A 72,089-nucleotide genomic window follows, 5' to 3' on the forward strand; every position below is an offset into this window, starting at 1 on the left:
ACACACACTCGACCAGGTATTTTATAGGCCACGGAGTATTATAACGTAGAATACAAATATTCACTTTTAAAATTCCCTATACACAACTACTCCCAAGAATTATTTAATATATTTAACAATTGTTTGTTTATACATTGTTAACCCAACTGAATTATACGATATTCTGCAGTAACGTGTAATAAATTGTAATGAAAAATTAGTATTATTTTTATTTTTTTAATATACTTTTTATTGATTTTCCTGTCACCCACCTTTTAATCGTTGTAATTGAATTATTATAAATTTAAAATTTAAATCTCCGTCAGGAAAATTATGAGACCAATGAATACCTCTTCCAAAGCTCCCCATCAAGTCATGTACAGAACATGAGGGCCGAAAACGAGTTAAAATATAATTAGTGTAATTAGTGATATTATAAAATATAAATTTGAGAAATATTTCAATAACGTGCGAAATTTTTTCAATATTTATATTTTAACAGTTTGTTTTATTTTTATATAAGTTTACCTTTACGAAGATTTGTCATTAATGATTGAATTCTATCATAATAAAAATATTTAAATTTGTATAAATTGACAAATAAATATTGAACTTTTACACGCCACAATAGAAATTATTCTATAAAAACATAAAAAGAGTATAGGTAAGTATAATTTTTTGTTATTATAATAAAATTACAAAAATCAAATATGTTTGAAATATATTTACCGTCCATAACGATGTTATTGTTATATATATTCATAATAATAACTATAGTTATTAATAAAATAGTTCCAAAATTGCATGGTCGTCAATCCAAGCCTTTTTCTCATTTCCCATTAAAAAAACTTAATAGTTTCTCTAAAAGTATTAAATAGTCGAAAACCGCAAGAACCAAATAATATATCAACCGCATTTGGCATTCAAGGTGTTAATAATAAATATTAGTGTTTAAAACAAAAACAAATTTAATGTTATAAGTGTCTGTAAAATGTTTTAGACTTCATACATTAAAAGTATTTAATATAATATTGTACTACTGCAGTTGCAATCACACGCATTTTCCACCTCACTCAAACAATAGCGACGAACGTCCCAGATCATAATATTGTATTATACGCTGACTGTTTTGATTTCCGGCCAAACTTCATAATATGAATATAGCGCGTTACAAAGTCGATCGTGACATCAACAAGATCTTCAGTGGCAATATACGATCACACATTTTACACTATTATTAAATTGGCGTGTTAACCCGCTCAATACGCCTAACCACTGTATACATTTTGTAAGTCGTGTGTGTTTTGACGGATTTATGCTCTGTTAGAGACGAACAATTTACCGAAATAGTAGTGCGGTGCAGTCGGCACTTAGGTCAAAAAAAGCACAATAATATTTTTTCTCAAAAACAAAAACTGTTCGTGAGGTTTCGAATCCGCTAAGAAAACTTTAAGTTTCTGTCGTGGTAAAATATATAGTTATAATATTGTCATCGTCATAATATAATAATAGTATGTGATTTAAAAGAGACATTTACACATATCCTACAGCATTACCTTTCAGCTGTATATATACTATTGCTTATTCATTGGTGCCCATAAACAGAGGTTTATGAATTATAAAAATTTCGTCAGATCGAAAAATTTATCGTATTACTGCCAACTTCTTACTCGCTATGTATTATGCAATTGCGCAAGTAGGATTTTCTCAAGAATCACTCCCTTATCGAACCTGCACATCAATGCACAGAGAATATTTCAGTGCGAAAAGAATACAAAAAAATCATATAGTTAAACTTTGTAGATATAGTATAGGACCTACACTGTAGTAATATAGGATGATCAATTTATAAAAGAAAAAACGGGGATAAACATGATTGACGAATCACCCTGTATAAAATAATTATAATACTGGTGATTAAAAATCTAGTTTAATTATTATTGAATACGTACCACCTGGGCGCCTATTTCATATATTTCGAACTTGTATTATAGAATTAATATAATATGGTTTGAATAGTATTAACTAATAAATAATAATTACATTTCGTAAACGGATTAGTTGAACCATTATTCTATACATTTCCAAGGTTGTAAAGGAAATGTGTTAGGTATTATAACCACGACCTCAATGAAAAAGATTTTTGCCACCATCGTGATACATAATATTGTATTATCGTCAATGCTGCACGTCGAAAATGGAAATCAATAGGTTCGACCGAAGAATTTCACTTAACAAGCGATGTTTCTTACTTCGTACCTAAACGTAATTTATATAATAAATTAACATGTTTCACATAATAATAATAACAATATTATTTCATCAAATAATACTTAACACTAAATAAAATCATAAAATAAGCGTGCATAATGCCACTCCACTAAGTGTAGCATAATCGTGATGTTTAACAATGTTGAAGTTCGGTTTTAATCCGAACGTGCACATGCCACGACCGTTTGAGTTTTGAAGAGCTCGCTGATCGACTACACTATATTTGATCAATTATTGTACAATATACTTACGTGACGATATAGTTATGCATTGTACACACTTAATATTATTATTTTCATTAAAAGTAAAATTATTTATGCTAAGTTTAATAGTTCATTTGTATATAGTTATATATATACACTATACATGTTTTAAGATATACATGTGAATTGTACACATTTGAACGTCTTCTCCGCGAGTATTAGCAAACCGAACCATCTTTCTGCCATTTACAGCCGGTAGACTGTTTGAAACTTAACGAAATTATCCAAAATCATCGTCCAACACACATAATATCATAATAGATTACTTTCTAAAAATTCCGTAACACCATATAGGTACGCACCGCATGGGCATGAGACGACAACTGATAAAACAATCTCGAAATATTAAATAGATATCGATCGGAGTGTCACAGCATATAGCATACCTACCATATGCATAATAAGTTTACCAAATTAAAGTACGTTATACTTATACAATCATGCAGATTAAAGTATTAGTGAGATACCGCGACGTAAGGCACAATGTCACAGCATAACCTAACCACACTAATTCACCCACAAACACACATAAACACACACTATACGTACTTAAAATAATTTATATGGATTTAAAATACGCAGACCGTATAGGTTATCCGTATATACTATTAATATTACGTAACATCTCAATAATTTTTAGTACTTGGTGAATATTGGATCATTTTACTAGACCGATTTTCAAAATGAAAAATAACGGTGCATACCTAAGTTTATAGTATATAAGAACTCGTGTATATTGGTATCAATAAAATACTTATCACTTGGTTTGAATTTGCATGTGAGTAGGTGTAATGATCCTATTAAAAAGAAACAAAACAACATTTTTAAATTATTTTAAGTAAATAATAGCTGTCATATAAAAATATAAGTATTATTGTTAGCTTACAGAAATTTACAATAATAATAGTATAATATATAGTGCCTATCTATTCACTTCAAATTGTAACTGATGATAAAGATTTTCTTCTCGAGACACGAAAATAGTGTCAATAATTTTCGTGTCACGCATTATAAAAAATAATCATCCCACACATATTATAATATATTAGGAAAATCGGCAGTGAACACGGGACCTATGTGAATGAAACAAATAAATGTATAATCTATTAGAGTGAAAAACGGCACGTGCGATTTAGGCCCGATTGAACACAGAGGAAATGTCGTTTTCGGGAGAAAAATATTCCGCGTCATTACAACACATACGTTATGTAACTTGACCAGATTATTTTTTATTAAAAACTTTCATATGATAAATGTTTGTGTGTGTATATTTTATGGTTAAATTGGTTAGATTAATAATAGGTGGTCAATATGAATGACATACTATCCCCAAGCTATATTATAGACGTATATAACATATAACACATCTTGATTAAATTTATTAGTTATTGTACTTTTTTGGAGAAATTACATTTTTTTAATAAGAAATATATATATAAAAAATAGTTTAATAATAATTATAAAATAATAAAAAATGTAGAGAAATTTAATTTTAAAATCTTAGTTATAAAGAATTTAAAAGGATATCAGGAAGACATTTTGTGTATTAAAAGTTAAAACATTCTAAAAATAATTTTACTAGACATTAACCAAAAAATACATATATATTAACCCGAATAAAAATGCAGTCACGAGCGCCACTCAAATGTGTGTTTAAATTTTCCACTGTGCTGTTTTTAAACACAACATTTAAATGATCAATATGCGCGTAAGTATTTAAGAACAAAATCTGACGACTCGTACATTAATTGACCGCAAGTCTTTCGATACGCACGGTTGGTGCGTTTAAAATTTAAATTTAAACATAATAAACCGGACCCTTCGCCTTCGGAAATCCTATAGTCGCGACGAGTCTATAATATGCGCACGTGTCGGATTTTTTTTTTTTCACTGAAAATATATTTACATAACATAGGTATTAGGTGCGTACCTATATCGTATACGTTCGTCTCAACATATGTATACGAAACGGGAATACCGTCATTCAGTAGCAATCCGATTACAGAGTGTAAAAATTATGCGCGTTTGTCACGCGCGTACAGTAACAACTAACAATATTAAAAAATAATAATAATATTAATTATAATAGATACACTACTCGCTACGTATGCAAAAGTATGGAACACGATGCATGTGTTTGGCGTCGCCGGTTCGCGACGTGCGAAATCCAACAATAATATTACGTTAGTTTTCGTAGCTTATTATATTTCATTAGGTATAAGTAGGTATGTAGGCAGGTATTAGGTATAGTTTTGCGGATAAACGCGCGTGACGGCGGCGGTGACCTTCATCGAGGAAAATACCACGTTCGGGACAGAAAGTATATATTTATAAACGTTTTCATTAATGCATGGAATATCATTTCGTAAAACGTAATAATTTTTGTAATAAAAATGTGTTGCTAAAAAAACGGGACATCGTCGGCAGATCAATTTAGATACAATGTCTAAAAAAAGATTTTCTACGAGTACAATAAAAGACATAATTTTACACAAACAGAAACGAGTGGTACAAATAAGAGAGCCTTGTAAAGTTAATCCCAGCCCAAAAAAAAAAAAAATTCTAGAAGTACTCTCAAAACATATTAATTTAAAAACATAGGTATTTAATAAATAAAAATGTTATACAAAAAAAAAATTGAGAGCTTAAGGCTTATTTGAACATTTTTCTTACTCGCCGCCACTGTCAATACATAAATATTAATGTAAATATACAAAATGCTGTACAACTATTACTATATAATATACTATACTTATGCATAGTATATGCCTATTTACAGAATATTATATGGCCGTTTAACAACCTTCATAAAGATACTACTATATTTAAATAGAAGTAAACAAATTAATTTTTCTTGGTTTAAAAATTTACTAGACGCAAACTTATGAATGCCTAAACTACTATTGTGCCATCGTGGTGTACAATAAGAAAGATTGAAAGAATATGCTCGTAGCATGAATTTTTAACGAAATTACTATAGTTATTTCAAAAAAACTGAGAGTTGAACAAGCACTAATGTACGACTACGGTGGTAATTAAAAAATAAAATTTAAATTGTTTAAATCGATTTAGGTTAATATATTTTCTCCAGTCTAACTTTAAACTTTTAAAGTAATTAAAGTTATGTCTCGTATAATATATACTATTGAATAACTAATAACTCACGACTGTGTTCTAAACGTTAAGATCACTTAACTAACTCGAGTCGATTATTTTCATGAAGCTTTTTTCTCTGCTTTACAGTGTGCAGTTACGAAAAAGTTATTTTCGGAAAGTTATCTTAAGAATACGAAATAACTATGTATATTTTTCGAGCGCGTACACCAAATAGTCAACGTACACAACTGAACTCAACTGATTAAAAAACATTTAACTATTTTACAATTTTACAATTTGCTCTGTATATAATAAAATAATAGAGATATAAATACATCGATGTCTATTGTGCGTCTATATTTATTTATTACACAACATCAGATTGTAATTATGAACAGATAATATAACTATGATTAATTCGTTAGATAAAGTCGATTTTGGCTTCAACATTATAATGCTGTGTATATCTTATCTCTGCTATCTACTATTATAGTTAAGTTTTCAGCACAGTCGGTTAACAGTGATGGTTATGGTGTTAAGTATTAAATGTCGTGCGTGGTTATTGTGTAAAATGTATATTCATATGTGCAATCGTACGAACCCGTGAATATTGTATGGGCGTATATATAGTGATGTGAAATTGTCATAAATTTAATTTCGGAAAATTCCTTGGAGTATTTCTAAACCCAAGAATTTATAGGGGAAATTACAATTTGCATTCATACGTATCAATAATTAAATAAACGTATTGTTTAAATGATAAATATGAGTATGAGTAAAAAAACTAAAAATATTAAAGGAGAATAAAAATTTTTGGTTCAAAAATGTATCATATAGATGCAAGTCTAATTTAATCTATATATTCAAAATAATTCGGCATTCGTCTATATTCTATATGTAAAGATTTGATTTTAATTTAATGTGAAATAAAATACCACTTTACCGGAAAGTACTATGGTATTCGTATAAATTAAATTTTTTTTTTAAAAGAATGTTCTAAAGAAGTAGTGAAATATTTCCTTGTTCCCCGGGAAAATTCCTATTGAACACATCATAATAACACGCGTATCTGAAAGTTTTCAATGCAAAATTGATATTTTTAATCGAGACAATACATTTTTCATTAACAACACTCGTTTTTGAGATAAGTGCTACAATCCTTATTGCCCTTTCAGAAACGAGTTATATTATAAATACTGCATCTTTAATAATAGTATAATATTATAATATTTTTATGATTTATGAAACATACTGAGTACCTAAGTATTATGAGTATTTTCTGCCTATTTAAGTATTTTACATAGCGAGTAACCTTGAGTTAAAATTTCTAGTCTTAATGATTAAAATTACATGTTTATCAAAATTAATACTAAAAAAATATATCATAAACGTAAATAACATGTTATATCACTATTATGTAGGTAATTCATGAAAATATTCACTAGTTTCTAAACTAACTAAAACTTTAGACGATAATTATAATAAAAAATATTAATATTTATTCCAACTTGTTATATAGATACCTACAACAATGATGCATGTTACTTCCGTTTCATATATGTAGAATATATTATAAAAATTAAAACCCAAGTTCACGCGGTGTTGTGTTTAAAAAACCATTAAAAAATGGGTTTTATAACTTTTCAACTCTTATTATTTATTAATATAATTAATTGCAAAAACATTCGACGTGTTTTACTTTTTAAAATGCATGCATTAACGTTACAAGTTTATAACTATACTACCTATTCTCGGTTGACAAAAAGAATTAATTTAGAATTTCTAAAAAATTAAAAATACTATATGTAGTGTGCGATATAGACACTTACAATATAAAAATACCAAGTAACGCCTTTAAAAATATTTTTACATTAATTTGTTAGTGTCGTTTTATATTTATAAGAATCACTATATGTTTGGAAAAACACCTACGACAAAATATAAATTATTGAACTTGTTTTTTATTACGATTGTAAAATAAAAATTTAATGGAGCGTCTCCGTAATTAAAATAGTTATAATATGTAAATTACGTAGATCATATTATGAGTAAAAGCTCAAGAGGACATTATCTCGCATTTATTGTCCTCGTTTTACCAATACAAAACATAGATTTACGGTCAGATCAATCCATTAAACTCTCTTATTCTTGATATTAAAATAGATGAATAATTGGTCTACTATAAAATGTAAATACCAAATAAGCCTACACGGGACTCTAGATAATACCATATTTTCACCTTTAAATTCAATCATACGTTGATTCGCTCTCGTATTAAAAATAATAAATTATGCATTAGCAAGACGGAATAAGACATTATAAGTACGTAAGGGTATAACGCGTCCTATTGATTACAAGTGATTTATAATTTGGTTATATTTATTAATATATTATATTGTAATACGTTATATTTATCTGAAAACTTTTGATAGGTAGGTACATATTACATATGCATATACAATACTCATAAATTGTATCATAAATACGCCAAATATTTAACAAACATATGATATTGTTGCTTTTTTAATGTTTAAAACTTACGCGGGTAAATCACTAGCAAAACATCAGTAAAAATTTACTACGATTCCATATCTCTGACGTACCAATTATACGTATAGGTACCTAATAATATCATTTATTATCGTTTACCGTATAAGTATGACTACGTCATTAAACTGCGATACACACACACAGCGTGTAACGAACATGTATATACCTAATAGTTTTCGCGGTCGATCGGCTGTAAAAACGCATTATCGACTGCACTAGACATCGTTCGAGAAGTACATGTATATAATATACATACGCATACACAGTACACACATTATATTACAACTAATACAACTACACATTATTTTACAGATACCTCGTACAGATTTTACAGCGCTAATGAAGTATAATTTGTTATGTAAATCATAAAATGTATGTATCACCGATGCTAATGAGAAAATGTAATACATTTATAGCGCGAACCGAAAAAAACGGAACCAACTTCTTTTTCACGCGATCAGTTGACCACGGCCACCCACACAAGTACTACGTTGTAAGCGTGAATATGTGTGTAGTATGTGAACGTAGAATTTCCACGCAATAATTATAGAATTAATAATATGATTATAATCGTCGACCAAGTGGATCTCTTTTTGTTTACGACTCTTCGGAGTGACGTCAGAGCATACATAAATTATATATATATATATACAGAATGATTTACCTGCAAGGACGCCCAACCCTTTTTTTCTTTAGATTCTTAGTAGAAATATTCAAATTTTGGTTTTTTTAAATTTTTAAACACGCTTAAAGATCATATTTTTGAATACTTGGGATTCTTTGTACCACTTAATAAGGATGATCCTATTTTTCTAAAATGGAGAATTCCTATTTTTATGTTGGTAGAGACATTTTTTTTTTTTTAATTTCGATATATCTAAATCAAAATTCAAAGAAGTGATTTCAGAGTTATTAAACTTAAAGTATAAAAGATAATAGTCTGTATCTATAGCCTGCATGCACTAACAATCAGTACATTGTTTATATTCACAAAATAGGTAAGATATAATAAGAAATTCTGCACTTGGACGCCCGAGGATTTAAAAATTGTAGTAATTAATATCAATCTAAAAAACTTATATATAGTAAAAATGGTCAAAGCATAATAAATTCTAGATCCAATATTATATATAATTTATGTTTTTGTGACACCATTTTTCAAAAAAATTATCGACTTAAAAGTTAATAGAAAAAGAGAGGTTTCCATTTAAAAAATAGAATATTGTACCACCACTGGATCATTCTTAAATGATACAAAAAATTTTATATTCGAAAATATAGTTTATGTGTACATACTTAAAAATTCTAAAAAATAAATTATGAACAACTCCATTATTAAAGGAAAAGGTATAGGCGTCCTAAATAACTTGTAAGTATAAATAGGTAGGCACATTATAACACGAAGGACTTAAAGCAAAAAAAATTAATATATTAATAATAATAATAATTTTTAACATGTGTAGATTTGACCGGAACGATGACGATCACGGACATATAGACATATAGGAAAGACTACGGACGAAAAAATAAATAATAATTATATGCCGACTGGAATGACGTAAACGCCACGCACAGGCAAATGTGCAAAAAACCACAATTGCAAACAACAACAACAAAAACCTGCACAATCCTGACCCGGACGCGAAAACTGGAAACGGAATTCACCTCCACTCCCCATCACCCAGAACAACAACTTCGTATCCCATAGGTCGGGGGTCATCAAACTTCATCAGTTTGTTATCTGACCACAGACGAAGAATTTATGTTTTAAATTATTATTTTTATGGTGAATTAAATTGTTTTTATTGTTAATCTTTCTTCTCGAAAACTTCCTGAACCTCCAAAAATATTAATTGGTAACCTCTGCGGGCAACACTTGCCTGATATATATATATATATATATATATATATATATATATCACATATACCTCATGCCCGTAAATTATAGGTTTTTACGAATCACAATGGTCAAGGACTTTGACGGATCGTACTGATCGTAGTAAATAAAAACATAGATAAATACAAATGTGCGCATTTGGCAATCGTTAACGTGAGAATCTACCTCAAATTGAATTGGGTACCAATTTAGATTGCCTATGAAAAATCCAATTTCCAACAGGTATCAATTTGACTGAATGATAGTGATATTAAATTGATTCACATTGTGCCAGTTCTATAGAATTATACACTTTCATTCACATTTAGACTTGTGTGGCCAAAGAATATAATATATCCTCCCCACATAACCATTGACCGTGTTTATACTCCTTACGATGTAACTTTTGTTGCTGAATGTAACAAACTAAACGTTATTGGAAATAAAATTATTTGTCAACTAACAACAGACATCGTACACCATTGTAATAGTCCGCATTATAAAGCATATTTTATTACTTTTGTAAAAAATAATTTGAAAATGTAAAGTTATGAGGACATTTTTGTACATTATGGGGGGGGGGGGGGGGTAAAAACTCAATTTTTCTCTTATCATCAATTAAATACACGGGCTACGCTACTGTGGTGACCCGATAAGCAACCGTTCACGATTATAGATATACCTACTATTAATACATTATTTACTATGCAATGGTTATCATTATTGTTATACCAAGAAACGATAAAAAGTTAATCCGTACATTTGCAAAATTATGCGAAGGATAACGTTGATAAGACACTTATAATATCAAACTACATATAGGTGCGTGAACGACTTTCTAAGTCTCCTCCAAGTCCACGCCGACAATTCAATTTTAAGTCTCTCGCATTACACGTCTTATACTTTCGCAAAATATCTATACCATTTCGACTGCAGGCGATAATCTTCTACTCGAACTAGGATATAGGTATACGCGCACGTTGACGCTTGTTTTTAATCATGCTCTCTGTTTGCACACTTCGCTTATTCAAATTTAAATACAATCCCAATTAGATGACCTTTACAAGTGGTAACGAAAATACACGTCTCAAATCTGATTCCGAACGACTTTCAATCAATAATACCGATTATTTCAAACTCGTAGCAGGTACCTGTACAACCCCGATATATCTCGGTAACCAAATATTATAATATATTCGACGACTGCACAGTATGGGAAAACGTCGTCGCGGAACAATCGCGCGCGCTCGGCGAGTAATAGGTAGTTATACCAAACCGCGGGCCGCGACTTCATTTCCGGAAGTTAATTAGGCGACGGAAATATTCAAGGACAAGTCGGTCGTCATGTATCGTAGGCATCAATGCAGCACACGCGGTCACACTGATATCACACTAAATATTATAGGTATATAAATATATATATTATATAATATATATGTATAATTTATATATATATATTTATGACCTAACTGCAGCTACGCTTATGTCACAATATATACGTTATGTGCATGTAATTAAATATTAGTATCGTATACCCGCAATGGCATGTGTGAGGCGATTCGCCTTGGCTCGGCGGCCGCGTGCGTATTGTGAAAAAAATACCGATTCGAAATCCACAAACGTACAGTGTTTTACGCACATTGTTCATTTTTATTTATCTATCGCACAATACATATCGACATTCCGCATGACTACACAGCACAACAGTATGTAATCGTAATCGTAATGATAATGGTAATAACAACGATAGTAATAATCGTAATCGTAATGGCATAACAATAATCATAATATAACAACGATAATAATATTATTTGTATAATTGTATACATATAAAACCTATATGGGCACGGTAGGCAGATAGGTAAATACATATTATAGGTAAGTATGTATTAAAAAAAATAATAAATAATCACGCGAATTTGGTAATCTTACACACGAAATTATATGTTTCTGTAGTTTATTATCCACGTATTATTATCATAACCACGATACACATACCTAATCTGTTTATCATTTACATATTATAGGCACATAATGAAATATTTGCGTGCCATGACGATAACGCCTGAATGGATAATAGTTTGCTCTTGTTTCTAACGCACAGATAATTACGAGGCAGCGGTTCCCAAACTTTTATTTAACATTCAAGCATCCTTAAAAATAGAAATTTTCTCACACCCTCTCTTCCGCTCACCTGTGAATAATAAAAAATTAAAAAGCCCTATAACGCATATACATAATATAATGTACGTTGTAATGTTTATATTAACATTTTTGCAACAGAAAAAAAATGACTCGTTTGATTGCGTACAAAACACGTACTTATACCTATCACAAAATTATGTAAAATGAACTCTAAAAAATGTTTTCATTAAAAAACTCGTTGATAGTTAAAGACCTAAACCCGACCACAAACATGATCCAAAAAAAAAAAAACAATGAATGAAAATGGACGATTAGAGTACCGTTGTTATTTACTATGAGGTAGGTATAACGGACAATTTTTGTGTATAAATAGAATAAAACAGCGTTCTGTTGAAACGGATATATCGTGAAAAAATGTCAGAAGTAGACAGAAATTATAATAATTAATGAATAATAAATATTGACAGAACGTTAACATTTCATTCTTAACATTGTGAACACACTCCGTAAAAAACACACGACTGACGAAAGAAGAAGCAACAACGGGAGAGAGAGAGAGAGAGAGAGAGAGAGAGAGAGAGAGAGTGAGAGACAAAAATTAAAAAAAAAAAGTAGGTATTCAAATAATGCAAGGTTGAATAATATTATATCACATACGCGCAAAAATAGGTAATAAATATGTAGGCAGAGTAGCTCGGTTAGTGAATATAATATAATATTATTTTTACTATGTGCATTATATGTATCATAACATACGGCGCGTGTCTTCTTTCAAAATAATATTGTGCGTACAACACCACACCATGAGGCGTTAAAATAATAATAATAATATGATTCGTTTGTATTTGCTGGCACATAAAAATACCGGGAACCTTTATTTTCATTATTATAATAATATATTATACAACACTAAACAGTATACAATTTTTTGTAACGTAAACATGATAATATTCTTATACACGAGAGCGTATATAATCTCTTAATTATTATTAGTAATTACACTGGTCCCGTAATACTAAGGCACGTGAGGCCGTGTTTCGTACAAAATAATAATAATAATAATAATAATAATAATAATAAAATAATAATAATAATAATAATAAAAATAATTATTATAATAATAATAATAATAATAATCACATGTGGTTTAAATCATTACACAAAATATATAAAACAAACGTTACATAGGTATCACATCAAAACATTTTGAAAAACACAACTGAATTTTATATCAAAATTGTTTCGTCTGAAAAAAATGTTTTTTTTTTATCTGTTCACGTGTCTTAAATAAATTTAAAACGAAAAAAATACTTGTACAAAACGCAAAAAAAATGCGTAAAAAACGATTTTACACACGATAATATGCGGACTGTAAATTTCCAACACCTAACACGATAGTATACAATAATTATTACTATAACGTACGATAATAGACAGACTTATAAATTAAAATATATATATCGTATATCGTATATACATATTATGTGATATATTTTTTATCGTAATGTATATAGCCCCAGTTGCTCGAAATAATAATAATAATGAAGAAAAAAAACAATAATCTCACTAGATTTCTTTTTTTTGTTTTTTTTAGGCAGAATAGGTTTTCTTTCTTACGTATACTCAGTGGCAACAACGACCAGGCGCGATTCGACTCGGCGGTGACAGAGGAGTAAGACAAATGAAACAAAAATAGGTCACGTTATTATACTAAATAATATATATATATATATATATATATATATATATATAATATACATACGTTATACATAATATATATATACGATATGATAATATTAAAAATAATTATACCTAATAATAAAAAAGGGAGAAAAAGAGACATAGAGAGATAGAGATAGAGAGAGAGAGAGCGAGAAATAGGGGAGGGGGTAAGAGGGATAGAGTAATTTGTCCACTAAAAAAAAAAAAAAAATGTCTGCTCGGAACACAGACGTGTCCACAGGTCAAATAATATTATTAATTTGGGCGTGTTGAGCAATATTGTTGTTGGCGGCAAAGACGATAGCAGCCATCGTTTAGCAGTGGCAGCGGCGATTTCGACGGCTGCTGTGACTTGCCGTCATCAGTGGCGGCGGTGGCGGCGGTCAGTGCGATCCGGCCGTAGCCCTGTGTACTAGGTCAGGCCTAGACAGACCATTGCTGTTTATGTAGTAGTCCGATTGTTTGCTGTAGCCGTTGGACGACTTGGACGAGCCGTTGACCGAGGGTTTGGACGGAGCGCCGGCCTAAAAAATGCAAGGCGAAAAAAAATGATAGGGTTAATCACGACGACCATTACAAAATAGATGTACGACTTATTACTATTGTGATTTACTACCGTATCAAAATTAAAACAAAAATCGAGTACGAACTGCATCGATTGTGGATATACATCGAAATACATAGATTATCGTGTGCGTGTATTGATTGAGAGAGACGCAAGCCTGCTGACGAACTAGTTTGAGAATTTAAGAATTCGCATCGGGTTTTTCCAATGTCACGTCGCGTCCATCGGCGACCGCCTTGGCTGGCTCCACACACCAGACAGACGTCGGCGGAATGCCACTTTTACTACTACTACTACTACTACTACTACATGTTTTGAGTTGTAACGATATTTATATTACCTATTATTATCATCACGCGCACACACATGTGAATATATAATATTAATTTATGAACCAACGACGACCGCACGAATCATTTGACACGCGCTCCGTATTCGTACAATCCGTTGCCAAAAGTGAGACAAATATCCGTGGAAAAGAGCAGATCTTTGCATACATAACAGTATGTTGGATCCGGCTCGTAATCCGTTTTATTATACAAAGAAGATTCGCATATTTAAATCGGTACGGCGATAATCAAAGAAACGACAATAATTAACGATTTGACGATAAAATATAAAAAACAACTACTATTAAACGACGTGTGTGTGTATAACGAGTTTATATTATACGTATTGGAATGGATTAGACGCATCAAAGTCGTATTCAGAAGGTCTTGAAACAAAAAAGAATGCCATGCGCTATCGCCGATCGTCAGACATGGCCCTGCCTTGTTTCGAATAAATGACGCAATAGCTTCTTAGCGATTTTTATTAACGATAATCGCAAAAAGTTGATTATTTTATTCGATATTATGACATATTATTTATATACTGTCTTCGTCGTATAACCGAGCCAAGTCAACGAGCGTAAAAAAGATCGTATGGTTTTAAACAAAAGACAATTTCGGCACACGCAACCCATATCTATAAGCAATTGTAATTTTCATATATCGCGAAATCGGCGACACACTTATAAATAATAATGAATAAACGTCAAAAAGTAGTAACAGTACAGGTTACACGGTTCGCATCCCTCTCCTAACGGACACGTGATTTTTCAATAAAAAAGTTTTAAATATTGTTTTTAAAAAAAATAGTTGCTATGGCGGCTTTTTTCGTATGTGTTTAAAATATTTAATTTAATAACTATAGATTGTACACTTACCGCTTGTTTTGACGGTTTTGTGTACTGTTGCTTGTAGAACTCTTTGAATAAGAAGAAGAACATGACAGCGTGCATGCCGATCCACCAGACAAATGCCTTCGGGTAGTTGCAGTCGATGAACAGAAGTTGGAATGCATGCAGCATAATAGCCAAAAATTGCAGCATTTGCAGGGTGGTCAAGTACTTCTTCCACCATAAGTATTTTTGTACATTGGGACCCAGGGCAGCCAACAAGTAGTATGCGTACATAATAATATGCACAAACGTGTTCAACAATCCGAAGAACGTGCTGTGACCACCTGTTGAAACAAAGTCGAAAAACCGAGTTAAATCATTTCAAGGGGTAGTTTTTTTTTGTTTTTATAGTTTCCTAAAAGCTAACGACAAAAAATCGACTACATCTATTTAGTACTTAAAAGATCCACGCTCTGAGAAAGTATTATCAGTTGTATTCGATATAATATAGTTGTTATGTTAAGTCTCTTGTGGAGAATGCCCTTGATCGGATTTCCGGATAAACTGTATAATAATAATACGGCTAAGCCAGTTTATAGGCAGTCGTGTTTATGTTATCCTACGGAGGTTTCAGTATAATATTATACAGAAATCTATAAAGATATTTTCGAAATTTCTAAGCACTATATAACGATAGTGGACGCAAACATTATTTTATATGCAACAGGAAGTTTCGCTACATAAGGTCTCGGTAAAGGTCACCGCTAATCCTTGTCAACCTTATTATCACACAATTATATTAATAATTATAGCAATCGGATAAAGCCTGTTCATCACCATCGTCATCGGAGGTCGAAACTCGTCAGCTAATTTATTCGGCGGTAAAAGTATTAAGATCATAAATTCATTAAAATCTGTCGTTATAGTCGTAAAATATTATTTAAATCTTGTTTGTTTTCGTTACCTGGTGTGAACTTAACTCCGAACCATACGCTCATTGGCATCACTCCATGATGAATCACATGCAGGGTCGAAATGTGCCTATCCTTTTTTCGGAGAACAAAGAATATCTGCATACATACACATAAAATTCAGGCTGTTATTAATCGATTCATATTATAATTACACTTGTGTGTAAACGGAGTAAAAAAACGTTAATTACCGTGTCCATGAATTCTGTGAATTTTGAGAAATAATACCACCAACATATGTTTACCATCTATAGTCATCCGAGAATATAAAACAAGTATTAGTAAAATACATAAAGTAGAGTGTAAATTTTTGTTTTCTAATTTAAAAAAAAAAACCACGCAAACTTGACACAAAAAAAAAATGTATAAAAAAACTATAAAAAAAAAAAAAAGCTACACTAAAAACAATTGAAAAAAGATTACGATGACAGTGAGAATCTGTCATATGACTTAAGTTAAAAAAAAAAAATGAAAATTTGAAAAACGATGCAATGTATGCCATGCTAACTCACCCGCAGGGTCATTGGATGATTCGAGTAATCTACCGGCTCACACCGGAAATTATACCTGCCAGTCAGCCAACCTGATATGCCAAGCTGTAAAAACCACCACCACCATCATAAAATACAATGTACAATTTTTACAACTATAAATTATTAAATATATTAATCAAAGATATTATATTATTAAGCTTTGAACTTAATAAAATCAGTTTAACGGTCAGGTAAAGCACAATTTCCATTTTATTCCCAAAAAAAATGGTTAGGTTTTATTTTTTTTAATTCTTTTTTACTGGTTCAAAATAAAAGATTCCTTCTACATAATTTTCAATGAATCTTTATGTTCCCAATTTTTAGTCAAATTATTTTTACTTTAGGCGAATCGATAGAATTTATCTTATCAAATATTATTAATGTTGATTGATAAGAAGTGTATTATTGATTGACTAAGCTGAACTGATTATACACCATTTTTAAACGACAAAAAAACTAATAGGATATCATTTTAAAATTTTTATAAAGCATATCGAGTTCACCAATTTTCCCTACTTATGGGTTGTGATACATTTCCTCTCAATATATTAACATTTAAACATTTAGGATTTTCAAACAAACATACAAACATTCAACATCAATCGTAGAACAATATTAATTTTTCCTGTATTCCCCAACATCAAGTTTATAGTCCTTTATAATACAACAAACATACATCAAAATAAATAACCAAATGTATTCTGCTCGTAGCATGCATTAACCAATAATAGTGTTTCTATATTATGCTTATACATATATAAATATACATAATATACCAAAACCCAGCAGCATTCAATAGATTGCATTATACAAGTGTATCAGGAAATATATTCACAACCTTCTAACACACGTAATTTATGTTATTTAAAAAATTAAATAAAAATGATTAACACTAAAACACCTCAGCATTCACACAATATAATATATTCTCGTCATATATTATTCGCATATTATACAACTTAAGAAATTAAGTCCCAAATAAATCTAAACAAAACTTAGTCGTAAACTAAATCTGGTCTAGGTATTGTTATATGATAAAATATAGGTTATTATAATATGTTATAGTTATGATATGTAAATGATTTTAATAGCCAGAAGATATATATAATAATATGTTAGTGTTAAATGTGTAAAGTATCCAATTATTCTTTATATTTCACATCCAAAATTAATTTTGAACGGAAACCATGCATTTTCCTAAGCTTATTGTACGCCTTTTATACTTACCCAAATAATCGTTTTTCATTTGTTTAATTTATACATAAGAGTTGTGTGTCTAATATTGTAACTATTAATTTCAATTTCATTGTATACATTTTTTTTAAATATTATTAATTATTACATTGTGTCGGCGTATCCCAACGCAGCCTGTAAAAATTTGTGTCAAGTACACGAGGCTGATTTTTTTATCAAATTCTGAAATTTTCGACATTTCAGTTTTGTCAACTTACTCTTACTGTGGATGGTTTATCCGAATAATCTACCGGTTGGCAACTGAGACTATATTCACCCCACCAGCCGCCCATCATACACTGCAATGCCCATCAAGTAAATGTATAGAAAAACAATTAATGAACATTTAATTTACAAAATCATGACAGTAAGTTATGAGAGTTTAGTGAAATAATTAAAAGTAAACAAGTGGTGGTTGCGTCTAAATATTACATAAATTCATGTACGTTAAATATGTGTTTATATATATATATATAATACATATATATGTGTGTGTGTGTAAGAGTGTGTTTATAGTTAATCAGTGAATAAACAAAAGACGCTAGACCACTCGTCGATCACATATAAAGCAAAATGTTATGGTGAGGATGAATTTTATATAATAATATACCTAGACCTAAAAGAAAAAATTATCATTGTTATTTATTGACACACACACTACGTAATATTAAGATAGAATATTCAAGTAAATTTCCCAGCCGTAAACTTTTCACCATATTAACGTAAATGACTTAAGTTTAAAAAAAATGTTGAAGTATAATGTTTTAGTACAAAACTTCAAATAAGAAAAACATACAATATACCATACTGAAGACAGACACTCTTTTTTTGTTCATACTTTTAAAATATATTTATTATATTTTTTCTTTTCATATTTCACACCATAAACTTATACAACTCTATAACACTCTAATAATAATATGCATATCAACACAATCGAGCCTATCAATTCGTTCGAAATTTTTAACTGCTTCGACTCACGTTTATATCACAAATCCTTTATTAATTATTTAATGATATCCAATTTTTTTCTAACATTCACTAACCCATGATTAATACCAGTTAATATTTGTCTAATTGCGAATTTTTGTCTCTATCGCTTTTATTCCTATTCAGTGATTATAACTTCAAACGTCTTTATTCTTCTCTACGCGTGCAACGGTTAAGCAAATTCCCCCAAATATATATGTATTATCAAAAACTCATTGCACGAAGAAAATCATAATTTTAAAGTATATATGAAACAACAAATGATCGTCTTAAAAATTTTAAGAACGATTTTGAAGTACAGTCATTGTTTTTATTATATTTTGTTGATATTTCTATATCACAATAATAACCACGCTTACCTCATAGAACAACCAAGAACTGAATATGACTTGGAAAAGATTATAAGCGATGAGTACGTTTCTCAATTCCATGGGCTTGCGGTTGGCCATTATTCGCGGTCCTGCAATTTTGACGGTGAATACGTATGTGGCGCATATCAGTGCCGTGGGTAGAGGATTGCTCATCAAAAACCAATCCTTGGTACGAGGGTCTACAGGGAATATACAATGTATAAACATTAAACATAAATAATCTCCATCTAATAACATCATTTTATTCTTATTATCACAATATGACGTGTAAACGGATAGTTTTTTGTACATAAATGAAACGTAAAAACTTGATTTGCGCGATGGCAGTAATTTTTTTTTCATCTGCAAACGACATTTTCGTACAAAATAAAAACTGAAATTAGAACGTTAATTTATCGTATGATGTGATATGGTTTCGTCAACTCCCTGCTGAAATAGGTTACCTGATTGTCGTTACGAACATCGAGTATATTATGAAATCGATAGACAAATCGTTAAAATTATTAATAGCGTAACATTGGAATCGATTAAAAAATTACCTTTAAGTTATTGAAATATAGAATAAATAATTGATATGTATATTAATAATTAGTAATATGTATTGATTGTATTTACATTATATTATTAACGTATTATTTTCATTCGAGTTTTAAATTAAGTCACACAAAAAAAAATCTTGAACATTAGCCTTGGACATAATGTGCTATTTTATGTTTATTCTATTTAAACATGTTTATCGAATTTTATTTCCATCCATATTCTTTCTTTTGCAAGTAATAATAAATAACTATAAAATATACTGTATTATATAAGTTTGAAGTTTCTAAACAAACGTATTTACGTATTAGTTTATACATTTAAAAAAAAATAGCAATAATTATAGTATATTATTATGGTTGCAGTGGATAAATTAAAACGCTTTCAACACTTTTTATGATGGAATATTTAATAGTAAAGAAAATAATTTATTTTTGTTAGTCACAAATATTACACAAGACTCAATATTGTGACTTAAAATCAAATTTAAATAAAATCGATTTTTGGGAAAAAAAATTTTAATTTTTTAAACAGAGATAAATAAAAAACTAATTTTTCATCCAATCATTTCAGACGATATACACAGTCTACCTAATCAATAAAACTAAAAGTTTTGAATTTAGTCAAAAATTAACTTACCTCCATAGTTGTCAAAAAATCCTTGAATTGAGTTTAATACAACCGCCATGGTTAAGTCGGAGTGCGGATGATGCGGCTACAATATCGTTTGAATTCACCTGCCTTGCGGATAAAAAAAAAAAAAAAAGTTTTATAAAACAATAGTTTCAAACTATAAAAAAATCGAAATCGAAATCATAGTCATTTTAAACGACGGTAAGACGTAAAAAAAATTCATTACTGTTTAGGTATAATATAATATTATATGTCCGCGAATACGAATACGAATATGACAAGTGCAGAACACACGTGAACGTGCGTCTATATCGATAGTCGGATCGCGACTACTGTAAAATATCACAACTGATTACGTTCGGCCAACACACGGGCGACGCGACGCGACTGCGACGGTAGCGACTAGTGCGACGGCGTACGGTTGAGCGACGACTGACTGACTAGACGGGCTTATTCGGGCAACGTTCCACGGCCGGTCTACGTGCAGCAGGTCGTTTATTATTATTATTATTATTATTCACTCTCCGCCGAACCGGACCGCCAGAGCCGGTTAGTCGCGTTTTTGCGCACAGGGTCAAGACCGTCCGAGGGATGCAAGGTCGGGGAGCTCAAACCCGTTCCGCGCGTACGTTTGCTAGTTGCCGTGATTTTCACGCTTGATAAATAAGTAAATATGTTATATCGTCGTCGACGACGACGATATTTTATTATTTCGTACCTTTTATAATACGTCGCATCGATTTAAACAACACTAAACTTACAACTGAATTTAATAATCACACCGATTAAACGCGGCGAGAAACTACGCTTTTAAATAAAATCAAAGACATATACTAATACGAGTATTTCTGAGGCATAACTTGTAAGTATAGATGTTGATAGGGTACATCACCTCGTTTGTAAATCGTCCGAATTGAGTGCGTGTGAATAGATTGTAAGTATATTATGTATATTATGGTTGACGAAGCAAAAAAAATGAATTTCAAACGATTTTCTACTCGCGGCGACGACCTGTGTGCTTCGCGCTCGGTACGTACGTAAGCACTGTACAAACACACATTGTCGCATTTATATGCGATCGTGAATATTATTATTATTATTACGATCAATTTTTTTCTGTTTCATTTTCCCGATTACCCTGTAACGTGTACCGATCAAGAAAAACTGGTTACGCGCATGCGGAAATGGCAAGTACAACTGCAAAGTAGTTTATAAGCGACATAATATACTAAAATAATAATAATAATAATAATAAACGAATAAATCGTCCAACTACTATTCCGAGATTGCAGGCATAATATGGGTAGGCGTTCAATTGATATGAGGTGTTTTTTTCTCTAAAACAAAACGATTGGTGTAACTCGGTATGACTCAGGAAATCACGTAAGATAAAATTTCGTTTGTGTACCTATCGTATACAATATAAAAAGTGACTTAAAAAAATGCCAAAAAAACGACGCAAGTGTTTGATGTTTGATGGCAAGCATAATACATATAAGAGTACCCATGTTAAGTTAGTATTGTGTCACGAATCCGATTTCGCCATTCGATCTCCGCCGCCGACACGCCAAACGCCATTGCGTATAATATATATAGGCAGTAAATAGAATTAGTGTGCCTATGCAATATCTGTGTAAAATTACGTGTAACCTAACCTACTCTTAATAATTTCGAAAAATGAACAAAAAATCGTTACCTAAGTATCGTATTATTATCGTCATCGGTCGATCGATATATAATCATAATTTTATGTTGTCCGCTCGCCCGACGTTTAGTTACAGTCATTACGTGTACGGCGCGCGCGATTTTTCGAGGAAACGACGCGTGAAGACGTCGGAAAGTAAGTGAAAAATACAGACAAAAAATCGTGTTTGACGTAATTATATCGATATGACATAATGGTTTTGTATTTTTACACAGCTGTATCATAACTTCCGATAATACTATGAAACATTTTAAGTATAATATTAATTTTATGAATCTGAATTTAGTTTATTTGTATTCAATAATGATTATAAAAATATTAAGTATCTACGTAAGTATATGTTTTCTATGAGCCCGTATCGGTTTTTTTAGTTGTATGGAATTTCAAATTCGAGATTAGATAAATTAAAATTGTTAATTGTTAGCGTTGGTAGTAGATTATTTATAAAATTCCATTTAACTTGAAACAATTTTTTATAGTTTAATTTTACGTATAAAATTCCCTAAAAATTATATGAACAAAGAAATACCATTTAAATCAACAAATTTAAAAAAAATTGCAAAATAAGATTCGGTAATTTATTTAAAATGCATGGTGCATTAAATTCCAGTCTTAGTAGGGAATAATACTACTACGTCATATGTAACAAGAGTCAGAATAATGCCGCTCCTGTGGGGCAATCTATGTGCGCAGTAAAATCAAAATTAATGGTCATATCTTCTAAGTGTATAATAAATATTATTATTATTATTATTATTATACAAACAGCCGCCATCGCCACGACTATCTACGATAGACCGAGAATACTAGTATTTCTTGTTTTCATTTTTAAATACCTATGGGACGAAATTAGCGATTTTTATTGTCTTATACATCTACGCTCGAACGAACGGGTATGCAAAAATCTCGTTTTGTAATAATATAATTGCAATATCTAATTCCTGATCGACGAGACGCCCACGCGCCACATGTATAAGCATCTCATTTTACATTACATTTTTGGTTCCCTCCTCGTCCACTTAGGACGAAATATTTCAAATATTGTTTACATAAAGTTTAATAAGTGTAATTAATAATATTATTGTATTCATGAACTTTCCGATAATTGTCACATATGTAATTATAATAATAGGATCAAAGTGTTGTTCGTTCATACATTTAAGCTGGATGGGTCAGTATAGGTGTTGATAGAAGACCAATTATTAAATATTAAAAGAAAGAAAATATTATAATAGTGAAATAAAAATATTTAAAAATCTTGACTTACACTCGGCTATGAATAACTTCATGATGATAAAATTTTTAATAGATATTAACAAATATTTATAATTTTGTGAACAAATTTAACCAATTTGAATATCCCCATAAACTTGATCAACGAAATTGCCAGAAGAAGAAAATACCATGTTACGATTCATCAGATTAGAAGATGATAGAAGATTTAATCATGCGAGGACAAAATACTTTCACAATAATTCAAAAAAATTGTATAGAAATATTTACATCAAACGTTACTGAACTATCAAGGCTTCTAATTTAAATATAAAATAAATAATTATTTTTATATATTTTTTTAATGAATTTAATTTAAAAATCAAATAATACTTTATTTATGCAATTTTATTTTAATTATTAACCAAAATAAAAATGTTTTAAATGTTTTGATCGTCATCAACTTCTATTAAAAAAACTAAATTAGTAAATATTTAATATATAAATTTAAAATATAATTAAATAACATTTATCGGTATAAAACAATACATTATAAGGGAGAGGTCAACAACTATTATTTAAACACCGATTTTTTTTTATATACACCACTGTGAATCAATAAATTACGAATTTACGAGTAATAACGTTTAGCAGACTGTGATTGTTTGATACACTCGGCAGATCTTCGGACAGGTTTTGTAATCTTTAATGAGGTTATCGGATTCGAAAACTAGATTGGGATCATTTTGCGAACGCAACACCAGCGGAACTTCCTGTTGGCCTCCAAGGGGAAGGACGCCGGAACACTAGGAATCCGTTGGAACACGATTAAGAATTATACAATTAAAATCACACAATGCGTCCGAGCAATATAAACAAAAATCAAGTTGCTGCCGCAAATGTCAAAAAACAATAAGATAATAATCTTTTAAACAAATTCAACACAACCCGCTTTTGCAACAACAAAAAAAAACACAAAGATCTAAAAGTTCGAAAGCAAAATATTATGAGATTCGATAGACACAGAGCATATTATTGTATATCATATTTATTTTATTGCTATACATCGGGGTATTTATAGTATTACTCTACAACAGTATATAAATTGTTAAATAAAAATAAAAATCCTACTGCGGGGAACAAGTCGAACATCTGTAAACTCGTTATGGAATGAATTTGTGGCATTTGTACTTAGACATTATGTTATACATAAAAAAATATTATTTTAATATATTATGATATAAAGTGCACACGTCATAACAGAAAAATATCACACCTATAATAAGCCTGCAATTTTACGTTTGACGGCCTAAAATTAGCTACAGTATAATATTATAGTACTACAGTGCATATGTCTTAGAAAATATTTTTAATTTAAAATGATAGAAAACCAATATCTCCCCTACAGGATTTTTAACATAATAATTAAAATAAATACGAAATATAGGAATAACTTTAAAGTAGACAGTGTGTATTGATATCATTGTGTACGAATAAAATTAAAATTAATTTTTAAGATTTTATCTCATAAATCTAAAATATTAAATAATACAATAAATGAAATTAATAATTAACCAGTTGATTTAACGATTTTTTTTTTAAATATAATTGGTAAATTAATTAATCTCAACATACCCGATTGTATTGCAGGCTATATCTGAATACGATGTTTTAATGATTTATGCTAAACAAAAAATCGTATTTAGATACACTTAACAAATACAAAAACCTAAAACAAACGTTAAATGAAACGGCATTTAAGTAAAATTTTATGTAATTAACGAAACACTATATATTATAATAAGAAATAAGAGTAAAATTATTCTGCGATATATACGAAAAGATTCAACGAGTAACTAATATAAAACACCAAAACTTTTTTGAAATTGATATATTATGATAAAGATCTCACCTGTGAACTGCTGGACACTGGTAAGTATACTGTAGTGATACCTTATCCCAAACTGAGGTATATTATATTGTAGTTTTCTTGTTACCTAAGATGTTAAACTTAAGGGGATGACCTTCAGACCAATCGGGTTGGTCCGGTTTTTATCATGCACCGGAACACCCTGTATGTATAGGACAATTCTTCCTATTTAATCATATTTACAGTACAAATATAACATTTTCAAAAAAAAACTCGTTGTCCACAGCAAGTTAATTAAACACGTTTAAGATTCAAGATCATACTACACGAAACCATTCGAAAAGTAAATTCTAGTTAAACTTAAACAACGCAATTTACTATATCTTACATAAAATTATTGTTCGAATATAAATATTTGTAAGCAGAAATGCATTATACTATACGTCATCGAGTCAAAAATTAAAGAAACCCATAAATAAACATAGAAAAAAATCCAAGGTCTACGAATGAGGTGTCTTAATTCGTTACCTAATATTTATCATGACGGAAATTAAAAATTTAAAACTCAAGATCCGCTTTATGAAAATAACATTAGGTTTATCAATCGCACCATATTCTTGTGTTTAATATTTAAAATAAAATCAGTACTTTACGATTTAACTTTAAATTTACAAAATATAAACATTTCAATTAAGGAATATGTTCATCAAGTCATAAAACATGATAACTGATTTCTTAATATTGGTTTACCCAAGAGAATATAGAATAAAATAAATGAAAAATCATTATAGCAATTCGTGATTAGTCACTAATTAATCTCTGACTTAACACTTGTAGTGAGTAGTGTACAATAAATTAAGATACGACACATAACATCAGATGATAATGGATAATAGATATAGGTAATTAATAACCATAGATACTGCATGCATTATTTTCATGATATCAATATAATATTATAATAGAGAATAATAATACAATTATGCATATTCTGTAATTAGTTCAAACTTTACATTATTTTTCATTGTAAAATTATATTTTAAACATGCAATTGAGAAAAAATAATTTTTCATTTTAAACTATTGCAATTAACGAAATTAATACTTTTTTTCAAATTAACAAATACTGTCATGATAAGACTGTACACTATATTATTCTCTTATATAATAGGTAAATTGTGCATGAACACAATTCCTGGATCAAAAGATTGTTTTAACTAATAACGAACCATTATTAAGTAAAGATATTCTACATTACGTTACATTTTATGAAATCACTATTATATAGTTGTATGGATTTAAAAATATATTACAATATAAATTTTAACTGTTTATTTATATAGCAGTTTCAAATAAATTTCTAGAAAAAGATCTAAAAAAAAAAATGTTTTAAAAATAATAGTTACATACAATAATTCATGAAATTTGATATAATAGTATGTACAATGATATATTTATCTTTAAACTAATAATACACAATTAAATCTGAATTATTAAGTATTTTTTACTTTTAGTATTATGTTATACTACATTCCATCCATAAGAACCAACAGGCGCCTATTATATTCCATACCGCATTTGAAAATATAATATACAGACAGTAGTCTAACTAACTACGATCATTTATGCTAAAAAAACTACTAATGAAATATGTTTCCTAAATTTAAAATATATTTTTTTTACAATAGGATATGTGAGTGAATAAGCAATGTTCCTGCATACGATTACTAAAAGATTAGTTAACTGAATTACATTTTTGTTCATATCCATTACTATTTTATAAAAGTCTTTATTTATTTTCAAATATTGTTTATCGAAGAAAGTGTAGAATAATTAAAAGTAATATACATACGATATTGTCTCCGGGGTGTTAATTATATTAAATATTATGTGATTATGATATGAATAATAATTTTTAAAAATAAAGACTAAACTGATATGTTGATAACGGGAATAAAAAAAATATTTCTAATACGGTCTTAAAACATTCCACGGTTAATCGTATAGATATTTTTCGACTTAAATTGTTTTAACAATCAACGTTTTATGAAATAATTTAAAAATGCAAACAATCTATTCACCACGTTACCAACGATATAACATTACACCTATATTGCTACTTGTGTTATAATATTTAATTTATAGACACGCTATGTATCAGGTACTTTATAATTATTAATAATTTTATAAAATAGTTTGATACGTCACCTAATACTTAGCGTGCATATTGCCTATAGACATAAATATAATAAAAAAAAAACCAATTTATTGATTACATTGCTGAAATAAAAAGTACCTATCAATATCATATGATATATTCAAAATCATTTGAAAAATCTAAACAATGAACACAAATAATACCTAGGTTTTACTCATGTAAACAAAAATTTTAAGTATAAATTAAGGACGATTCTACACAAAATTTAAACCATTGTCCATTTTAAACATATACTTAGCAATGAATTGTTTGTGCATTAAATACCAAAATACATATAGTATTATATTTCTGAAAACATTATTCGAACTACCATTGTTGTAATACGTACCTACTTGAATAACATTATACAATCCACGAATATTTCTTAGACATATTATTATTTAGAAATAACATTGTATTAAGTTTTATTAAAAAATATCACTAACAATTATATACGAGTATATGCATATAATAGGTATATCTACAACTTATCTAATTTATTAAATCGGCTTTAAAAATGTAAAATAAATATTATTTAATTGAGGCATTAAAATTGTATTTTCGTTAACTTAAAAATAAATAAATAAAATTGTTCTACATAGTTAATATATTTTATTCATTCCAATGTACAAATCAATGATGTTTTTTTTTATATAGATAAAAAATATTAAAATTGAAGGTAGATTTCACATATACTAACTATATAGGTCACATTGGGCCACTTAACTAGATGATAACTAATTTTATAGTAAATTGTCTTACCATATCGTACTTTAATGATTTAAATTTCTTATAAAGTTTTTAATAATACGCAAGTCTTAAAAATTATTTTTATACTTTTAGCGTCATAATTTGTTTTTACATAAATGTATATAAAACGTCTATAAAAGAATAAGAAAATATGAGACTATATAGTATAATAGATATAGCTATAAAAATATAATACTTGAATGACGTAATATTATCTTACCTACTATGTTATGTATTTTAAAGTAAGAAGAAAATAAAAATCTTAAATATATAATACGATTTCTAATACGAAAACAATTTCCAAGTATGATGTTCAAACTTGGATACCCACAATTTAAATAAGCCAAATTATTGAGACACAAGAAGTATAATTATTTTATTAGAATCAAAGAGATGTGTCTTAAAATCAAAAGGGAAAAATTCAAGGGTAGCATGAATACACTTTTAAACTAAATGTTGTGTCATATTGTTTGAGTTTTTATTGAAATTTCAATTGAATGATCAACTGTGACAGATTAAAATCATTATAGGAGATTATAAAATTAAAAACGAAAGCTGCATCGTAATGTATATACATTATATATATATAATAACAATTAATAGCAAATTTTTTAAGTATTAAAATGTATAACTAGACCTTATATATCTAAGTGTTAAATAATTTTTAAACTCATTATGTTCATTACCAAGGTCAAATCATAAATCTAAAACTAGTTTTACTTTTGTCTTTGAAACTAATTTCTTCCTTCTTCCTCCTGATATAGTCAAAATATAAAAAAAAATTATTAATCTATCGTGTCAAACAAGCAAGTTTAATGTTAGTTTGAGAATTAAGCGTAAATTTGTGTATTCAATTTTAATAATGTTACATTAAATATATTTCACTAATAATATTTGAATATTATCAAACAAAAATATCCAAAATAATTGGTATAGTCAACATATGTTATACATAACTATTGTTATAACTAAAAATAAATTTAAAAATATAAATTTCAAACATCACTATAATACTCTTTTGTCTTAAAAACGTCTTGTAATTATAGTTACCGTTCGGTATTTTTTATGCAATTGGGCTTAATTTCAAAAAAAAAAAAAAAAACTGACACATATCACGTGGTTTTTGGTTCTTTTCGTTTAAAACCAAAACCACAAGTGCCACTATTTTCTGCCTTTTGGAGAAAAGTCGGCCGAGTCGAGTTACCATAATATTGTATAATGATACGCGTAAAGTTTTTAAAACGTTCAGCTGCAGGTCCAGGAAATGTCAATTAAATTCCTCGGGTAAGCTTAAAGCTATAGTCTACGTAACAAAGTCTACGACGACGTAGTGCCACGTGATAATAATAATGATAACACAAGAATATATAAACCTAATATTATATATTATAGTATTAAATTTTATATATACAGCGTCAATATAAAATTGTTAACAGCCGCAATGAACGTTTAGATTTTATATCACCAGCTACTATGACTTATTCGATGAGCGGCGATTCGAGGCCCATTGAGTCCATGACTATTTTAGAAACTACACTAGTTAGTTGGATCCCTAATTTTGTATGCATATATTATATATATAATATTTCGACATGAATACAATATTCAGACACGTAAATAGGTGCTTTTTTGGGGGGGCGGGGCGATTAATTTTTTTCAGAATAGTTGAGGCTTAAAAAATGCTTTTTTTATTAATTATTAGTTACTAAAGTACGATATTTGGGGGGTCGCTCCTATCACCCCCTCCTAAATTACGTGCCTGACAATATTTTCTGACTTAGTGTCAGATATAAGTTTTGGAAAACCGGGATGCAACAACAAATATAATAGGACCTATTAAAGACTTAATATTTATAAGTTATATATCACGTATTAGTGATATTTACTTTTGGTAATCGATAAAAGTAAACATGAATTTAAAAAAGAAAACTATTCTACTAGAAACGTCATGACTTATGTTTTCCTATAAATTGAATCCATAATAATGTAGAATCAACAGATAAATAGGCAATATTTTAAGATACTTTTTTTCTTGACCATTATTCATTATTCTTTATAATTTATTACTTGACAAAGTTAGAAAATCTAGAATTTCAACCTAAGGCCCAAAAAATAACTTCAACCTAGAGGTTCCGGATCATTGCATCCCTTGTACCCCTGTTTAAATCTAGCACATCCGTCGTATAATATTATATACAACGACAAAGTGTTATATACTTATAAAGAATACGAAATATTATAAAATAACGCAGCCATTTTATTATATAATACGTGGACGTGACCACGGAGTATAGGTAAAGACTCATATTTAGACCAAAATCGAAGCTTAAGCGTACATTTTTTAACGGAGGTATAATAATTTTAGATATTCAAAATGTTTACACAACATACATACATATAAATAGTAGGAATTTTAATCCATGACGTACCTAGCATTATTCTTGCTTTGATAATATTATTGTAAAAGCAGTTTTTATTTAAGTTTTTAGAAACTTCCATGACGGCGTTTTGCACTTAAGCTAAAATGTTATAACTTTAACTACACGTAGCCGGACAATATTTTTTTTATATAAACGCAGTATATTTATTTCGAAAGACAACGCGCAGACACGCACAAGCATAATACGTATCCACTGAGTGCAGTTTAGGTCTAGGTCATACATATTATTATGTTAGAATCGCTCGCGGATAACAGTGTTGATCTGCAGTGTTTATCGTTAGCTGCTGTATTTCAAAAACGCGTAATTTTATTTTTGTTTTCGCGCAAACGTCAGTACGAAATATTGTACCCAATATGAAAATAAAACTCTGTAAATGGCAACAACCTGTACTTAAAAAAAAAGTGTAAACAGAACTCCGAACGCATCGATATACGACCATGTATATATATTATCTTTATAATACATATATGTAATGCCTTTCCCTCTATATGTCATTCACGTATGTGCGCGCACACACACAGACATAATATTATACATATTACACACATCTATATGTACAATATACATCCATATGTGTTATAATATATATAATATTTACAACACAGTCGGCGTTGGTTTGTGGCTAAATTTTTTGACCTATTTCGATTATATTTAACAAAATGTTTTCGCGTGTTTTGCACAATTCGAACGGAAATTGGACAATAGCAATTTGACCGTACGGTGTGCATATTATATCTATATTATATATACGTCATGTTTATTTTTATTTTTTTATTCACCGACCTTAATAGATCCGATATAGAGTTACATATACATAGTTCTTATAATATTATACTGTAGGTCTCAGCATATTATGCGATACTTATATTTATATAGGTATACATTATATTTCGATCAAAAAAACTACTGAAAAACGTCATTTTGTGTTGTATAACGCTGAAGAGTGCCCGAAACGTGGCGGCGAGGATATATATATATTTATTATGAATACAATCTATCACAATAATTATTATATACCTACATGATATTAAGGATGAAGTATATATGCGCTTGACGATATCCGTCGCATGAATATATACACATCGCGCGAGGATGTAAGATAACTGAGGCTGTCCCGCAGAGTGAAAAGAGAGGGAAAATTTAAAAATTTAAATTAAAAAAAATGTGCGAAGCGTATTACGCGTCTGAAGAAAAAATTGCATCGCGCACGGGGACTCCATCATCACTCGGACGACCGTCAAATAGTGCGTGGAAACGGAACTCGTTTACAAAACTGGTATATACCACAGAAAAATAATATAACAACACGGCCGCTGTGTCTAGGTAATGATATACCGGGATGAAAAAAAATTGTAGGTAGGTACACACGCTCACATACACACACACACACACACACACACACACTATACATACATACATACGAGTTTCAAATTGGAACGCCGTGAAGGCTTTCCAGACGTGTTTCGTCATTGCGCGCGCGTGTGAGTTGTGTGTGTGTGCACAAAATATATATATATAAACGTATTTTAAATATGTCGCGTCTTTTCGCCAAATATATTTCACGCGAGTGCGAGTTACACGCCGCTTGTTGTATATACTATATTTTAATATTTTATTATATTATTATTAAACGTCGTCGTCGATTAGCCGAATTATTATCGTATCTGCGCACCGTGCACGTGATCCAGTGGCGGGAAGGATCGCTTCGCTAAGGATGATATTATTATTATTATCGTTAATATATGCAATAATAATATATCATACCTACGCCTATAAAATGTATACTATACGCGCCAAATCGATTTATCGTCGTGGTGACGCGCATCGGTATCGTACACAGCGCATACCGTAGGTATGATATAATACGGAAGATAAAACAGACCGACCGCGCGCGCAAGAGCGTGAAAAGCTATAGATTCCGATCCGTTTTCGTGGTGTGTCGCGTTCAATTATTGATGATATCGTACCCGAACCCAACTCGTCGAAGTTTATATCGTTCGACTTCTACATAGTAGTACACATCGTACACTATCCGGGCACAGTAAGTACGACTGCACCGCAGTCATAGTTGAATGATTGTCCGCGAGAGGACGTTTGCAGCGACTGTGCGACGGACGGACGGGACGACACCGCGGCGCGAGAGTGTACCTATATGAGATAATATGCGGCCGATTTGAAAATCGTTAACTCCGCACGACATAACGCCTATCGTAATATCATTATCGTACAGCGTGTGCCGATCGCAGAGGAGAACACATCGGACAAGAAGAACCATTCAATAATATCATACATATATATGTGTGTGTAATAATATACAATTAACTCGGTGTGTACACCGATCGTGTGAGATGATGATGGCGGTGCTTTGCATACCTTTGCGGAGCGACGGGAAAACGGACTTGACGACGGATGCGGCAGCGGTTCGCGGGCTCGCCGCGATATTGGCGGCGGCTGCGGCGGCGGCGGTGGTCGGCGACGGGTCGCTGTTGCTGTCGTGCAGATAATAATATAGTAGTGCTTATTATATTATTGATGATAACAATAATCGTGAATATGATATAATATTTGCGTGCGTTACAGTAATAATATAATTCGATGTGTGCGCGTGGCGACCACTACGCGGTATATACCGAGTATATACCAAGCCGAGGGGATGATGCCGCAGACACGACTGATGACGGACCGCGGGGGCTCACTATACTATCACGGATGAGGGGCAGAAAGAAGGTTTTTCGAACGTGAAAATGCCGATCCGGTCTGCCGGCTATGCGTGGCTTTCGGCTTTTCCGCGAAACGGCGACTTTTTCTTGCGCGCACGACGTGTGTGCGAGCTGTGCTGTCCGTCACGCACTCTCGTGGCGGGGTGTGCGGGTGGTGGCCGGGTGTGAGCCGCGGTTGCGCGGCGGATTAGGCGACAAAAATACGCGGAAAAAACGCACGGCGGCGGCGGCGAGTAAGTACGACGACGCGAGTGGCGTTGGCGCTGTTCGTGTACGAAGACTGGCGGGCCGTCGCCGCCGCCGCCGCCGCCGGGTCCGACGGCCACCAGCCCCACTACGGCGCCGCCGCCGAGAAAGTATTAAATATCGGCAATTGCACACACCAGCACGCGCGCGCGTACCTCGCCGCCGCTGTTTTCGCACGCGCGCGCGAATTTCCACCGCCGCCGCCCGGCTGTCTGCGACCGAGTTTTCCGCCGTCCACATCCCACGCGGCGGCGGCACATAAGGATAGGTTAACATAACTTATATTATTATTTTCGATATTATTATTTTTTTTAAAAAAACCATTTACCCGCGGCGTGTATATATAGTAAGTACTTAACATTATCTGTGTTTATACATCGATTTTTTACGATATTCTTATTGTGTAAGCCGCCAGTTATGAGCATTTTTAAATCACACATAATTTTCATAAGTTTGGTACGAAGTCTCAGTTCGCTTTAATATTAAACCTAACACGAAATTGATTCCGCTGAAAACAATTTTTCAATATTGAACGTTTGTAAGTCGGGGGCACCATATAATATTATACACTAAACTCATTTGTGTATTCAAATCCATTATTATACTAATTCAACACGCTTCTTAAATTGGTTTATCTGAAACATTGATAGTAATTTACGCCTTAAAAGTCGATATTTAAAAAAAAAATATTTAGCAATGTTTTTATTTTCAATTAAAAACTAAAATGTGTTTGCGTTCCTAAATATTTTTATATTATACCACGGTTAACGATAAGATAGTTACACAACGAACTATACTATAATGCCAATATATAGTTAATGGGCTGGATAATATAAAAATACATTAAATATAAATATGTATTTTAATTTTTTAAATCAAAATATAGGCTTTTTAGATTCTGAACGAAGTGAAGACATTGAATGTACTATTAATATATTATTACGAATCAACATTCAAGCATTCCAGACAGGGTTTGTGGATTACGTAAAAATATGCATATTAAAAATAATAACGCCATTGAATACATGTGATATTGCGTATACGACGGTCTATAAAAAAATATGATAATTTGATAACCAAAAGGCGTCACAAACGACCATTTGATCTTTCAATTTTCTAAAGTATAGATACCATGGTATACCTACATTCCTATACTTAGTGTCTTAGTTCATTAAAATTAGTTTTTATTTTGTTTAAAAAGAATATGGGCTTGTATACGTTTTCATAACTGTTATTTATCTTTTAATATCATAAATAAATAATAAAATATTTTATTAATACAAATTTGACAAAAAAAATAGGTCGTATAATATTAGTTCATCAGATATTTATTACATCGTGAACGTAGAAAAATGCAATGTTATAATATTATATTATTATAATAGGTAGTTCTGCTGATTAATAATAAGTCTAATAATAGAATCGTTCTTAGAATAACTCGACAAATTTTTAAAACAATTTTTTTTTTTTAAAATTAACACAGCTATTATTTTTGCCATTGAACTACATAGGTCCGTTCTAAACACACATGACGAGCAAATAAGTTTTTGAACGACGTGCAACGAGTGACGACTTTTCGATCGTTTCACTTTCACATTGAATTATCAGTCATTGACAAGCGATTGTGCAAACCAAATTTTATCTATACCTAAGGTAGTTTTATCATTTCTAATCACTTTTAACGCTATGGATAGATTTACATATTCATACTTTTACTTTATATAGGTTAAAAATGGAACACATAAAACATTTATTGTTTTAAGAGGAAATTCTTATACACACACATCGCGCGCCGGACCATGAACACTTATATTTTTTTTACATAGACTTAAATATTAATCCCATTACGATATTATTCACTACACAATACTATGCAAACATTACTAAAACAGTTTTTAATGTTTTTAAAAATAAAAATAATTTTACTCTTGTAAAAACAACTTAATTATTGTTAATCAAATAGACAACATTCAAAAGGATTACACAAAAATTATCATAACCGCAAGTAGATTATATAATTATTACTTACAAAATGTGTTAGTTTTTGACAAATAATAGATAAATTATTTTATAAAAAAAAATAAGTTAAAATAAATTACTGAGAAGTTTAGAAATTAGTTTATTGTTAATTTATTAAGTGACAATTTTAAAATAATAACAGTAATAAATAGGTACACTTTTGGAATAATTGTAAGTTATAAGTACCTATATCTATAGTATTTAGTACCTAATCATATATCTAAATACCTACTTACTTTTCAATTAAAAACTTAATATTAAATTTTATTTTTTGACCTGAGCAACAAAAATATAGCGGTTGTCAATTTAAGTTCAGCGTTACAATGAATATATTTAATTTTATCTTAAACTAAAATTATAATAAATTAAGTAAATACTTACTAAAGTTTCAGTAATGAAATGTACCATATATATTTTACTTATTTTATTTAGATTTTCCTACCTCGTTTATCTTCGTCAAAAAACTTTTTATTGCTTATTTTAAATCTGCATTTTGAAAATTATTACAACTATCAGCATAATTAAAATTATATTTAATATTAACTTATTTTCTAGTGAATTACTAAAACGTTTGAAATTATATGCCTATAATTTATTTATAGGCCTGAATTTTTCAAATAATTTAAATGTTTTGATTAATTTAATTGTATTTAAAGAATTATCACTTCTGAACTTTATTTACTTAATTCAACGACTTTTGCATGTTTTCAACGGGACGCAAGCATTCGATAAATGATACAATAACCATTCACAAAAATCAGATTTAAAAATAATGAAATGTAAAATACTTATAGGTATGAATCAACTCGATAGGACATCGATATAATACAATTAAATTAGAGTAAGCATAATTGATATATATATATAATATTATTGTGAAACATACAAATTCGTATTATTATTCAATATAAAGATAAAACAATTGACATTTAAAAAAAAAATGTTAATGTTTATAATATACATGATATATTATAGTATATATATATATATATAATAATTGTATAGTATGCACATTATGTTTTGGTTTATATTGTAAAACCTCAAAGTAAGTGATTACATTTTTGTGTGTAGGTATTTGATTGCCCAATAATCAAACAAAAATATTACAAAATTATGTTAGGCTTATGAATTCAATATCTATAGTATTATTTTAATGGAAAAATATTTTATATTAAGAAAGACTTGACAAATACAATTTAACTGTCAAAAATAAGATAAGAAAAATTAATCCTTCGGAGAAAAAGCTTAAACAGAATCTAATTCAAAACATTAAATGTAGGTTCGTTGTGCTCAGCAAGGGATAAGTATTCAACTAATTTCATCCATCTATAATTCGCGTTTGTGCCTATTACGAAAATACTTTCTGTGTAAACTACTACAGTACTACATAATACAGTTCATTAATTCCTGTGTAGATTATAATTTTAATAGATTCTATTTCGAAACCATTATTCGAATTATTAAATCATTAATTTTCACATCAAGGCATATCATTTGACTAATTGTTGTTAATGGTTATATTTGAAAAAGAGATAAACGGTTTATTAAAAATATTTTAAAAAAACAACAAAGTGTGAAACTTTTGAACTCTGTATAATAGTTAATACCAGTAAGAGTTCGGAATCAAGGTCGGAGAGTGTTGAACCATGGACTATGAATGTAATAGTTGTTATATCATCGGTGTGGACGATGCGGTATATGTATAGTTTGTCGGCAAATCCACAATAAACACATGATTTGCAAAAGTGTATTCGAACATCATGTTGGGTTCTTCTACATTTATCAACTATCAATTAACCTAAGACTGTAAATTATTGTAAGATTGACATTGATGCATGTAAATCTTCAAATAATCATAAACAGAAGAACATTAAATGGTAAAATAATAAAGTTACTAAAAATAAATACAATACGTTTGATATCAGCAAAATTAAAGTCCACAACAAAAATGTTTTAATATCTTATAATTATAATAACGACTTTTATTTATGTAGGTATATACATTTCATATACATTGGACAAAATTTCCAATTATCTAGCAATGTCAAAATACTTTATCAATTATATCGAGATATCAAAGTGAACTTGTTTGGCGAATGAATATACCTTTAAATAATACCTAAGAGAGATAGAGAGAGAGAGTGAGTGAGTGAGAGAAAGAAAACTGCGTATTTAAAAAATCACACACAGCTTTAGCCTTCAAATAAGTCATTGTGACCCCCTTTACATGATTATTAGAAAATTAATGATTATATACATATAAAATATCACTGAATCACCTTGAAAAAGAAATTTCAATAAAAAAAAATTTTAAAAATTGTAAAACCTATACCCATAACCATTTGTATAGTCATTACGATGCACGTTGTGAACAAAATTCGTAGATCTTTCTTATAGATCCTCTAGATGTTTACATACTCTCCAACAGCGCGTTTAAAATGTGTTGAACTGTTCGAGAGAAGAGACACTACACCACAGTAACGCACGCATAATGCAACGTGCGAAGAAGAGCAAACAATATAATATTATATATACAGCGTTGAGTAATAATAATAAAGTACCTCGCTGGGTCTTGAAAAATATACATTATGCCAATAGATATTGGATAATATGTAAAATATAAATACTTGAACAAAGCTTTCGGCACGTTGTATATTAAAAACAAAAAAGCGTAATCGAGTAACCGCGTGAAAAGCGTGCAGGGCGGTTTTAATAGTTTATATCAGTGGTTTTCAAACTGGGTGCCGCGGCACACCAGTGTGCCGCGAGTATCCACTAAGTGTGCCGCGGTTTTTCCATAAATTATCGATTGCACTGAATTATGATATAAGAAAATGCGGGTATGTGTCAACTATTCGTCCAAGAATTAAAAATATTTGTTAGCCCATCAATCACATATTTCTTATTAAATGTATATATAATTATAAACAAATTTGTTCATCTAAAAAAAAGGTCAGTGTGCCGTGAAAATTTTTTGAAGTTTACGGTGTGCCGTGTATAAAAAAAGTTTGAAAACCACTGGTTTATATTATATACTATTATATACGTATATAAGTTAATATAGTTAATATATTAAACATTTGTATTTAGTTACAATAATTAATCGAAAATGTAGGATACCTAATTTTTATAAATAAGACAACCATTTTTCGTAGTAACATATTATAATATTTTTAGTTGCAATAACCACAATCACAATTTATACAGTTAGTACAACTAAATAAATAAAACTAAACCTGAATGATAAATAACAACTAAATGGATAACTGTCGCTTTGCTAACTTGATATTTAGGGTTAAATGAACTGTTTAAATAGTTACCACAACTATTATTTTTTCCGTAATATACTAAATAGTAATGACAATTCCCTATTTTTTGTGTAAAAAAGTCAGCGTTTCAACAACAATTAAAAATTTAAATTTTATTAGCAGCGTAAAAAAACAACAACCAAAAATGTTGTCATATTTTCGTTTTGTATATTCGATAGTGTAAAATCTTAGAACAAGATGAATATGATAAAAATCGAAGACGATTAAAACAATAATACTTTTCCGCATAACACAAATATACACAAATATGTTAACTATCACGTGAAATAATATTATGATTAATGATAACAATCTGCTGCAGAGAGCATAAAACAAATAGGTACAAGAAGAAAAATAGCTGATATGTATAATATTATAATATTGCACGAAAATCATGAAGCAACTCTGCATCTCTTGTGATCCTCAGTAGTATTTTTTCCTTTCGAGGCATTAATATAATGTATAGGCGATCATGAATATAGTATAATATACGTATATATTGCAGTGCGTCGATCGTACGTCCTATAACGAATTTTTATTTTTTACAGATCTATATATTTCATAATATACGATTATGAATATATTATATAATTTTGATATAGGTATACCTATCTACATTATATTTATGTTTGGGCCGGGTTATCAAAGTTCAAAAATGTTCGAAACATACGCGTGCAACACGCGTTTGAATTAGCCCTTCACAAAAACCTATATATGCACACAGCTGACTTGCAAGTTCACTATATACTTACGGTAATTTTTTGGCACTGGTTGATTTTTTTCTCTACATTATATTGAACGTCTTCGTACTTCAATATATATTTATGGCATACAGAAAACAATAATAACGTGTCGTCATAATTCGATTATAACCTTCAAACCAGTTTCAACATACATATACAACATTATATATTATACGTACACATTTTCCCCATCACACACCGTATACCATATTATTGCCTTCTACGACTATAAACAAACAAAAGATACCACTGAATTTCGTGTTAAGGACAAACGACAGCGAGTTTGCTAAAAATTTAATTTAATTTTTCTAGTCACTAAAAATTAAATATATGATTTTTCAAATCGCTAAGACTACTATACAGTACTATGACTACTATGTACCTACTATACGATACATTACATGCAGCAGTCGTGCAGATGGTGTACCTATTATTGGTTTAACCTAGAAATATTTGTTTTATTATAAATTTATTATATTATCACAAAGTAATGGACGACCGTGAACGATTTGTCAGAATCAAACAAGTGTGAACAATTAATATGCTTAACATGATTTTACAAAGTATAAATATTTGCAAAAAACCAAATGGATACTCGACAATAAAAGGCTAGAATATACTTATTTAGATTCCAAACGTAGTCTGAAAATAGCTCTTAAGTTTTTTTCAAAAAGCAGAATCACATATAAGTTAGAAATTTAGTAATTTTTTAAACTTTTATAGAAATGTTGTAAAAAAAATTACATTATGCATATTTTAGATACAAGTAAATATAGAGCCTAAACAATTTATAGTTATAAATAATCACTTACAACGCATAGTTCTACAACTTCTACATCACATATATCCTACGAGTAGGTGAAATGGTCAATTTAACTTTTCTTTATCAATAAACAAAAAATTATTAATTATTATATTTTTTAATGTCTTAGATCTTTATAATAATTTTTTTATGTAATGATATTTTCCTAGATAATCATAAAAAAATAACTCATATTTAATTAAAATTTTACAATGGTATTTTAAAATATTGACCAGCAACAAAAGTTGATTACGAATATTGGATTAAAATCATGAATGCATGAGTCTAACATACATATTCGTAATATATTTTTGTCGTGAAACTTACTTAGCTCATATTCCTATGTGTATACAAAGTATGTACATTTACATTATTATTATAGTAAAGTACCTAATAAATTACAATTATTATTACCACCCAGGCAGTATGATTTATTTTTTTATTTTTTAGTATTATTGAATTTAATAAAGTGTAGGTACACAAAAATATGTAAACGATAAAGTAAAATGAATAGATATAGACATATAGTAAAATAAATCAAAGGTCATTATAAGAACGAGATAAAATTAAAGTGTTAGTCTTAAACACGATGAATATGAGTAAAATATTCTTGTATATATTTTATTCATAAAATCGTATAGTATACCTATACCTATACAGTTGTACAACTTTCGCAATAATATCAATTTTAAACTATATACATAATTTATAGTTTTTATAAATAGCAAATTGTCTTAATTAATAATATTGATTAATATATTTTAATAATTAGTTTTAAAAATATTTTTACACGAACGCTAAAATAGTAAGATATTTAAAGTGTTATTACAAGGTAAAACCATTAAGACGTAAAAGTTTATTAAAATAATATTTTATTTTATAATCTTGTACAAATACATGCCATTATTTTGTTTGCGGGATATTATAAAAAATTATAATTTTTATGAAGTTGCAGTAGTTACACACATTCTACATGAAAACAATTTCACTTTTTATTAGCTTTAACATTATTTTTGAATACACAATAGTCATCTACTCGTCTCTGAAATTTAAGACACCAACATATACAAATACACAGAGTAAATAGGTACATCGTACATATTATATTGGTTTTAAAACTGCAGTAGGAAAAATGTAATACTTATTAATATTATAATCTATTTGTTATATTTTCAAAGACTGTTAATACAATTTATAGCCGAGAATAATTTTTTACACCAGAGATTTGAAATTATTTGCAAAATACTTGGCGATATGACAGAATTGACATATACATTCTACAATAAAATTTCAGGCTACTGAAATTAATGAAAATAAAAAATTCAAAATATATATACACCAACTATATTTGACAGCAAAAAATGTAATTATGAATTTATGTGAAATGGGTATTATACAGTTTTAATATAGATAGAATGACATATATTTTTGTTTTAATGAAATCTATTTTTTTTAAATTCTTATTAATATAAAAATATTTAATCAACTGAATTATAGTACAATATACCGATAATAATTTATATGTTCCGATAAATTATTTGCTATTATACAATGTGTTAGCTAATATCAAGACAATTTCAGTCCAAATACAGTTCTAAATCATTAAGATAACAAGCGAAAGCATGACAAATAAGAACTAAATAGTTTTGATTTTTGAAAATAAATATATACAATATACATATATATGCAATATGCATTTATATTTAGATACGTGTATAATACGCAGTTTTTTGTAGATAATAATATTCGGTAATCGCTGTGAGATTCACTATACAGTTAAATATTTGTTTCATATATACGATGGTGATTAGAATACTAATACAATATGTGAATTGAATCCAACGTGATCAAAATCGTACAACTTAAAATGGCCCATTACACAAGGTCAACAAAGTCGTTTGCAGTTGGTGCAAAGACGTGCAGGTTGAAAATGATTATTGTTTACTATTGTGGCTATACAAAATGGTCTAGAAGTCTTAATACTCAAAATAGTGACAATGATCATCTGTGTCTCATGTACACAAACTTCCGCTTTCTCAAGGATACAAATAAACAGAAAAATTAAATAATTTACAATAATAACGAATACTCAATAAATCCTAGTCTGCTAATTTACCGATTCCGTCTGAAATATAGAACTGGTATCTAATGAGTTTTCAAAAAGGGATTATTTAACATGATGGTAAGTTGTTGCTATCGTTTTGACGATTTTACTATTGTCCTGACATAATGGGTTTGAAAGTCAGAAAACGCATTCATTGAATTAGGTTATCGATTACCCAAGAGACGGCGTTTGATCCGATCGGTGATCGCACGGTATATGTTCTACGTAGGTATAGTATAACAACAACGTACGATAAGTAGGAGGTCGATAACACATAATACATAGAACAACACATCTTAACAAATGACAAGGTCAATTAGTACCTCGGTATTTAACGACAATGTATGAAAATATTAATATTTTAAAATTAAACAGTTATTTTTTTTCTATCTGCTATCAAAATAAGATACAATAACAAACATAATATAGGTAGTACGTAGATATTATACGAATTTAAAATGTGCTGTATAGAATATGTAGAATATTATTTATATAACTTTAGTTGGAGATAATAATTATCTAAATAAATCGAATAGGCAATAGTATACTTAATATTACATAATAATATAATATACATTTACATAAGTAATCTTTCTAATTATATGATTATAAATGAGGAAAAATTTAAATTTAAGAATATTCGCGATACTATTATGATTATAAGCCATCTGAACTTGAAAAACAGAAAATAAACTAATATATAAAAGTAACATTCTAAACCTTGATACGCAAGATTCGCATTACGAATACATTGTAATTATTAAAAAATTATGTTTATTAGTATTACTTAGAATACAATTTTTCTGAAACAATTGAAATTATTTTTGCTTTACAAGGTTTTTAAGTGTTCGTTTGTACCCTAAAATTTTAAAATTTGTATCTGCCACTTAAACAATAATTAGATACCTAATAAATGAATGTTTAAATATTCTATTATAATACATGTAAATTGTAATTCCTTACATAAAAAATAATATAAATTCCAACACAAATATTGTTCTATTTTGTTATTATATTTATGACAATCTGAAATGATTAGGTAGGTATATTTAAAGTTATAGTGGATAAAAATTAATTAAAATTATGTTTAGAAAATAGTTTATGTTTTCAAAATACACATGTATATGTTAAACTAAATAGTAAAATATCCCATATTGTGTGTATAACAATACTATCTTAAAGTGCAAACTATACGTAGACGCTATTTGACTGTTCAAATATTAGATAAAACATTCAAATTTTATACAAAATGAATGTTTAATACGTCTAGTTTACAATATTATTTATTAAAGTATACTAAAAAAGAATAATAATCACGATACCCCTAATTGTACAAAATGCAACAGTATAGTACTTAGACTACCCTTGATTTAAAAATTAAAATTATCACAATAATAATATTGACATTACCTACAACTTGCTATAAACAAAAATAAGCCTTATTGTAAACATTGCTAAAATAGTTATAGTTAAAATAATAAATATTGATTTATAATTTAAGTTAATAATATTTAAGCCACAAATAATCAAGAAATATAACTCCTAAAATATTTATGAATATGTTTAATTTGTTTCAAGAATATTTTATTAATTCTTAACTAAATATTATAATAACAATTTAAAAAATTTGTAGTGTACTACAGATAAAAAAGTTTTTATTTAAATTTAAAATAATAATAATATGAAAATAATAATATTAGACTGAAAAAGGTAGCTTCTAAAGACATTGATTACCAGATGGCACAGCATATATAATATATATTACACAATTATCTACGCAAGATGTATACTTAGTAAGTTAGTACATTCCGGAATAAACAAGTTAAAAAAAAATTATGTACCTATAGTATACTCAAAATATAAATAAAATAAAATTCAAACGTAAATGCACTTACATGAAAATACAAGTGAATTATAGTTATTATTTTATAGAAATTTAGATAATACAATTATATACATGTTTCGTTGACATTAACATAATAATCTTAAAATTTAATACTTTTAAACTTTAAACAGTAAAACAGTTTGAAAAATATGTCCAGTTATTTCAATATAATATATTGAATTATGTATGTAATTTCCAATATTGATAATACTTCCTAAATATGAAGTTTTAGCAGTCGATATTTATTCATATTTAAAGTAAAACGAATCATCAATCATATTAATAATTGAATATTTGAAAAATATTTCAAAGCTATACGATTCGATTAACAATATAATCAATAGTTTTTAGGTGTATTTTCCTGGTCATTTAATATAAGTACACACTTCAAACTAATTAAATACGTCCGAAATTGTGATTGCAAATATATTATATAGGTATGGCTTGTAATCCATAACTACTATAATATGTTCACAACTAAAAAATATACTTATAGTTTTAAATATATATAGATATATATGATATTTATTACAATAATACAATGATATAGATAGTATATTTAAATAAACTGTAAGCGAATATACGTAATATCATAGCAAAAAACTTCGTAATATAGACGTTACAAAACATGGCAATTGACTTATCTAGTGGTTAAATTACAAAATTTGATAAGGATACTTGGTTAGTCATTTAAGACAAAATAAACCAGTCTCGCCATATTATACCGATGTTTACCACCAGGCTATGTAGGTAAATTACACGGTACAATGTAACAATAATATATCTATACTATACAGAATACTGTTATTATTTTGACTGAAATCTACTTCAATAAGTGGTGTGTCTTGTAACAAATAACAGTGATCTATTTTCCCGTTTGGTGGACTTAAGCAACGATGGAGTTAGGCAAACGAAATAAGTAGGTACCTTCCTAGTACCAGATATTTGCTATTTCAACAGAAATATTTTAAAAGGGTAATATTGATATTACTTATATTGATCTAAAAGTAGCTGCAGTTTAATATGGGTACTTATACTGTATACATAATAACCATACATACGATTATATTGCATTGTATTTCTAGTATGTCACAATTATTTTTAAAGGGCAAATGACTAGCCAATTTTGATAACAATTTCGAATTATACCCATCGGTGAATAAATACAAAACATTGTTAAGGGGATTCGATACCGTGATTTTCTGTTTTTGTCTAACGCACGCGCGACATAGGATTTTAGACGGATCCTCTGCTAATCATACCAATTAATCCAATGAAGCGATAAGAATTCTAAAAACAGATTTAAATTTGTTGTCGAGTCTACTTGAAATTGACTTTCCCAGATTTTTGACTTTTGATTTTAACTTCTCCAAAAATTGAAATACAGCAATTTTTGATTACTCTTTTTTAACATAATTTTTTTAGGAATTTGGAGGAAAATATCAAAGCTGTGAAAAAGTCGATTCTAAATAGACTTGATGGCAAATTCAAATCTGTTTTCAGAATTCTTATCGCTTCATTAGATCAATTGGTATGTTTGGCAAAAACATGTCTAAAATACTATATCACGCGTGTGTTAGACAACGATAGAATATCACGGGATGAAATCCCCTTAATTAAAAAATCGAATGCCATTTAAACTACCCAATAAAACGTTTTTATTCAATTCATTATATTTAATTAAAAAAACCCATAAAATATACATATAATATATATTATAAGTATATAAAATTAGTTAAAGAGCATATAATAAACAAGCATGTATATGTTTTAAACATCGATTTAATGTATTATTTATTCGCATGAATATAAAAAAACGTTAATACCATATTAGTATGATTATAAATTAATATTTATAATCAATGTTAATGCGCAAACATATGACATCCCGGAAAATGTATAAGCGCACGTGGAAGTCATGGAAATAATTAGTAAAAGAAAAAACGATGAGATAGAGTACACTTAGACGGAGACGATGATTAAGACAGCGCCCTTGGACATTACTTTTTAACTCAAACATAACGATAATGGCGAGAAAGAAAAAAATCCTAATAAACGACGACGTTGCTGCAGCCGCTACGAGTTATGGAAGACTACTGACGAAGGTCAGGATCGCCCAACTGCGGTAGGCATAAGGCATACTTTCCGAACACAGTACATCATCGACGTAGGAAAAAACGAACACACACACACAACCGCTGTACAAGCCTAGTCGAAGGAATAAATTATTGTTGTAACAAACGTTCAACCGGATATATAAGTACATAAATACTATCACGCTAACCAGAAATCAATCACTGCAGTGCCAAAAGAAAATAAATAAAAACACATCGTTAGTTTATATTACTATAGTTTAATTTATATAGCGGGGAGGCTAAGGGCCACCCCTCACAATCCCATATTTCTAAAAAAAAATTGAATTTATTAAAAACAGAATTACAATAAAAAAAACATATTATTATCCCATCGACTATATTAAATAGACATATTATAAAAGAGTATAGTTAGGGGTATATCGTATATATTCTATACTATTAATAAAATATGTAAATAAACTATCAACTATAATAATATTTATTATGGTATGATATTATTACAAACATTATGGCTTAGCCTCATAAACCAAAATTCTGGAGCCGCCCCTAATTGTTATAGTAGATAGCTCGAATAAGCAACATTATAATATAAAAAATAATAAGAAATGTCAACTTTTAAAGGACACTATGTAATATGAAGATACTGAAGGGCGCTCAATGATCATTAATAAAATTATTCAAACATATAAATGCTCACGAAACATTGTCAACAGAATAAAATAAAAGCCCTTATTCGACAATGAATACACACAGGATAGGGAGTTCTTAGTGAACCAATTGTAAAACTAAGTATATACATATAATAGAGTATACCTATAGTATAATATATAATAGTCCATAAAAAAGCAATGACCATTTGAAATCTACGTGTGCATAGTACCACGTTATCTATTTAAATATTACATAAGAAGTCGTGATATAATTCTTATAAAATATTGACTACATTTTTGGAGCAAATTTAAAATGTTGATATTGTCAATAAAACGAGCAATATTAATTTTCATTATAGCCAACAATTGAACAAAAGTTCATTCACGTGTTATTTTAATCATGCAATTCAAAAATGTTTTTTTTACAAACGTTTTAAATTGTATTTTGGTAAGATAATGTTACACAATATATTCTCGAATCAAGCAGTCCCCCAATGTATAATACCTACCTAAAAATCCTTTGTATACAAAACCGTGTGCCGCAAATATTGTTACAAGCATGGCGCAACGACATGCGATTTTAAATATGACTATTATTATTATATAGGTACCTACAATACATTGGTATTGGTCTCGAGCACGCCATCGACAGTTTGTAACGTTTGATGCACAATCGATTGTTCGAATAGTCGCGTTGTTCAACCAAAATCTATAAAAATACAATATAGTAGTATACAATATAGGCGTATATAGGGAGAAGAGGTAGGGGTTCAAACTTCTCCCGAAATGTATGGTTGGTACGGGCATTAATTTTAATTGCATAATTAATTGGAATTTATAAAAATGGAAATTTTTTTTAACCCCCCCTGAAATTAATTTCTATATACGCCACTGCGATATAGTATAATAATATAGTGTACTGGACGAGATACACGGAGACTATAGTTCAGATGATAAACATTAAATATTACGCTGTTTCACCCGTGATTTGTTGATGAAAATATCCGACCAAAAATCAAAATAATATTATTAAAAAAAACGGCCAATTCATATGTTATAACAGAAATTATTTGGCATTATCAGTTGATAGATAAATATCAAAACTAGTGCGGTTTTATATATACCAACTAAACAATTCGATACTTTTTAAAGTTATTCGGATTTTAAACGAAATAAGTCGACCATACATCATGCATGTATTTATACATATATTATGCATTGTATAATACGTATATATATGCTGTTCTATGTTTATCTCGCTTTGACATTTTTTTGTCGACAGCTGATTACAGAAGAACTAATATAATAATGGCCGTTTGTAAGCTTAACGCATCATACAACGACAACACAAGGAAAATACTTGAGAATACCAAAAAGTTACCTACTAAAATGGCAAATTGCCAATAAATAGAGGTGAACAAACTGAAACACGAGTAATGTTTTTCCTCGACAATATTATTATTACCACGCTAAAAACACTATATAATTGTGTCTATATATTTATCATTGCTAAAAACAATAATAATTAAATTAATATTTATTAATATAATTATTCATTATTATTATTGTCATACATATTATTACTATTGTTTTTATTAATACCCTTCGATCATACGTGTTTCATATGTATATAAAATAGAAATAAAATAACTATATTACAATGCCCGTTAACCATGCTACCATAGATAACTTTTTTAAACAAATGACGTATTACAACGCTTAATAAAAATAAATTAAAAGTCTTAAGAAACACATTATCTTTGGCTATATGTGCAGTTCCGGTGATAGGTAATGCGAAATGTGTCTACACGGACTCTATCAAAAAATAGACCCTCATGACAAATAGTGAGTATATCATTGAAGGGTCGTGAAAACAATGATGATTACTATTACGATAATGACTGTTGTATATTATATTTATATATGTTTATATAGATACACATACTGCACACATGCAGTAACAATTAATAATATGAATAATAATTAATAACCTTAAGAAAAAAAATCAACCTCAACGATGACCAATGGTCGTAAATCAAATTATCGAACCTACACACGAACGGCAATAACGAACATGATAATTATTGTGCGCTGGAACATTGTTTGAAAACTGTGGACAAGGTCGGATATCCTAAGGTCTACATAATATGGCGTAACACGTGATACATTCAACGACTGATAAAATCAGTCATCAAATCCAATATCTGACATGGGATCGCTATATACAAAGAAATACGCATCATACTTATCATGGAGAGGGGCATGTCTGTCGGCAACTTTTTACCACTATATGCCCCTATTTCGGGCAGTACTCTAGACAGACAGTATTCCTTATATGATATATCCAATCTTAAAAAAAAATTTAATAAAAATATATATCATATATAATATGTATATAATGTATATATGTAAAAGGAACATTACTGTTAACAATAAAAAAAATATATTGCTCGAATTCTACAAAAAAAATAAACGGCTTAAAATAAAACAACAGTTAATATTAATTTATGCAAAATATTCGATACAAGACAAAAAATACATATAACTACGCAATTCCTGGAGGACATATAATTAAATATATTATATGAACACTTGAATACACTGCACCTGTATAGAAGAAACTGCACATAACTAACGTATACTAAAATAATACAAGTATATAATTATAAATGACTGAACAATATTTCAATATACACAGATTTTATTAAAAATTAGTTCATTTTTTTTTAAATTAAAAATTATGCGAAGGTTACTAATTCAATAATTTGTGAATAATCATTAAAGTTATATATATAAATATATATTATCAACAATATACTAGTGAATACGACCCCCTCCCTCCTTCTCACCAATTTCATAATAACAGTACTTACTATTCTAAATAAAAGTGTAGATTTTCAATACTAATTGAAATCGAAAACAAGTAGAGATTTAACTAAGATAAACTCTACTATAGTTTGAAAATAAATTCTATCATAGTTATTAATTATTAAAATATAAAAATTCAAACCACACCAAAAGCTATGACAAATCCTATAATTTCCATCTGTAAGCAATTAAACAAATACCTATTGTATACTTACTTCTAACGCTTTATACGTATTTTTCCACACTACCGAAGGAAAATATATCACAGTCAAATAATTAATGTATTTAAGAAATTAGTAAGATTAATAGCAACTAATTTAGCTATAATACCATGGTCACTGATAATATAAATGTATAATTTCGTTAATTTCTCCGCCCTCTCTAAATATTTACGCCTTAGGCGTGTGCTGTGTTAATCCTGACTATTAAAGTATAGTGCAAGTACAATAATCTTTTAAGTTGTTTGTTTTCATTTCAGTAAACACGATTAAAAATAAACTTCCAAAATACTAATTCTTACAATTTATAAAAACTATACAATATTTTACATATATTTTACAAAAGTAGGTATTAATAAACATAAAGGATATCACCTGTTATACGATTTAAACAATATCGTATCGTAGGTACCTACCTAAATTATTAAAATTAAAATGTTTAACTTGTCTTATAATTGTCGATTTCTTATCCCGTAAATTGTGATTCCGTTAACTGCCTGATCACTATAACTATACGAAAACGCACATTTTTATCTGACTTGAAAATGTAACCAATAGATCAAACCAACATGATTTTGCAATAAAATATAATCATTTTACAAAAATTATGATATAGATACTCAGCTCCTTATAGTATTAATTTTGGGTTTATTTCAAACTTAAACGGCACAAGTTTGAAAAAAAGATTGGCAGTCATCTTGAAAAAATATATTATATATTTTTTTTTTAATAAATAGCAGTTCTATACTTCATTCTAATATATTAATATCTTCTATGAATTATGATAGAACTTTGAAAAATCGGTCGTTTTAGTGTGCCATTTTATAATAACATATTTGAATTATTTTTAAAATTATTTATCACAAACATTTTTAATTTTTTGATTGACGACATATTATGTAGATATTTTTCATATTATTTTCCGGAGCAAAATATAAGTATATCGGTTATTAAATAAGTAGTTGATTAGTTTTATCTTATACCAAAGTATTTAACAACTTTAATTTTAAATGAGCGGAATGGAGGGACTAGGGGAAACCCCGTAAAATCTTAAACTACAATTTACTCCACTCACCAAAATTTAAATTTATTAACTATCTGATAAACTAATTTTAAATTCAATTTGTATGCATCTAGATTCATCAAAAAAATAATTTAAAAAAAGTATAGGTATAACTTAAAAAGTTATTTCAATTAATAATATATTATTTTGGAATAAAATCAAATTATGTAAACAGATATTTTTAAAAAAAAGTTAATACTTTTTGAGGTACTAAGTGTTCACTGTTAAAACAATCATCCAATTCATTATCCTATATCTCAAATTACAGACATTAAGTATACATCAATACATTAATTTCCATGCAATATTATAATTTATAATTATATGACAATAATATAGCAACGTGCATGGCTACTGTAGCAGCAGTAGTGTTTTTATGATGACATATTATACGACGACAATAAACATTCGGTACAGACTAATTTAACTGTAGCTACAAGAATACCTAGAGAACACGATTTGGTGAAATTGCTTGGTGTGACGGAATACAATTAATAGGTATGTACCTTATTATACCAAACATTTTGATAACGAGAATAAATTTCGTAACAAATTAATAAGTAGCTATAAGTAGTAGGTACAAACCGAATTAACAACGTCAACAGTTCGATATTGAACGCATATTATTTTATACCTATGTCATTGTCATATAGTTACGCATAATATCAATCCAAAATATTATAAACAAATTGACACTATAAAGAGCATAATTATTATTACTCGACGCGCGCAAACCACCGTATTATTTATTATTTTATTCACAATAATAACTATACAATGAAAAAGCTTTTAGTACCTAGATAACTCGTTATGCATAGTTGTTAATATACTGAAATAATTGATTTCCATATAACAATACATAATATAGTATTATAGGTAACTTTCCTGTTCAATTAAAAAACAAAACCGTTGTTGTTCAAAAATCACTTAATAATTTGAAAAAAAATTACGATGATTAATCAATAATTAATACTTAATAGACATAACCAACTGTAAATAAAATACATTGTGTTTCAAAACTACAAACTAAAAGGATATTAATCTTATGTGATAATTAAAGAAAAAATACATTTTGCACACAAATACACAATATACGTTAAATTTTAATAGTGATACGAATCAGAGTTTACATACATAAAATTAATATGTACGTGCGTTACCGATACAAAATGAGAAAACATATAGAAGAACACCCACTACCACAGTATTTTGAGCAACTAGTTCGCAAAAACTATAATAAGTACTATAAAATATAATATTTATGTATGTTTAATGTAAAATGAGCTGCACTAATAACAATAAATATTACAATATTAGATTGAACAAACTAGTTCACATTATTCTAGATCTTCAATAATTAAATATTTATGTTACATTAAAATCTATTATTGTTTGTTAATTGCTATATTTTCGTTTATATTGTAAATCCTGTAAGTACCCTACCTATTCTATATTATGTTACATTATTTTATACATATATTATTTTATTGGTTATATTAAATTTAAATATACATTGTAAAGTTACATACTAAGTGCATATTATGCAAAAAAATATAATAAAATATTACGTAATTTAAAATTATTTTAATTTTACCGAAAGCGAATCAAAAACCGAAAAGGAAACAACATTAAATATTCAAATAGTGCACACCTTTCAATAGTATACCTATGTAACATGGAAAACAGTAAACCTAATGCTAATCGTATAATAATACATTATACACCAGTAGTGTAGCCAGGAAGGTATAAGGAACTGCAACCCACCCAAATTTTAGAAAAATTTAAAAATACTTCAGTTTTTAGTGAACGCGTTACATAAAATGTAACCATGTATTAAAATAAAAATTTGTAAGAAAGTTTAAAATGTTGATACCCACGGGTCACAGCATCCGTATACCAAGCTTATGAGGGATTCTAGTCAAGTCTTTTTTATACAACAAATTATCAACCCTTATCCAGTTATCCCAAAGAAATATCACAATACATTTGTCGAAACGTCACCACCACAAAGATCCAAGTATCACACCAAAATATTATGAGAACATAAAACATTACACCACAAATTCTAATCAACTAGGCATTATCGTTGTGGAAAGGTAAACAATATATTATTTTATAATGCCTAAAATACAGATAATATACGTACACGCATTACGACGGCGGTATTGTGACGCAGACCTTCCTCCACCACACATCTATATTATATACAATATTATTATTATTATTATTTTCCGTCTAGAAACACTTTCGTTTTCCGATATTCAATTAAGAATTCTCAACAGGACCGTTACGACACAGACGTAATATAGTATAATATTATGTATATAGTGTATATATACATATATATACAGTCGGAAACTTGACCTAAAACCATTTGTTTTGTTTTTTTTTTTTTTTGAGGTAGGTACACGTCCTATTAGCAATGCATCAAATAACCCAAATCAATATAATATAATTACCAAACATCAATGGCAAACAAGCAACGCAAAAAATATTATCCCAAAAAAACTCCCTGTATGTAAATAGTGGTGCGTCAGTCTAAATAATAACATTAATATTATATTATATCATGCACAGCTGCTACGGCATACTAATCGGTCAACACGGCCGGTCGTCTTTTATCTACAATTTACACGCACCAATGTTTGGAAACGTCTGCAAACACAATATTGCATATTTAAATCTTTTTACGAAGCAAATATGCATTTAACTACACAACACGAAAAGATTCTCATAAAGTCGTAACCTACCTATATTGAAATAATTCTGTGTACTGTGTAGTTACGACGACAGAGATCGGACGGACTGTCGCTGTACGAAATAATATCGAGTGTGTGTGTGTGTGTGTGTGTGTGTGTACATATATAAAATGTATATCTCATTGAAAAATTTTAATGTATTCATATTTCAACGACTGTACAATAAAGGTGGTCAAGGTAATACGAAATAGTACACAGCGCGTTACTGCAGACGACTGACGAGTCTATACAACAGTAAATATAATATTTTTATTTTTATATAGTATTATTTATTATACATAGTTATTAACTGTATACCTATATTAGAAATAACTTTATTTATAAGAATATACTTAGGTGTTACTCACTATAAGGTACTTAAATTGTTAGTTTTTTATCATCATAACCCATAAGTTATAAGATAACCATTAGTAATAAAAACAATGATTATTGCTTACTAATATTCCAATTCGTTCAATTAAATTACCATACGTAAAATCATGTTAAAATTTGGATCTCCTTCATTTTTTTAATGCATTTAATAATAAAAAAAAAATTATAAGTATTCAACATCCAAAATACTTCGACGAGAAAGTATTTAGATTAAAATAAACATACAATATTCAGTTGAAATTCTATACCTATTGTACATTTTTCAATTTGTTTACTGTAAAAATGTATTTTAAAAGAAAATAATTAAAAATTAAAATTGTAAACACTATTTAATATTTAATGTTGTAACAATAATTATATCTATTGTTTGTTTAAGAAAACATCAGAGAAGACATACTGTTACTTTTAATTTTATTTTTACAGTAGTTAAATTATAAAATTTAATTGTATACATTGAATAATTGGTTGGTACATCAAACTAATGAGATACTGTTAAACAATATTTCATTTCGAAATTAAACCTCAACAAACATTGATTCTAAATTCCCGATATATGACCACCTGGGATATTTAACAATGTATTGTTAATCCTGAATAATGCTTAATATAATTTCAATTTAATTAAATTTTAAAAATAGATAGTATGTATATAAAAAAAAATTAATACCACAAAATACACTATTAAACACGCTAGTAAGAGCAATATGTACCTAATAATTATTACGGTATTACCGCCATTGCCGAGATTATATTAAGAATTGCGTAGTCTACACAAAGTGTTGTTATGGCTAGTTACACATTATATACAATAAAAATAAATTGAGATATTCTATGGTCTATGGACCAATAAAAATCACGAATATGATATTATATTATATTATATTATTAATTATCGGGCATAAAGTAACATACAAATTTTGAAGAAGAATTTAAAGAAAAATTTAGCTTCTAAACATTTACCATTAACTGTAAAATAATAATTATAGGTAGGTATTGAATAAAAATTTTAATTAATTTGTTTCCTTTTTTTATACCTTACATTTTTACCTACTAAAAAACTTTGAGACTGTCTATTAGTAATATTATCTTAACTCTGAACTAAAAGTCTATGCCTACCAAGAGTTATGACTAAGATATTTCTTAAAATGTAATGTTTGCTGTTCAGATGTGTAAAATGTTGAAACTTAAGTAACATAATTGCTAAAATTATTAAAACACAGCTTCCTATTACTATAAGATAAATGACTAATGACAATTGGTCACAATTTATTAGTAAATTAATTAATTTAATAAATATGTTAATAATTGAAAAGAAAACATTGATATGATATCAAGGTAGTTTAATAAATAATTTATCAAACTACCTAGACTTTAAATAAAAACTACTTGTTTTTCTCTCTATTTCAATAAATTTACTATGCAATTTACTAATTACATGATTCACAAAAAAACTATTTAAAATAATTTATTTCTTATGTAGGTGCCATTGAACAGATGATCCGAATTAATGTTTTACCATAATCAAACTATAACAACTTGTTACTTTAAATTAGTATGGTAAATGTACCTAATAGCTAATTACTTAGGTAATATAATTTAACATCCAATAATAACAAAAATAATTTATCATTTTATCATAGAATAATATAGTCATATCACAGTCATCAGAATAATACAATTTTTGTTTAGATTATTTTTGCTAAAAAGATAAATATAATATCAAACAAATTAATGTTAAGAAGCGTCAGTAATTTTGTAAATCTATTGATATTTATTAGGTCTATTTACTTATTTACTTAATATCTTCATATAAGTACATGAATATCGATGGAAAACAATATTAGATGTCATCAAAACATGTATACTATATAGGTACTACAGCTAAAATAAATTATTTCAAAGGTCACAGTTATTGACACTTATAAGGTGATAATGCACTACCTTGCGGTTGTTATTCTAGGTGGCATTGAGTATTTTGCTGTACTACTTAACACATACCTATTAGAATTACGCATACATATTGGTTAACTGACAATAGGAAAGCATATAGATTCCACAGAAAAATCAATAAACAAATGAAAATATGACAGAATTAACATTTTAAATTGTTTTTTAAACAATAGTACCTACCTATGTCCTGCCTAGATATTTTACAATGAACATACATAAAACAATATATTTTAAGAGGACAAAGATTAATGGAACAAACGACAATTTAAACTTTTCTATTAAATGCCATTGTCCAAAATAAAGGTGACTCTGTGATAATGAGAAATGATATTAAAACAGTTTTTTTTATGTGTTAAAGGTCAAAACTTTAAGACCACAGTTCTATAAGTATATTTAAACTATGTTATCCTACTAGACTTTTTCACACAGTTTAAAATAATTTTTTAAATCATGCAATTACATTTCACGGTGATCTTAAATCTTAATAGGTCTGTGGTGAGGACATGAGGTAACCCATACGCAAATTAGGTATGCGTATCTATAAATGTGAAAACACAATTTTACCATACCAAGCGCAGTCACAACGGTGAATGATAATATAATAACAATAATTATTAATGCAGTGACGTTTGAGTGTTTTGCTTACCCAAATACAAATGGTTCTGTCAGTAAGTGTCTTCTCTGCAAGAGCGCATTTTCAAAAAAAACGCTACTCTATAAATTTTTTTATCCATCTCACTTCCTCTGTTCAACTTAAGCAGTTCACACGACAAACGTTCTCTCTACAGAAGGTAATAACGGCCGTTCCGAACGTATGTGGATAGCTGCCGACGGTAAGTCCAAACAAGAATACTAGTCCGACATTGACGAAGAACGGAGTCAGCCGCCATGATGGGAAAAACGGAAACAGACTCACTTGGGTGGGCGAATTGCGATGGGACGCGTGTGGGAAAACTTAAAACACTCGTTCGGCGTCAGTACGATAGCACAAAAAAATAAGTCCCATGAAAATAAACGCAACTAGGCCGATTAAAACAAATTGTTGGCTGATAGGGTGTGATAACTTACTGATAAGCCGCCGACAGCAGCGACGCGTTGTGTGATAACGACCGGCGAGTCCATAGATAATAAATTTATTATCTATGGGCGAGTCACGCCGGCGCCAATTACGTAGCCTATTGTGGTTTGAGATAACGTTTTCGAATGGATATTGACGTTGGTTTACACGAAAATGATATATGTTTACAATTTTACAGAGCGTTAATAGTTAATATAGTTAGCATTGGTTGGTTCATGTAGACAGGCAATCGCAATCGTATAGATACTGTTTGGATCTCGGACGAGAGGAGCACATAATCATGTACTGAAAAATTGTAATAGCTTGAGCATTCCATTTTGATACCTAACATAATAATTATCGATAAAAAACCTTAAGGGCAGTTGTACAAATATTGTAATTACACGCATCGAGGCGTGTCAACACGTTGGATCGTATGACACACGTAAAACATGTTTTGACGTTTCTAAGCACTATCAATTATTATTGTGCTATTCATCTGTCAGGTGTCATAATGAATGTATATAGATTTTATTTGTTATCGCATTATGGATTTCATTTTAAATTATAAAAGAATGATTAATTTAATGGTTTATTCATATTTAATGGACCAATTGAGAGCCACTAAATCTTGTTTAAGAGACAATAATATTGTCTATTGGCTATTTATTAGCTTGGTTGCTCGCTAGGTATATTGATTGATTAAGTATTAAATGTTTGATTGTGCAACCCGGCATAAGTACCTACAATAATTTTAAAACTTAAAAAGAAATAGTATTTAATTTTCAATTACTAATAATTGGGTACTGAGTGTAGTACTTATAATTAATACCCAGACAGGTAAATCTTAAATCTTTATATGATAGCCTATACAGACTACAAGCGTACATAATATATTACTATTATATTATCATTATGTACCTAAAACAGTATGTTCGAGCAAGCATTATAAAACGACACCCGACGATAACCGATTTGCCATTAATGTCATCGATCAACGGGTTAGACAGATATTATATTTCAGGTCAATTATTTTAACGTGAATCTGTAAGGTAGTAAATAAATCACTCCGAAGACGGAATCCTACATGGTTACATAAAAAAGTCAAATAAATATACCTATTCAACAAAACCTATAAAAATCAATCGATCAAAATAGCTGTTAAATAATTTAAAAATAAATACCTACCGGATTTTAGCTTTAAATTTGTAAATAATGAATAATTTTTCTTGATAATAATATCTATACCTAACCATGGACGCTCACTTAGGGGAAACAAGACGGAGTACTTACCCACCTTCTCCTTATTGTAATTTTCCACAGTAAAACTAATATTATATACAATTTAAATAAGCACAAATAATAAAACCATATTACAGGCTAATAACCATTGCTATTGAAGTCTAAATGTATAAATAAAAAAAAAATCGATTTACCCATAAAAAATATGTTGTATTATATGTAAGATAATCAAGAATTGTGTAATTAATAACATTGTCGGCTACTCGCCTACCTATACCACAGTCCACAGGACACAGAAGACAGAACAGATATGATCCTATACATACTGTATTTCTACATATAAATGTATGTAGTAGGTCGTAGATATATTATATGAGAACTGAGAAGTTAATTAAAACGAATGGTAGTATCTAATACAACATTTTGTAACGACGCGTATACGCGAATTATATTAAATTCGTTTTGTATGAGTAATATTAAGTAAAACAACTCGTTTTGTTTGAATACTAACGATCAATTATATCTAATAGGTCGCTCATAATATATTTACATATACATATACCAATATAATACTTAACAAAATATAGGTGAGCGATTGGATAAAAATTTGATACGTGGCATATACTAATTCATTTATGCTAATTTAACTAGTTCATATTGGTAATAACAATAATATGCCAAAAACAACGTTGATGAAAATAAAAACAATTTACAAACAAAAATTATAAGAACTTTAATAAAAACGTCAAAAATTCAATTAAATACATATAAGAAAAATAAACAGCGGTATTACTGTGAAACATATAAACATTTAATTATCGGTAATATAACAGGATTTATTAGGCCATTAGGTATAAATGGTATATGTTTTTTTTCATACCAACGCATATCATGACAAATCTAGGTTCGAAAAAACCAATTTTGTGATGTTAGCTTTTTAAATAGTAGGGAATAATTTAACTAATTATTAAATTAGTAAGAATATATCTAAACTCTAAAGAACTTAATTTATTGATTTTTGAAAAACTTTAAGTGAATTATGAGAATTTTAAAATTAAAATACTTAATAATAAGTTATACGTGTTATAATTCACTTTAGAATTTAAATACCGACGTATAGAGAAGTTTGACCTATTATCAAAATATGTATGGTAAATTTATAATATAAATAACTAATCCTTTACTTAAATAAAGCCGTCAATCGTAGAGCTGGTTCTATTGGTTCTAATGTTTTAGAATAATGTTATGGTAAGCACAAGCAGTTTGACAGATTCATAGTCTAGACTCTAGGCCCTATGGGACAAATAGTCGGTCATAATATTATACTCATTAGTCTTATGGTTAACATTGGTGAAGGTTAAAGTTAATTTATAGCGAATTTGAATATGTAACAGAAAATAAATAAACATTCTTTAGAAAAATAGATGATTAGATATATGGGTCGATCCCGGAAGTACTGCAACTCCGGGCCAATCCGCGGTGGAGTAGGAGCAAGCCCCTTGTCTCCACCAAAAGTCTAAAAATTAGTTTAACATATGAATCACTAAATAAGTGATTTACCAGATGTTAAGCTGATAAGAACAGATACTACACTTTTGATCTTAGCCATTAGGCCGAGAAGCGATAACTGATTATTTACAAACATTAAACTATATACAACAACTAACGCGTCTGACGTGTGGAGGTGCATACTAAACGTATAGTCGTTAACGCGTGATTAGTGTTTTTTTGGGTACAAATAGCATCATTAACTACGACTCTGTTATAATTAGTACTGTACTAATTTATTTTAATAACGACGTTACAATGTCGTTAACGCTTTGTGTAAAGTAAATAGCAATCGTCGTTGTAAGTACGAAAACGATGAGTTTGTACGCGCCATCTACCGGTCGTACTACGCAACCAATTTGTACATACTGGACGTCAATAAATAAATTATAAATTATAAATTATGCAATTTTGATGCTAAATGTAGAAAAAAATGATACGATACAGCATTAATTTTGTGTGTATTATCGTTTATTTTGTTTTTTTTGTAACAATAACTTCTTTATTGAAAATTATATTAAAAAATAACAACGCTACAATATAACAAATTATATTATCTTCTGTATCGTGTATAAATTTAGTTTCCTAACAACGACTTTCGTCTAAGATAACTATAACCAGTTTATTATAATATAGTCTTGAAAAAAATCTTAATGTCAATATTATTTTTATTATATTTTAGTTGTACCTAAGTACTTGTATTTATTTGTTTTGTATCCTAATATCTAGACACGTTTGCCTGTTTGCGCCTTTTTTTAATTCGTTTTTAAAATTATTTTTAATCATATTTTAATTACTAAAACCCAATTAAAGATGATGAGTGATAACTGATGACTCACTTACCTCAGAAATTAATGAGGCCCCCCAGCCCTTTGATTTTGTCACTATATTTAAGTTTCTTCCTTATTATATTTTATTATCGTTAATAATAACGAAAGTTTATTAAAAGTTTGAAAATATATGTTAGAATAAGTAGTATTTTTCAGGAAAATCGTTTAGTTTGGAATATAATTTTATATTATGTAATTACATTGATCATTAGCAATGCTCGAATTGGAGGAGGGGGTGCGCAGGGGGATAATGTCCCATTATATTTTATGTGACGATGTTTATTAATTATAATGTTTACCAATCAATAGGTATGCGAAAAATGTCTGTAGATGGACAAACAAATATCTGTATTATAATCATCGCGTAGGTACTAGTGTGAGACTATAATATTTATGATGGTCGGCAAAGTTACATTGATTGCAATTGAACACTCACTAAAGAAGGACTAGCTCCATATAGGCCCTGAAAAATATATAACCTGAGCTTATAAATTATAAAATGGTATTTCATCGTTCCGTCGGGGTGATTTGGTTTTGTTTTTAAATTTTTATAGAAACATCTCGACGACAATACTAAACATTTTAAAGCATGATTGCGTATATATCATGCTATGCGGAAGTATTGCGGGAGCGTATATAGTAATATCCTCGAATTTATCCACTCAAGATCAATATAACAATATTATATATAATTTAAGTTTTCTTAATTCTCAATTCAACATTAAGACACCCATTCATTAATTACTAGTATTTATAATCAATGATTATAGGTATATACTTAAGTTATTATTTTATTACTGTTATTTATTATAAAAGGAAACCGGAAACATACTATAAATTGATATATAAATAATATTACAAAATTGGATAGGGTGAATTGTATGCAAAAAAATGATGCATGATAATAAACGTGTAAAATTTTGATTTATCCGCAGCCTGTGTAATTATCGCTATTTCAGCAATGCAAGACCAGTTTTAATTATGTATTTATGTACTATATTAAATACCTTCGGATCGGCGCCAATTTAGAGTACCATCACACGTACATATATCTATAAAAAAATTTATATTATATTATATTTTTCTTTGTAATTGATGTTTTTACTTTTTGGGCGCCTTACATTTTTAGCAACTTAGGTAAGGACTCTATGAACATAAAAAAAATTAAGAACAATATAACATAATATATTTAATAATAATTGTTATTAAACAAAATGACGAACCGATTGTAATATTATCTTAAACTTTACTGCAGCAGTTGCTCTTGTATTCCTCTTCAGGGCTCGATGATTTTCCATGGCCCAGTATACCCGATGGTCGTCATAACCGTACACTTACAAAAAAATATACTTTTATGTATACTTGCAATTTGCAGTATAGTGTATCTATACTGAACGTCTGAACCGGTGATTGCCTTTTTATTACCCATCTGTATATCTATACATATTACATACCCTGATACCCACGGTGTACACACAAAATATTTCGCGAGATCAACCAGTAACTATATTATAGCATATATTATTCAGTGTGTAAACGCTGATTGATTAAAGGCGCTTTTACCCAGAACTATATAATTTTTATTTTTATTTTTTTTTAGTATGCGTAATATTACTTTTTTCTTAAATAAGTTAAACTACAACCGCCTTTAATTATTTTTCCATAAAGTTTAGCGGTTTGAAACATAAAAACTCGTTCGAGTAAATAATAATAATTAATACATAAATTACATACCTAGATATTCCTTATGTGCTAAACGATAAAAAAATAAGTATGATTAAATTATTTAAATAAAACTAAAATTCGCATTCCAGAATTATACATTACCCATGCACAAATAAAAAACAATTACAACAAGACACAAAAGAAACAACCTTTAATAAATTCAAAAATGTTCATGTAACAATTAATTATATATGTTACCGAATAAATTTGAATCATCAGAATTTAGCTAATTTTAAACTTGAATAGTTAGTTAAAAATCGAAATATTGAATTTTATATCATCAATAATTATTAGTAAGTACACACTGCACGCGTGTAATGTATATTATAGCCTATAGGCTATAAGTACTTAAATATTAAACATATCAATTCAAACGTAAAACGTATGCTGATCTTGAATTATAAATTTATAAATATTATAATATTATATTATATCGCTGAATAAAGCGTCATAGTAATAATTATTTATTATTATTAATTACAATTTACACAGAAGTGAACGTTTTAAAATTCACATACACCAATACACCATAAATATTTGCAATGTAACGATAAGTTCTCGAGGATTTCCCGGAAACCGGACCTGAATGGTATAATATAATATTATCGTATATAACATGATTTACTGTGATACGTGGTTAAAACTTGCGACGACTAGTAAAATCGTATAAATTATCATATTATATAGGTATAGGATGAATTTATGTATGTGTATAATATAAAATGTAGGTACTGCTGTGGCCCGTGACCAGTATACGATAATTTAGCGGGAGGAAAGTAGTCGTGCGAATTTGAATATTATTCAAATGCGAATTGTGATTTCGCACCGTTCCCCCAAACATCGGTTATAAATCACGAAATCCCGTTTCCGATATAGAGGTTTTCTACAACAGGTATAGTGCGTGTCCATATAATAATATGTACGACATGCAGAAAATGTATATATATACCCAGTTACTTCTATAAACATTTTTAATCGATCGTAAACTCCCGACCATTTCTGCTCCGGCTGATGCTTCGAAGTTCAATTACCTGTGCATACCATACTCGTACTATTCGCTGCAGCAGAAGGTGCAGTACATCGTGCGGTTTCCCGTTATTTGCCATGATAATATTATACAAAATACATATATTTTGCTTTGTTTTTAATAAAATTTTATTTGACAGCCATTTTAACAGGCCCAGATTAAGATCGTAAGGAGGGACGGAGGTCATGATGATGGTCAAAAAACATGTTAGGAGGCCCACTTTGAAATTAAGTTGATAAAACCTGAGGTTAGCTTACCTGTCTACATTCGAATTACATGCCAAAAAAATAAAAGACCTAATTGCATGCGCCATCTCTTAAAGGGGTCTGTCTAGATTTAGTGGCCTATACAACTTCTCTTATCATTATGCATGATGATGGTGCATGCACTTAAAATTCTTTTTTTTTGTACTTTTATGATTTTTTAAAAAACGACATTTTCCTCCCCACTTTATATTACCTTATTGTTTGAAAATATATCTACATATTATTATTATTTTAGTAAGTATAATGTAGTATTATTTTATTTAGTTAACGTTGCGCAATTAAGATATTATTATATATTGTACGAATCTAGTCTATCAAAGTGATAGGCAAATTTTATTCAAATTCAATTTTATAATTTAGTTATTTAAAGTAGTACATAATTAAAAAATAGGTGAATTTATGACTAACCAACTTTATGTTTTTTATATAAAATAAATATTGAAAAAAAAATCAGAAGTCCAAAATAAAAAAAAATAAGTTGTGATAAGTAAAATTATATGTATAACATGCAGAAATTCAGACAGACCCCTTGTAAAAGGTGGCATTCAATTTGTTATTACAATTTATTTTTTGGCGTGCAATTCGGAGGCACTATACCGTATCGGGCCACATAACTATATTGGCTATGCTATAATAATACTGCGTCTAAATTTTCAATTTCTGAAATAAAATAAGTGTCATATATTTATATATATAGTTACATATTATATAATAACATTTATTTACATACCAACATAATAAATTTTATTATTTTTGCGTGCAATTATATTTGTATTCTTATAAATACCAAGTATAATAATAATATAGTAATCAATTATAATTATTATATTATTATTAACTTGACACAAAAGTTTTATGATGTTTAATTTCTAGTTTAAATAGTTTCATTGAATTATATTTTAAAATTGTAAATAATTCAAATATAAAGGGAAAACGTACGAGTATATGTATACATTTTACAAGTACAATGTTCTAAGGACAATTATAACACATATTAACAATACATTTATTAAGACTTAACTTGCATTCTTTTTGCAACATGATTATATACACGTTAAATGTGAGTAGATAATATGTCAAAATACGTAAAAGAGATAAAAAAAAAATATATATAACATAATAATAAATAGCGAAATGTCGATAAGATAGGACAAACATACCTGATATATATATTATTATGTTCAGTCAAATTTAGATATTGGAATATTAAATGTAATATTCAATATGGCCAGATGGATATTGATAAATATTAAATATTAGGAGGGAACTTTGATGGTTTTAAATCCTTCTTTAAAATATTTTCATATCCACCCTATAAGAGCGTGTTACACTTATAATGTAAAATATGTGTATAAGTAAATGCATTTATTTTCTTTCAATAATCAAGTTACGAAACAAAAAAATACGGCATTTTTGTTTGATATTTTATACATGATACAAATCCCACATGAACCTGTAGTCATCAATATAATTTACTATCTATAGGTATCTGCATAGCTTATAAGTTATAAATTATAGTGGTTAAATTGTCAAACACTTTATTATGGATATAGCATAAAAAAACTAAAATGCTATAAAAGTACAATACACCTACGACCTACCTAAAGCAACATTTTGGCTGAGCATAGAATTGGGACTATAATGTACAGTATTTCTTTTGACTCTACTGCAGTGCCGAGTACCTACTTGTAATTACGAAGGATTCTTTAAGGATGTAAAACCAAACCCCTTGTCTTTTAATACACTTTAATTAAAATGTTTAAAAATAACAAGTAGGTTAATTAAAGTGCGCTTTTTTCCTAGCTTTATATTAATATAGTGGTGGTTCAAATTTTGCATTACAGAAATGGTTTGGTGTAGTGAATTGCGTAAGGTTCATGACACAAAACTATCTCCTCCCCCCACACACAACTGTAGTTTTGCAACGTGAAATTTCGGTGACCCTCATTGATGAATCATTCGGTTACCGCAGGTATTTCATGTTCGATCCGTCGTATCCGTAGGATTTAAGATCAATATTTAATATAATATTATTATTACGCGATATTATTACTATATTATGTCATCAATGTTTATGAAGGTCGCGCACTCACTCTCAGAATTTTACGAATTTTAAGATAGGTACATCGGCAAGTCAAGGTCGTCGCCATTGTGTGATTTGGGTATGCTGGTACGCATTATATTATTATAAATTAGATTAAATTGATATAAAATGACATACTCCAATACTCCACTGCCGTCACGTAATCGGTATATCATCGACCAGAATCCGTCATCTGATGAGTTGCATCAGTTCCCGCGATTCACGCCACTCGTGAAAAGCCTCTCTCTCCTATAGTTCTATCAGACGCATTATTATGAACAGTAATTGATACAGACGTATAAGTACCAATAATATACGTATATTGTAAAATATAATTATGCGACTCATAATGGCAAATACATGTATCACGAAATTATCCTTACCTACATATTATCTATCAACGCGTTTATTGGTATAATATAGGTACGTATATACAAAATGTTATAATAGTATATTATGCAGCTCTTGCACTCTCGTCGTGGATACCATGGTTGTATTTTCATTACCCAACGGTCCCAAACTCCCAACATAAATATTTATTTTAAATATACCTACGTGGACGATAAAATAATACTATGCGTTTTTTACATATTTTACATGAACCGCCGTCACATTTATGTTATATATTATATATATACCTACGTACTATTATTATATAAATATATATCATATAGGTATGCAATAATCGACATAATATTATTATATTGTGTGTAGTTATTTGTATACATAATCATGTATATTATATTGTTATGTGTATAAGCATCTCCCCTTTCCCGCAGTCCAATACAGCATTGATCGGTTTCCGATAATGTAATATTGCCGTATTGTATATATTATCTGGCACAATCGATGTGCTATAACAAACATCCAACTATCCAAGCAAAGGATTAATAGGACTTGTATACAGCTATTTTATAGCTATAAATATTAATTATTATTTATTATAGATAATATATATACATAGGCATAAGACCTCAGAAGAAATGAACCTATATAATTATGTACAAATGGCAAATTTCTTTAAAAAATAAACAGTATAGTACTCTAATGATCTAAAGTATTTGGTGAGAAAATATACCGTCATTAAAATTACGAAAAAATTGTATACGATTGTAAAGTTTTGAAAGATAAGTCAATAAAACTATATTTTATTTCGTGTCTAATTGTCATAACATAATAATAATAGTTTGTATATCGTATTAGATAGGTATACCAAATGTTGAGCGCAACTGTGTAATATATATATATATATTATGTACCTATATATTATTATATACATTATACATATGTGAATCTTTCATGCAGAACCTAAAATAATAATCAATTTAACGGTTTTAATTTTTAATTTAACAGGTACTTATTGAATTATTATATTAATTTATAATATATATAATAAAATAATTCTTTATCTCAATAAATTAGATGTGCAAGAACATAGACGATGGTTTAAGATAAAGTGAAACAGAAGGAAATTGTGATGGCGGCGAAAACTCTGAGAGTACTAAATAGTAAACGCCAACAGAAGGCCAGAAGAAGAAGTAGAATAAAATAATTTTAAACCTAATTTATAGTATTGTTATAATGATTTGATGCTAATAAAAACCAAACTAAACGAGTTTTTGAAATGTCGAACTTCTTGGCGGTTTTTATATCTGTTTGACTCATATTTTTTCCTAAACACAATCTTTTTTTTACATCCTTGACTTCTATTTGGTAATTGACAATTTGTCATTATTTTCCAAAAAATAATTGTTGCAACAAACTGCGATGAGTTCCATTAAAATGTTTAAGTTTCTTTTAAACTAGTATACCCATCTAATGACACAAATTCCACAACATTCCCAATGGGCAAAAGTTTGCAAGTCCATTCCTGGAATTTAATAGGCTGAACCAGCTTTTAACGCTTTAAGCCCATGCAGCACTTCAATAAATACAATAAGTGTACAACTCATTATCGAATTCTAAAAATTGACTGATTACTCGCAAACTCTTGTCAACTATAGAGGTCTAATTGACTTTCGGACTTTCTAGGTTGACATTCTGGTATTTATTATAATTTACATTTGTAAATTCTTACAAACAATTTGCTAACCCTGAACATGATTTGCGAAACCTTTTAATGAAGTTCAAGGGCTAATTCCCAAACGTATAAATATTTATTTGTTAGTGCATCAACTCATATAGTTTATAAATTAAGCTTATTGTTTATGTTGAATAGTTTAATTACATTTGATAAAAAAAAAAAGTGTTTTGAATATAACTTAGTCGCTGAAAGCGCAGTCCATGAAAAAGAACCATAATTTCAAAATGGTGGACTTCAAGCTACGCGTTATTATTTAATATCTATAATTAATTGTTTATTAACTATACGCACGTGGCGCATACTTACGAAAGCTTCATGTCTATTATGCACAACTTTATAGGTATAATAAGTACCTATTAATAGTATCAACAGTTATACTACTGTTACTTGCTATTATAATATACTCATAAGCGGCTATACATTATCGTTGCAATTATGGTAATTTTCTCAGTCTTGTCGTAATTCTCTGAAATAAATCAATTTTATAAGCGACTGATGAAGTGATGATATATACAGCTTAGGGCGTATTAATCGACCGACTTAAAGGACTGTGTATTATATTTCCACGAGTGTACCTATAGGTAATACTATATAATAGCATAATATATTTGATTAACAACGCGTATATATAAAGGTAAATTACTTTAAGAGTCGATAGTCGCAATTAACTTTTTAGTTCAATACATAAATAAGTAGTACACGACGAGTAATTTACATTTTGGATAGATATAATAATATACTCATCGTATTATCATCATACATAAATTCTATAATAGGTCAATTATTTAAGTAGTAGGTACGCACCTAAGTAGGTGTCTTTGGTATATAATAACAATAACGGAAAGTTTTCATTTTGATGAATACCAGTTATAAATACGTATAGATACGTATACATATTTTTAAAATGTGTTGGGCAAAATATGCGCAAGCACATGTCACTGCATAACTGTAAAATTTTAATTTTAATTTGTATACCTTTTTAATTGTATTACAACTGTAGGTACTACTGTAGAGTATAGACCCAACTTGGGTCTACCACTCAACAGTATATACATATTATTATACATTACTTAAAACATTAATGACGATTTATGCACAGTTGTCAGTTAGAACTTAGAAGAGTTCCATGGAACATACTTGGTTGGCTACTGATTTGTTATCAATAAACCGTATTTTTCAGTTTTTCTGTAAAATGTTGTCATAAAAATATATATTAAATAGTAATGTAACCATTATAATAAAATATATGTCTGTACTAAAGTCTGAATAATATATGTAACAACTTTCTATAGTTTTTTCAAATAAGTTATTACAATAAATTTAGTCAATCCTAAAAAGATCTTACTTGAAATCGGTGGTAATTGGTTAACACCTTCAGCTAATAGTTATGAACGTTTAGGAATCTGGCCGTAATGATCCTTTTTTCAAAAAAAATTAAGCCCCTAAAATTATAAATTTATAACAGGTAGACCCAGTGATTGGGCCACTATTTTACACAATTTTTCTTATTGAATCCGATTATTGGTCCACTTTGTTTTAATAAATTTTAGATTTTAAATTATATACCAATACTAATACACTATATACATATATAAATATATATAATTTATAATTTGCTATTCTTCTGCAGTTCACAAGAAATTATCCTAAATGACTGAATGTCTTATCAAAAGGTACATAATAAATTAGGTATCTAACTTTAAATGATATAGAAAGATCAGTTTCGGCAATGGCTAAGATCTGTTTATATAAAAAAAAAGGCTATAGTAACTAATTCATAATAATTATTTATCAAGTTTATGATTTTATGCGCCTTTGTGATGTTGGTTTACCTATATATACTATAAGATTCAAGTTTAGTATATTATGTACCTACTATGTAATGATTAAAACAACAATTTTTTAATAATTACAATGGAAGTTATAATATTCGAAAATAAATTATTTGATTTTTTATACCTATAAATTATTATAGATTTTTTTTTGCACACAAGGTTCAATATTGTTTGTTGACAATGTGCCAAAAGAATATACATTTTTATTCTGTAATTAATAAATGCTTTATATTGGCTATTTGTTTATTGTATGTGAAACATTATTGTGGCCCAATCTCCGAGTTCCCTTTAAAATATATTATAGTTAATTTGTGACCATATACCCGGGTAATAAAATGGTAACAAATATTGTGTATGAAAAATATAGCTAAAATATGGCTTAATTGCTAATCGCCCTTTAATTATATAATTAATTATTATAGGTTATTATTATCTACCAAAAATTTATATGTATTATTATTATATAGGTAGGTATTAGATACGTAAACATTTATTAGCCTTTACACTTCTTCGACCTTTTCCCTTGTGTGCAACTTTGAAGTTTTAATCATTAACGGTTGAACTTTTTCTTTAATAATAGTTAGGTTATTTAATGTTTATTAATTATTTTACTATTTACTAAAATTCGTATCGTTTGATTTTAGCGATTATCTAATGAGTAAAAAAAACGTACATACAATAATTGCATTTTTGTGAAACAAAACAATATTGATCGTTGCGATTTGACTGAAAATACGACCTGTTTAGATAGATAGGTACCTACTATAATAGGTAGGTAATGTAAAAAACGTTTTAAACATTATCAACCGTTGCTCGTTATAATAACAGTATTACCTTTACCTATACTTACATTATAAATATATAATGATTTGTCATGCATTCATATGTCGATGAGATGAACGATAGTGTAGGTAATCTATAGCCGCTATTGTTATAATATACCTAAGCGTAGGTACCTAACCTCCATTAAAAAGTCAATTACAATTAAAGTGATTCAATACAAATTATTATTTGCTAGACAAATTACCCGTCTAGAAAAGTATATATGGGTAGGTACCTAATATTTCATAATTCATTGCAGAAGACATTCAAACAATTATTACTCAACGCTGATGGGGATTAAAATAATTAAATAAATAATAACAATATGACGTATAGGTTTAAGTATATATTATTATTAGTTACCTACCTACATCATCTGTGAGCGGTTATATTTAGGAAATAATATTATATCATATTCAACTTACACAATTATTGACAATACGTCAACACGTGTACGTGTACCTAGTAGGACCTACCTACAAATAAGTCGAACATCAGACCCCGTAAACATTTTTACTTAAACGATTGAACAATAGTCAATAAGTAAATACATTAGCACATTTATACATCATACGCTATGATCATATACAAATCAGTAAATCACCAATTTTACCAATTCACAATAATGAACAAATGGAAGGTACATCATACACTGTAATAGGGAATAAATCAATTTTCCCATATTTTGATTATTAGT

At 28.8% G+C, this 72,089-nt stretch overlaps 1 protein-coding gene and 1 non-coding gene across 12 annotated transcripts; both read right to left on the bottom strand.

The window, feature by feature from the left end:
- Positions 1–13,014: 13,014 nt before the first annotated feature.
- On the bottom strand, positions 13,015–57,826 carry LOC132923343 (elongation of very long chain fatty acids protein AAEL008004-like). Of its 11 annotated transcripts, none has more exons than XM_060987276.1 (9): positions 25,727–25,816; positions 25,450–25,498; positions 20,904–21,005; positions 19,716–19,906; positions 17,113–17,196; positions 16,792–16,848; positions 16,594–16,699; positions 15,675–15,973; positions 13,015–14,426 (listed from the first exon to the last, which is right to left on the bottom strand). In XM_060987276.1, the coding sequence occupies exons 3-9, from the start codon at positions 20,950–20,952 to the stop codon at positions 14,286–14,288; spliced, it is 927 nt and encodes a 308-aa protein (XP_060843259.1). In that variant the 5' UTR covers positions 20,953–21,005; positions 25,450–25,498; positions 25,727–25,816; the 3' UTR covers positions 13,015–14,285. The 11 variants fall into 11 exon arrangements, with proteins under 11 accessions (XP_060843259.1, XP_060843258.1, XP_060843263.1 ...); XM_060987275.1 differs by having other exon boundaries at positions 25,450–25,543; positions 25,727–25,759; XM_060987280.1 differs by having other exon boundaries at positions 20,904–21,001; positions 25,450–25,543; positions 25,727–25,742.
- A 2,778-nt stretch (positions 57,827–60,604) lies between these two features.
- Positions 60,605–60,798, bottom strand: LOC132923547 (U2 spliceosomal RNA). The gene has a single exon (XR_009661202.1). It is a non-coding gene; the product is annotated as a U2 spliceosomal RNA (small nuclear RNA).
- Positions 60,799–72,089: the final 11,291 nt, after the last annotated feature.

Source organism: Rhopalosiphum padi, chromosome 2 (assembly GCF_020882245.1).
Source record: "Rhopalosiphum padi isolate XX-2018 chromosome 2, ASM2088224v1, whole genome shotgun sequence".
Classification (NCBI taxonomy): Eukaryota; Metazoa; Arthropoda; class Insecta; order Hemiptera; family Aphididae; genus Rhopalosiphum; species Rhopalosiphum padi.

Excerpts from the sequence above, each read along its gene's own strand:
- LOC132923343 (XM_060987283.1), bottom strand. The coding sequence starts at position 20,952 with ATGGCGGTTGTATTAAACTCAATTCAAGGATTTTTTGACAACTATGGA. Across the intron at positions 16,849-17,112 it reads ATCATCCAATGACCCTGCGG|ATGGTAAACATATGTTGGTG; the intron begins GTGAGTTAGCAT and ends GGATGACTATAG. Across the intron at positions 15,974-16,593 it reads CGGAGTTAAGTTCACACCAG|GTGGTCACAGCACGTTCTTC; the intron begins GTAACGAAAACA and ends TTGTTTCAACAG.